This window comes from Leguminivora glycinivorella, chromosome Z (genome assembly GCF_023078275.1).
Source record: "Leguminivora glycinivorella isolate SPB_JAAS2020 chromosome Z, LegGlyc_1.1, whole genome shotgun sequence".
In the NCBI taxonomy this organism is placed as follows: Eukaryota; Metazoa; Arthropoda; class Insecta; order Lepidoptera; family Tortricidae; genus Leguminivora; species Leguminivora glycinivorella.
In genome coordinates this window covers 44,153,814-44,225,902 of record NC_062998.1, presented here as the reverse complement: position 1 = coordinate 44,225,902, position 72,089 = coordinate 44,153,814, and the positions used below count along the sequence as shown (strand labels likewise).

General features: G+C 36.8%; 1 protein-coding gene across 1 annotated transcript; it reads left to right on the top strand.

Annotated features, from left to right (window-relative positions):
* Positions 1 to 34,260: 34,260 nt before the first annotated feature.
* LOC125241321 (probable cytochrome P450 305a1) lies at positions 34,261 to 70,588 on the top strand. The gene is made up of 8 exons (XM_048149735.1): positions 34,261 to 34,468; positions 60,791 to 61,045; positions 61,335 to 61,553; positions 62,722 to 62,903; positions 63,468 to 63,564; positions 65,290 to 65,467; positions 65,622 to 65,881; positions 69,456 to 70,588. The coding sequence occupies exons 1-8, from the start codon at positions 34,378 to 34,380 to the stop codon at positions 69,632 to 69,634; spliced, it is 1,461 nt and encodes a 486-aa protein (XP_048005692.1). The 5' UTR covers positions 34,261 to 34,377; the 3' UTR covers positions 69,635 to 70,588.
* Positions 70,589 to 72,089: the final 1,501 nt, after the last annotated feature.

Sequence of the window (72,089 nt, the reverse complement as noted above, 5' to 3'; positions counted from 1 at the left end):
TCAGTCTCTGCGCGTGGTGGGAGGAGGTTGTCTCTGACTGCACACAAATAAAATGAAAAAATGCCTTCCTGTGCTATAAGATACTGTTGAAGCCATACGAGAAAATCTAATAAAAGTGACGGTGTCACATTTCATCGGTTAGTAGACAAGCTATTTTGATCTAATTTAATTTAAGTAATTATTATAATGAAGGGACGGGCTCCTTAAACGCGATGCTATGGCCGCCATTTTGACAACTGGAATCATAGATGAATCGCGCAGACATGACATGTAGGTAATAAGGTATAATAATTGTGATCATATTCTGTTTTCAATATATAATATAAAAATATTTATTTCAATTTATAGTTTTGAATATTACACGGTTCTAATACGAATTTTAGTCGATAATATTATACAATAAGCATGATTTTGAATTATAATTCTCATTATTGACGAAAAATAGTAACACAAAAACTGAAATAGTATTTAATGCAACCGGTGTTTAAGGGAGGTAAAACAAGGTGAATGGCGCGATTATTATTCTGAGCGACAGAAACTTACAAAACTAATTTTATTCAAAGGAAATTAAAATTTATGAAAAAAACAATTACTTATTTTTATTTCACTGAGTAGAAATTAAATATAACACACTGTATAATAGTGCTAAAAGTAAACTACTTAGTATTTCACACACAAAGTATAAAACAAAGGTCTACACTAAAAGTGTCGCGTCTAGGTGGTCAAGTCTTACTCTATGACACGGTTCGCTTCACGCGCATGCGCCTCGCGCTGCCGCCGCTGCCGGTCGGCGCTCGGCGCACAGAATATGTTCGAGTTGTCATTTCTAGTACGTAGTACATAGTAGTTCAATGCTTGATATGAAATATCTGATATTCGATGTATTTATTGCCTACACAAAAATAAGGTCAAAAGCATCTAAATGAATACTCACCGGTCTTCAGCCAATAGAAATTTCACCATCAATTCCCTTTTTTGATCATTTTTGGCAATTAGTTCGTTTGCCTTGCCACGCCACATATTTCGTAATTTGTGAAATGTTTTTCCGATTGCTGCATTGTGGCATGGTCGCACTTTGATCACAGTTGACTTTTGAGTTCAGTTCAGACAAAATAAAAATAATTTTAACGAAATATTTCACCAAAACACAGAGGACTCCATCACAAGTAAAACAATCAAACTGACAGGTGACTCGAATTTAAACTTGACAGACTGACGTTTTATTTTTTTAATTATTGGCAATGTTTTCTGCAACAAATTTCATACAAAAACTTATTTTGTTCCTAGTTGCGTCTGCCTGCCCTGCTATTTGGCGTCAAGTCAAGCGTCAAGTCAAGACCTCAAGACTAAAGTCACTCAAGCCAAGCCACCTCAAGTCATTTTCATTCATACGGTACCAAGGAGTCCTGTTTCTGGATGATAATGGTTAAAATAAACAGAAACATAATATTTTTCTTCTTAGCTCTCTTGGTACAACTTTAAACGTATGAGTTTATAAAGTGAATTCAAACATACAGACCCAAATTACTTATCAAGTTAATTTAAAATATCCATTCAGAGAAGTTCCCAACTATCCCAACTCGTCGTTTTTATTCCGAGTAGTCTGTTTTCTTTAGTCTAGAGGAATATTCTGAGGAGAATTCGACAAAAGTTAAGTTAGTGTAAGTAACTATAAATTTTATTTTATATCGTATCATGGGTAGGAAGTAATTTTATTGTCGATGCAACAAAATTGTGTTGAATCTAGAATTGACGTTGCAGGTAGAATACAGTTATTGCGGGTAGTTTAGTTTTTTTCTTTGTCTTTTCATTTTGAAGTTTGATGGTTTAATTTCAAAATTTTCAAAATAGTTTCATACATTACATATAATCAGAAAGTTTCTAGGCAACAAGAAGTTTGGTAAATATCTGGGTCAATAAAGTTGCACAAGATTTTTAGGCAGGCTGCTCCACTATACCTGACTATGGGTTGAATGTGGAATGTTTACAATGTGGTGGTTAGTTTTCCAAGTAATCTCAGGGTCACTGAAACTCTTAAATTTTTGGAAATGATTAATAAAAATTTAGGAAAATGGATATTTTTTACTTTTTGTTTCTGTAAAGTCAATGATTTACTAAAACAATACAATTATGGACTTCAGAGATTCCATTTCTAAAGTTTTAATTAACTTCTATGGAAATAGGGTTGTTTGTTGTCTCATTATGCTAATATTAAATCATATTATATTACATATACAATAAATTTAAAATTATGAGCTTATTTGTTCCACTGCTGGGTAACGCCTCCCCCCTTTTCTTCATTCTTCCTGGTTTTGAGCAACAACTGGCCTGTCTAAAAGAAGTGTAAGAGTTATCCCACTGGTGGTTTGCCAGATCCTCACTGAGTCAAAGGTTCCACTTCATGGATATCTTGGCTCACAAGTCATTTGTCGTTGGTTGCAGGAGACATGCACAGCCCAGTACTACTTTAATTTGGCCACTTTCTGAATTTCATCAATTGTCAGAGTTTTTGAGTGCTGCATAGTGTTCCAGATTCAATAGCTTAGTTTCACACCTAGTATGCTGCACTCCAAAGTGTCTGGTAAACCCTGAGTTTGGATCTTTACAAACTTCTGGTTTAATAAATTGAATCTTAAAATTATGAAGGTTATTTGGACTCACTCTTCGTTGAGCATGGCCCGATAAAGGGAATTTTGAATCTCTTGCTAGATTTTTATTTGAAAGTAATGAAATCTTCCTATGTTAAAAATAATTTAAACTGTATTTTAATTTTTAAACAAACAGGCGGATGTTGTTTGATAGCCGGTCATTATTTGATAGCCGATCATTCTTTGATAGACGATCATTCTTTTTCTAGCCAAGGTTTTACCCAACATTTCCTTTGTTTCGTCTTTTTAGGTTCCGTACCAAAAAATAATAATATCTGTCTAAGAATGCCCTATAATATTTATTTATATGAGCCTAGAGTGTCCCACTGCTGGGCAAAGGCCTCCCTCTTCCCTTTCCACGTATCCCGGTCCTGACCCGTTTCCCACCAGTTCTCATCAAAAGCGTCAAGGTCATCTCGCCAACGCCGTCGAGGTTTGCCGCGACCCCGGGTTCGATTTGGTGGGACCCAATTGGTTGTTGTTTTAGCCCACAAGTCATCCGACATACGACAAACGTGCCCTGCCCAGTCCCACTTAAGCTTGGCGGCTGTTTCAGCTACGTCAGTTATCCGTGTTTTGGAGCGTAGTACAGTGTTTCTGATACGATCGGTCAACTTCACGCTGAGTATACTACGCTCCATGGCACGCTGACAGACCTTGAGGGTGGATTTCTGAACTTTTGTCAAAGACCAAGTCTGTGTTCCATAGGTCAGGATGGGGAGAATGCATATGTCCATGAGCTTTCTCTCTAAAGATATTGGGAAGTCCCCCTTCAGTTGCTCTTTCATGGACCAATAGCTCTTCCAGGCACTTCAGGTTCGTCTTGCGACCTCCTTGTCCTATCGTGCCTGAAAAGAGACTATTTGGCCCAGGTAGATGTATTCTTGGACATATAACATTTCTTCCCAGTCCACAAACACTTTTACATCTTGGCTATTTGTCATGAGCTTGATCTTTGACATGTTCATCAATTCATCATTAATCCCACCTCAAGGCTTGCACTGCTTAGATCTTGTAGCATGGTGCCGAGTTCCGTAGCTGAAGACGAAAACAAAACTATGTCGTCGGCGAAACGGAGATTTGTTAATCGCCGTCCACCGACGTCGATAATTTTTATTTATTTAATGGTTCAGCAAGTGTACCACAACTATAAACAAAGAAAATAATATTAAAAAACCGGCCAAGAGCGTGTCGGGCCACGCTCAGTGTAGGGTTCCGTAGTTTTCCGTATTTTTCTCAAAAACCACTGAACTTATCGAGTTCAAAATAATTTTCCTAGAAAGTATTTATAAAGTTCTACTTTTGTGATTTTTTTCATATTTTTTAACCATATGGTTCAAAAGTTAGAGGGGGGGGACGCACTTTTTTTTCCTTTAGGAGCGATTATTTCCGAAAATATTAATATTATCAAAAAATGATCTTAGCAAACCCTTATTCATTTTTTAATACCTATCCAACAATATATCACACGTTGGGGTTGGAATGAAAAAAAATATCAGCCCCCACTTTACATGTAGAGGGGGTACCCTAATAAAACATTTTTTTCCATTTTTTATTTTTGCACTTTGTTGGCGTGATTGATATACATATTGGTACCAAATTTCAGCTTTCTAGTGCTAACGGTTACTGAGATTATCCGCGGACGGACGGACGGACGGACAGACAGACATGGCGAAACTATAAGGGTTCCTAGTTGACTACGGAACCCTAAAAAAGAATGCCGTATTCATAATTGTGCTTAGTTCGACTGCAAGATAAAGTCATTCTTCCGATTCTGAATCTGGGGGCCGATTTTTGAGTCTCACGGCGTTCGAAATCAGAAAATTGTCACTGAAAATAATAGGCAATTCACCGTTTTCAACCGGTATTTTAGTGACAGTGAGACTCAAAAATCGGCCCCCTGGGTTGGATAGGACATCAACATTTTGAATCATATCAATCCGCTACACGGCTACATCATCAAGAGTAGGATCTAAGTTCCTTTTCTTTGCTGAAGACTTATCGAGGCGTTTAATTAAGCAACTACACCTATTTATTAGCTTCTTCAAACGGGATACCTAACGGTTTTTCAGTATCGACTGCAGACCAAAACTTGATAATAGTTATTTGTTATACAAGGGTGCAAAGTTGTATTTTAACGCCGAGTGTGGAATTTAAAAACGAGTAAGTGAAAGGATTATATAGTTAAACCACGAGCGAAGCGAGTGGTTCAAGAATAGAATCCTAAACTTGCGAGTTTTTCAACACACGAGAAGTAAAATACATTTGCACCCGTGTGTAACACAGAACTTTTCCCCTCTCTACATCGAGAGGAAAGTACAACGCAAAAAACGTTTATCACTGCTTTCAGCAGTTTCACAGGTGGTAAATCATCTTCATCACTAGGTTCACCCACTTTTATTAATTTTAAAGCAGAAAATTAGACTATATTCAAGGTCAAATTACTTTATCCACTAGTGGATAAAATGCGTTTTTACCCGTTGGCATTAAATGACAAAACACGTGTTTCCGAGCTAGTGAGGGGAAAAATTCTTGCTAGACCCGCTTTTGAAGCAGAAGAGTCAAAAGCTGTTCCCACATGTTTAGGAAACCTTTTTATGTCCCGATTGCTCCTATTGAACAGCCGTGGTGTTCAATTTTAAATGTTTCCACCAATCGAGCGGTGGGGTGGTCTGAAACTGAGGCCCAAAAAGATATTGCCGAAAAATTGATGACTGGGTTACCATGGACATACAGCTTATTTCCAATTCAACAAATGCGCACCGTGCGGTTTCAGAGGAATTTCCTCCCACGAACGCTCCGGCTGTGGAATGAGCATGTCGAGGTATTCCCGATGAACTACAGTATGGGGTTCTTCAAAAAAGGAGTGTACAAGTTTCTAATGGGTCGGCAACGCGCACGTGACACCCCTTGCCATAGGTTACGGTGACCCCTTTCCATCAGGCGGGCCGTATACCTGTTTGCCACCGACGTGGTATAAAAAAAAGGCACGTATTTAACCGGGCGACTGAATAACCATAGAAATGGGTATCAAAAATAATAGTTTGGCGACTAAAATGGGGCCTCAAAATATTTAAATATGAGGTAGCATTTTAATGTCATTACGGCTACGGTTTATTCAGACGCGAGTACCAACTATTTATTTGGCAACTGAATTATTATATTGGAAACAATTTAAGAGATACAGTTTAATAGGAAAACGGCTGTCTATTAATATAAAATATACAGTTCTTTTAAAATATTTATATAGCAAATTAATATAAAAACTACATTTACATACATCGCTGAGGCGTTTACAAAATTTTCTTCCACTTCAAACAAAAATAACACTTTCTTCGTCATTGTTGCTTCCTTTGTTAGATTACGGTGATATCGCTTTTCTGGACCTTAGTGAGGAGCTGCTTGACAAACTCGAGCGGTTGCAAAACTTGTGTATCCGTTACATCTATGGTTTGCGTAAGTTTGATCGCGTATCCCAGTTCCGATCTCAGCTTGGCTGGCTGCCGATTCGCCGTCGTCGAGACGTGCATGTCCTGTCACTGCTTTTTAATGTCTTATTTAATCCGTCTTCGCCACGTTACCTTTCCGAAAGATTTAGTTACTTGGCTGCTGGCAGTAATCACCGTTTGCGATCTAGCGCCAATCTTGCTCTTGCAATTCCACCCAATAAGACGCGGACATACAGAAAATCCTTTTCTGTCTATGCCGTTAAATTGTGGAATGAGATACCGGTGTCCGTGAGGCAATCCCAATCTGTAGCAAGCAGCACTCAAGAATAACCTTAAAAAACTATGGCTTTCCGACACTTAATTTTTTTTTTATCGGATTGTTTTTTTTTTTCTTTTCTCTCTTTTTCTTTTTCTTTAATTTTTATCTTTTTTTTTAAATTGTCGTCTTGCTTTGTGGTTCGAATTAATATCCATATACTTTTTGGTCTAAGTACCTATATAAATATATATTTTATGAGTATTTGTTTATTTATTATTATATTATTATATATGTATATATTGGTGTATTAATGTAATTGTATATGTATATATTTGTTACCATGTGTATACAAAATTTGCATTTAATTCTTTTAGTGGTTGTACATTTTTGAATTCGTCACTCATCGTTAATTCGCTTCTACTCATTTCCTCAAAGGTTGACTGGAAGAGATCCCATTAAGGGATAAGTCCGCCTACATTGTATATTACTGACTCTGTAACTGTGTCTCTTTTGTTTCCTTTATGTACAATAAAGCTTATACATACATACATACATTTAAAATTTATACATCGGCACTCATCACCTGAGCTGTCAATTTAATAAAAAAAAAAGGAAGTTCGGGCTAAAATATAACGGTTCCGTAGCACAAATATAATAAACTTATTATGTCAATTTATACACCTGCCAAGAAATTAGGTGTTTGGGGGTGCAATCAACCTATCTCAAAATATAAGAATACTTTGATCGTTTACTCAATCGTTGAAAGAGTTAATTAGCATGCATCACCTCTATTTTTCATATTTGGTTCGCGATATAGTCCCAGTAGTTATAAAAATGCGAGGAGGGGGGGGACATACTTTTTACGACTTTGAGAGCTGATATCTCAAAAACCGTTCACTTTAAGAAAAATGTTTTTTAGAAAACTTTATATCATTTTAAAAGACCTTTCCATTGATACCCCACACGGGTATGTACATCGAAAAAAAATTTTCATCCCTCAGTTACATGTATGGGGGCCCCATGACTTTTTTTTTACTATTTAGTGTCATAATTTTGTAGTCGGTTCATACAAACATTTGAGCATCAAATTTTATCACTGTAGTACCAGTTTCAGTAAATCGGCAGGTGACGGACAGACGGACAGATACCCTTTTCAGATTTTTTGACGCGAAACTATAAGCCGCTTTTTGCCATTTTGGCTACTTGGTCGATTCTTATAAAATATAACGGTCGACAAAATATTATACTTATGGGTAAGAAAATTAGGTGTTTGGGGGGCAGGGCTTCGCGAGTCGTACAATTAATTTAACTTTTCATGACGTTTACTCTATCGAATCTAAGGCAGGCCTTACGCAGTCTTAACATCATTCTGAAAGATTATTTTTTTTGGCAGGGTTCCGCAGATTTTATAATATCGAATCTTATGCTGGCATAATGTTAAAGAGCAAAATAATCTTCTAGATTAAGAGTACTTCCGTAGATTTTTGATTGCATAATATTTAGGCGGTAAAAAGTTGTCCATTTTCTTCCTATTTCTGTTTTGATAGCGAGTCATGTGTGTTGGGGATGTAAGATACCTAACACTCCTCCTCGCTTCGCTCGTCGTCGTACCTAACGGTGCCTCTGGGACTGTATTTCATTTCCTTTTTGCTATCGTTGTTTTGTTCATACAAAGTACCTGAGAATATGACATAGCAAATTTGGTAGGACTTATATTCTCAAAAAAAAAATAACCTAATCCTAACCCACTTTTCTGCTAGCAGAAAATAATTCTGCTCTTCTAATATTATACTATACGATTGTCATGGTAATTTTTTTGAATACCACGTCGTTGGCAAACAAGCATACGATCCGCCTGATGGAAAACGGTCAACGTAACCTATGGACGACTGCAACTCAAGGGGTGTCACATGCGCGTTACCGACCCATTAGAAGCTTATACACTTCTTTTTGCTGTGTACTTATTATAAAATGATTTGGTACGCGTTCCCTCGCTTGCAACTCGCTCGAAAATAGGATGTGAAATATTTAAATAATACGGGATATTATTAAACGCACAGCAAAAAAATAATCGCCTATCAATTTATCGTCATCAATAATATACCTACTTCTGTACATCAAATTAATTACTTCACTGCAAATAAACTAAATGATTAACAAAACTAGTAATGCAGATTATTCCAAAATACACATCAGCACGACATTACTTTTTTCCTCTAATGCAAGACAATTAAATTCCTTTAGGAACAAAAATACAACAATCTTATCAAAAATACTAATTGCGCAGCAATTTACCCGTCTTCATAGTAAATTATTTAATTCGAAGAGCATACATCCTTTTTTCTTATTTTTTAAGTATTCACGTTCAGCTAATTTTAATAATTATTATAGCTACAATACGAGGGCTGATTGGAAAGTTCGCGGCCTGACCATTAAAAAAAAAACTTAGTTTCTTTTTCCTGCCGTCATTTTGAACTGTCATTATTTAGTTGTCATCCCGCGAAATTTTAATTAAATGCAATATTTTAAAATAAGTTTTTCCTCTCATTTAAAAATACGTGTAAGCAGTTTTTTCACAATGGTCAATTTGGAGCAACGTGATGTAATTAAATATCTTCATAGAAAAGGATTGACTGCGAAACAAATTTATGAAGATATGCAGTGTACATTAGGGCAATCCGGTCCATCATATACGATGGTAAAAAAGTGGGCAGCTGAATTCAAGCGGGGACGAGTCAGTATCGCAGATGACCCTCGCTCCGGGAGGCCAACTACTGCGACCAATCCAAATAATGTGGCAACTGTATGCAAAATGATAATCCAAGACCGACGGTTAAAAGTGAGAGAAATAGCCGACATCGTAGGCATCTCCTGTGAAAAAACTCAAAATATTATAGTTAACGAATTAGGGTTTTCCAAGGTGTCGGCGAGATGGGTTCCAAAGCTCCTTTCAGTGGAACAAAAAATCACTCGTCTAACAATTTCACGCGACTGTCTAGACCTGTATGAAGCTGACCCTCAAGACTATTTGGACAGATATGTTACTATGGATGAGACATGGGTCTACCACTATACGCCCGAGACTAAACAGCAATCAAAACAGTGGGTTCGTGCTGGATCTCCGCCACCCAAAAAGGCAAAGGCCATTTTGTCGGCAAATAAAGTTATGGCATCAGTGTTCTGGGACGCAAAGGGTGTAATAATGGTTGACTATCTCCAAAAAGGTACGACTATAAACTCGGACTATTATTGCGAACTTTTACGTCGATTACGTCGACTTTTACGTCGACTTTGAAAGTAAAAAGACCTGGAGTGCTGACAAAGAAAGTTCTTTTCCACCAGGACAATGCACGCGTGCATACGTCACTAAAGTCAATGGCAGAAATTCATAATTGCGGGTTTGAATTATTGCCGCATCTGCCTTATTCACCCGATTTGGCACCATCGGACTTCCATTTATTTCCAAACTTAAAAAAACACATGGGTGGTAAGAAATTTTTGACCAACGACGAGGTCCAAGCTGAAGTGGATACCTATTTTGAAGGCCTGGAGGATTTTTTTTTAAAAGTGGTATAATGGCTTTGGAATCCAGATGGAATAAGTGCAAAGACCTTAACGGGGACTACGTAGAGAAATAAAAATATTATAAAAAAACTTTGGTTTTGATTTCATACTTAAGCCGCGAACTTTTCAATCAGCCCTCGTATCTTAATTCATTGCATTATTTCTAAGGAGCAGAATTGTCACCGTCACGAAAACAAACTTTTGCTAGAAAATTGGGTTAGGTTAGGTTAGAACTGTAACCCTCACGGAAACAAACTTTTCTAATAAAGTGGGTTAGTTTAGGTTAGAACTGCGACCCTCACGGAAACAAACTTTTGTGAGAAAAGTGGGTTAGGTTAGGTTAGAACTGCGACCCTCACGGAAACAAACTTTTGTGAGAAAAGTGGGTTAGGTTAGGTTAGAACTGCGACTCCCTGGGGTCTCTGACGACGAGATGATGAGGGTAGACATCCGCCTGAGGGGAGGTAAAAAAGCTCCTGGGCCTGACGGGGTACCTGGAAAAGTCCTACCTATCATGCTAAAGCATCTCGGAAACCGAATTAGGGAACTTTTTGATGACTGCCTGAAGGAGGGCCTGTTTCCGAGAGGCTGGAAAGAGAGTAGGTTGTGCCTCCTCAGGAAAGACAGCCGCCCGCCGGACAGTCCCTCCGGATATCGGCCAATAGTGCTCCTTGACGAGGTAGGGAAGATGTTAGAGCGTATCCTTGCTGGCCGCATTCTCCAACATCTTAAGAACACCGGCCCGGACGTCAGTGACAGGCAATTCGGGTTCCGGGCGGGGTGTCCACAATGGACGCACTTTCCTCTCTTAGGAAATTTAGTGAGGATGCAGCGGGGAGAGGGCAGGGTGTCGTAGCGTTATCACTCGACATCGCCAACGCCTTCGGCACCCTCTCATATACCGTAATCAAGGAGGCACTTCGGTACCACCACCTGAGGACAATCGTGGAGCACTACCTATCTGAGAGAGTAGTGCTCTACGAAACAAGAGAAGGTCGAGCAGAACGAGAAATGGCCTGCGGTGTTCCACAGGGGTCAGTCTTAGGGCCACTCTTGTGGAACATCGGATATGATTGGGTGATAAGGGGGGCGCCGCTTCCCCGCATGTCCACCATATGTTACGCGGACGACACAATGGTGGCTGTGCGGGGAAGAGAATTGGAGGAGACACTGAGGAGGGCGGCGGTTGGCACAGAACTGACGGTCGGCCGCATTCGCCTGCTTGGGTTAAAGGTGGCCCTCTCGAAGACGGAAGCGATAGTTTTCGGGGGGACAGGATGGCGCCTACCCGCCGGCTTGACGATTCAGGTGGAGGGGGAATCTGTCCAGGTCAGGGCCAATATCAAATATCTTGGCCTGGTCCTGGACAGAAAATGGGAATTCAGGGAACATTTCACCCGACTTACTCCACGAATTGTGGGCGCGGCTTCCTTCAGCCTGCCTAGGAGGCTGCTACCCAACGTGGGAGGGCCAGGAGCCCCACGCCGCCGCCTTTTTGCGAGGGTGGTAAGAAGTATGGCCCTATACGGGGCCCCGATTTGGGCGGACCGGCTGTCGAGCGGAAACAAATCCCTGCTCCGGCGGCCGCAAAAAGTGGTGGCCTTAAAAATAATTAGGGCCTACTCGACGGTATCCCATGCGGCGGCGTGTCTCCTCGCCTGCACTCCTCCATGGGAGCTCGACGCCCAGGTCTATCTATCACTCGTTGAACCGTAAAAGCTGTTTAATGCAGTCAAAAAAGCCGTTCTTCTTCTCTGTGCGCTTGCGCTTTAAATTTTATGTTTTTTTGCTGGTCACTTTATGTTGTAATTAATAAAAAAATTGATTGCAATTAGAAAAAAATGCTGTGTCATTTAGATAAACTGCTGTATATTATGTAAAAATAGAAGCTACATTAAAAAAAAAGCGTTGCTAGGTATGATGTGCGTTGGTAATTATTAGCGATGCATTAATGAAAAAGCTTTACTAAAAGTTAAAATAGATGTACGCCACGAATATATATTGTAGTGTATTTAGTATTATTTTGAGTTGCAAATTTTGCTGTGCAATTAGTATTTTTGATATGAATTTGGACTATTTTTGCGTAAAAAAAGTTATTTTTTTGATTTGCGTTTAAATACCACCCTTTAAATACTACCCGTGGTTTACGGGTCTCAAATACGATGTTTGAATAGAATAAACATTTATTCGTGAACACAGGCAAGACAAATTACACATATTAACAACACGACAGAAAGGAATGAAGTGCCACGAAATGGCCTCACCTCAGCGTGTTGCTGGTGACTTCCAGCGCTGATCTTCCGATGAGACCAACGTTTCCATAAAGAAACGATTTTATATGTATTTTTAAATTAAAGGAAAAATGGAAAAATTCACACCTCCGGCAGGACTCGAACCTGCGACCTTTGGCCTTGCCGGGGCCATCGCGCTTACCAACTGCGCAATATGTATGTAATATCGCTCGCAGACGTTTCTGCATGATAAAAAAACAGATTTTATATGTGTTTAAAAAAACCTACTTCCCAATAATTTTTTTTTAGTTGCCTCCGCCATTTAAATACTACTTTAAACGATGAGCTAAGTATAATTATTTAGGTGCTAACATCTATATGCCTACAAATATTAAAAATCTTACGCTTTACAATACTAGGTGCCAATTATTATTTTAGTCGCCAAAGTATTGTTTAATGTTCCTCGGCAATATTTTTGTCGCTTGAAATTTGCTGCCTTTTTTCAATAATAATGGTGCTTAGTATTTGAGGCTCATATATTTTTTTTGTCGCCACAATATTAAAACACAGCCATATTATATTATTGTATGCCCGACATAACTTCCCGTTTAATATTTTAGTTGTCCGGTTAATTATATGCCAAATGGCCTGTTCCGTTGTTCAGGGGTCAAGTTTTGCCATCCTCCACCATTGATATAATATATATCCTCGAACCCTGAAGCTGTTTTTTTAATAACTAGGGTGGCAATTTATAAACTATAATATATATTGTGTGAGAGTTTGTTATGATAAAAACATATTGAGTAAGAGTAAAACATATAATTAAACAATAATTACACCCAGCAAATGTTATTACATTAGGCACACCGCACATGCAAACTGTCATCCAGTTTTAAATGCAATTTTCTTTGGATATTATGTATTATAAAAAAAAAATCGTATCGTAGGTTCCACAAAAGTTAGCTCAGTTGAGTAAATGTCAAAAAATTTCAGAATGTCATTGTCTTTGACTTGAGTTGAGTTGTCTGATGCCATGCCTCTGATGGTGATGCCAAATATTTCCCGCATTCCTAGTCTGTGGAACAAAAATTTGAAAGAGTGCTTCACGTGCCGCTGCGGTGCGTGTTTTCTGGACAAGTTTGTTTGCTATGATATGATAATTATGACTTTGTATTTGCAGCAGCTGCTACCGTGGTTCACGTGGTTGTAGTTGCCTCCAAACAACCAACCTGTTTTTCTTTTTAAATATCATGTGCCAGAAATGCAGCTCGATTAGTATGTCACTCCTCTATGCATGAATCAATTTGTATCAAATTGAAAATCGGGTGGCATCTTGGTTAACTAAGTAAGCTTGTGTCAATTATGGCTGCAATCTGAAGATTTGGTTCATTCAATAACTCTTCTTCTAATACCCTATACGCAGTGTACATCCTTTTAGCCCTTTTGGGGTAAGTTACTTAGGCGGTTTTTTTAGGTTGTCTCATTTCTCCATGATTGTCAGTGATGGCGGTGGAGTGTGCCCAGCTAAAGGTGGTTTTCCACTGGCAGGGCGTGGATGGGCAGAGCGGGGAGGGAATTGAAATCACCCTGACCCTTTCCCTTTTCCACTAAAAATTGGCATTAATAGCCATCGCGAGCCTGCGCGTGCCTGCCGTAGATTGTCGGTTTCATGAGATGCTCTATGTCGAAAGCAATACGGTAAATTTTTACACTAACAAATATCTCAATTCAAGTCTCGCACATCCTCGTCAATCCGCGCCTCGCCATGTATCGCCACGCCCTGCTGGTAGAATACCACCTTCGAGTTAATTTATACTCTAAATAGGAAGCAATACAGTAAAGTTAATTTTTACACTAACATACGGTAACAAATATCTCAATTCACGTCCCGCACATCCACGTCAATCCACTCCTCTCCACGCTAAGCCAGTTTTCGTCTCGCCCTGCCGCCGGAGAACTACCATTTCACGACCATTCTTTATGGCAGTAAACATATCCCGAATCAAGTTTTAAGAACAATGACAATAGTTTATTAATAAGAAATAATTTCAATTAAGTACATTAATAGTCCTGTGGTATTGTAACATTTTTTTTTTGTTTTATTATGCAAGTTTGCTACGATGGAGTAATTTCTCCATTATTGTCAAACAGTGATGGCGGTAAGTGCGCCCAGGGGCCCGTTTCTCGAAAGGTACAAGCCTTGTATTACAATTACAAGATTTACAAGTGCGCGAACTGTCAAATCGTATGGGTTTCCATGGAAACACACTTGTATTACAATTATTTTTTTTGAAGGTTTTATGGCCTGGTTACGAGACCTTTAAGCCAAGTTTTTAATTTTATAATAAGTCACTGATTACACTGCACTATTGTTATGATTAAGTTGTTAAAGATTTATCACTGTATTTTTAATGAACTTATAAATTGGTTTGTATGTTTGACTAGGGCTCTGGATACACGTGATTCACGCCGAACCGTAGCTACGTGATCTTAACACCGGCGGTACTAAGATCACGAATTTCACGAACACGGCAAGGTACGTACCTCGTACGCACGTACGTACGTACTTGCCTTAGCGCCCGGATTCACGTGACACGCCGCGGGCCGTGACACGCCGCCGCCCGAACTAAGTTCGTGTGCAGAGTACTTATCGTACGTTTTGTAGATTTAACTCGCCCGGGAGAAAACCAAATCATGACTATTATTGAATTATCACTTAATACCTATACTTAATACTGGACGAAATTTTTTTTACATATGAATTAAACTTATATTTATGTTTTGCTTCGATTTTTATACAATACATATAACTAGCGGCCCTCCCCGGCTACGCACGGGGATTATGATAAAAATTGTTATAATAAGTTATCCGTAAAAGATAGACATATGCCATCGCGGACTTTTTTGTAGACCTATTAGAGAGACACAATTTTCCAATACATTATTTTGATATAGCTCAAACGGTTTCGGCAGCGTTTTCGATTAAAGCTCTCAGCCAGCGGGATTTTGTCCAACTCGATTAGAAAATATCGTCATATTTCAACCAATTCAAACAAAACTTTAACAAATTATATACCTGAACTTTCCTCAAGAATTACTCTATCCATAAGTGAAAACCATATGAAAACCCGTTCAGTTTTTGAGTTTATCACGAACACACAGACAGACGCGGCTCCCCGGGAGTTTATTTTATAAGAGAAGATTAAGTGATTTACGGCGTTATTCTGTTTCCGATTTTATTGAAATTAAAACTAGCAAACTGTCCGATGCCTTACACTATCTATATACAGTGGAATCTCTATAACTCGAACCTTGTTAAGTCGAAATCCTCAGTAAGTCGAATAAAAATGCCATTCCCTTCCGCTGAACCCCTAAATACGCGGTATCTCGAATTATTCAGACTTTGTAACTCGAACAAAATGTTGATTCCCTAGGATGTATTGATAATACATTCATATACTCTATAACTCGAATTTCGAAAAGGAGACTTTGTAAGTCGTACTAAGTAAAAAAAAAAGATGTCTTACTCGGAATTCCCAGAAATAATATCAATAAAATCTACGATGAATGTTCGGGTTCAGGGCTTTCAAATCTATTGTTTTTGTCTTGTACACGTGCAATTAATACATTCGAACAGCTGTTAACGTTTTTTCTTTGTCGACACAGGAGTCACAGGACACGATATCTCGTGAAGCTTATCCATCAGTAGTCAGTACTTACTTATTTAACCTTAACTAACTACATACAACATACTTTTTTGCCTAAAGGTTGACTAGTAGAGAATGCTTTTTGGAATAAAGTAAACCTTTTGTACCATAAGTTGTTTGTTCAATAAAGATTAAATAAATAAATATGAGTACAAAAAGGAAACTGAAGACTTTATTTCATTTATGTGTCATTTGTTATATAATACTGTACCTACTAAATATAGGTACGTAATATAAAACTTACTTTACGAATCGAAAAACAAACCTAGAAATCGCGCCTTTGTAAGTCGAAATTCCAGCAGTTAAACCACTGTATCTCGAAGTTCTTGTTAAGTCGAAAACTCGTTAACTCGAATTTTTTTGCTTTTCCCTTGAGATTCGAGTTATCGAGATTCCACTGTACCTGTATGGTAAATGTCAAGTGTCAACCTGTGTTACGTTACGTCTTAATATTGTTTATTTTTTGACATGTGCCGTCAGAATCCTCAAATACTTGACACTAACTTAAAACTGTATGTGGTGACAGTTTAGTATAGTATGGAGTAACTATTGTCCCAGAGCTGTAAGAAGTGTAAGAACCTCTTTTTCACACATGACAGCGTCCACAAAACGTAAAATCCTGTAATAATGGTTAAAAAAATCAAGTACTTAAAATAGTATTTTATACAATCGCGATATAATACAAAGCTTTTCAGTCGAGTACCATGTTTAGGCCACGAAGCTTTGCTGAGTGGCCTAACAGTACGGTACGAGAGTGAAAAACTTAATTATATCACTATTGTATACAATACTTTTTCTACGAGTCATCATCTTCATCATCAATGGACGGAAATATCATCATTCATGCAAGTTTAAATTAATGTTAATAGCGTCGTTCACCGTTGTATCAACATCGAATTACCTAGTAACCAATTATTTGTAACAACCGTCTCTGATTGGCCGATAACGCCACAAATAAAAAAAATGTATTTCAGATGCAGAAAAATTTGCCAGGTATCGCAAATTAGTATATAAGTTGTATGATGTTCTATTTTTGAAATTATTACAGTTAACTTAAAGTCAACTATAATGAGATTAAGTACATATATTATTATAGTTGAGTCGGAACTGCCATAGAGTATCCAACACTGAAAAGTTAGCACTTATAGTTTAGTCTGTGGTGTCCTAATTGACAGATTACAATCGACGAGTAGAAAAATAATATTTCCCTTACTTTAAACATAATCTAAAACATGTTACATTTTTGCGGATCTTCGTTAGTAAGTATTTTACGATATTAATTTATAACGCAAGATTTACTTATTAAACCATTTATCATTAATTTTTATTTTTAAACTAGTGCTGTGGCAGAGTGTAATTTCGATTCAAATGACATTTCAGTAAGTTGATAGAAATCGTATATTTGTTTAAGCGCCTCCTTGTCCATAGGGCCTAATCGATTCAACCAATTCGAAATTAATCGTTAGATTTGGCAAACGATACGCCTTAGCCACATCGCAACATATGTACTTCAAAACAAATGTGTCAAAAATGTGAACTTACGGATCCGGGACAATAGTTCTGATGAAATTCAGCAACACGACGCTTAGCCATATATTTCTGGTCAAGCATTATTATGTTATTCTTAAGGTTTTCACATTTATTCTTTCATTTATTATGTATGAAAATGAAAACCTACCAAGTGGCTTTAATTAATTAATATTTAAGCTTGCTCTTATGTAAGCATATAACGTAATCTTAAATGTAAACAAGACAAACAGGAGTGTAGGTGAACAAAAGAGCAAGTTTATGATGACTATTATACTCCAGGCAAAAAATATGCACACATGTGCGCGGGGCCACGGCTAAGACAAAAAAAATGACAGCTGCAGTTCTTATCAGTTTCGGTACATTAAGTAATACTTTTAGATAGTATATTCCTTTATAGCACTGTATTGTTTGACGAACGAGCTCAGCTATCTTACTGTGGTGGTATTTTGCAAATAATAAGCGCAGTTCCACCACGTGGTAATAAAGACAGTAAAATTTACGAGCAGCCTTTTGTACGTGAAGCTGAGTGAAGTGAGCGATGTGTTATTTTTACATTTTAGGATTTTTTATTTAATCTGGATGAGGCAGTTTAGAATTTTAGTTTATTTCAATTAGTCACTTGTAAGATCCCAGTTGATCAACACTTGAAGGCCTTGACATTTTACTTTAGCGGTGAATTTAAAAGTTATTGTCTTGTTGTTTTGTTAATTTTTTGTATTGTTACTGTTAATGTTTGAAACTCTTAACAACGAAGAAAAGTTTGATGTGGAGATATGCCACCAGAGTCGGAGATTCAACTTTATGTAGTCTCTGCAAGGATCGGACAAACAATGAGTTTCCGTGTCGTCATGGTACTACAGGATCTATCGCGAGGCATTTGACGTCAGTTCATTTGAAATCTGCTGTTACTGTTACGACATCAAACGAGTAAGTCAATTTTTTAAATAGGTGTAATCCATAATAAGTAAATGAAAGCAGCAAAGGTCTAAGTTTAAATACCATGAAAAAATAATTTTAAAGTTATTGCATGTAAATAGTATAACGAAGCTCACTTTATTAAGCAGTGCCTATTTATTATTTTTGAAACAATATATCAGTCATAAAACAGTGTTTACATCTTAATAAAATGATAATCCTGCGCCTTGAACCCTCTTAAAGTAGACTTTTTTTTACTACCATCAATCTTATTACTATATAACGTAATTACACTAATTACCTAATTAAATAGTGGCTATAACAGTTAAGTAAGTTCGCGTAAAATGTATAACATAATTATTAACTAGGTATGTGTTAAAATTACGTTTCCGTGGATGTCATCCTATCGTCACATTCTTAATTTTTATACTAAATTGACAAATGTCTTACTCCTTGCATCAATAATTGAATGGTACCGTGAATACTTATCTTCCTATTAAATCTTATTAATCAGAGGGTAACTAGAGAGTTTTTGTCAACGAACATTGCAGACACATAATAAGCAGATTCAAGGGTATCACGGTGCACGGTTAAGCCCATATTACCACGTTAACGCATGGTATTTTTCAACCACAACCACTCAACAGATAAGCTTAACAAAGGATAAGGTATAGTCATGGTATAGTGCCATTTTAATAAACATAAAAGTAATATTTTAGTGAAAGTATAAGCATTTTTTGAATTTGTACTCGAAGCGTCGGTTGTAGCGTAGAGACAATGCTAACAGTGGTTATTTAATAATAAGTCGAATTTAGAATTATAACTGTTGAAAACCTTTGGATAGAGTAAAAAACTCAAATGACTGGAAGGAAACTTTATCTGAAACGGTTACCAAATCTAGCAGTTACCCTTACAAAAGGTTACCTACCCATATCGTTGGTATTTTTATAACCACTTCTAAATTAAGCCTATCGGAAACCCCGGATCGTTTATTTGGTTATATTTATTTATTACTTACATATTAATATTTGAAAAACCGCAGTATTGAATATAAATTTTAATTCAAAAGTAATTAAGATATAACCTCACGATACTTACATTTTTATTCATAACTTATAGAGACTGCATCCGATCTTATCTTCTCTCATGAAACGCCGCTGGCGGACCGAACGGGCGTGTCACGTGAATTCGTACGTACGTACGGACGGATCTACGAACGTACGTACCCTAATTTCACGTGATTTATTTTCACGTGACGAACGAACCAGAAATCCGTTGCCGTGTATCACGGCAACGTGCGTACGGCTACGTGTTCACGATACACGGTCACGACCGGGAGCCCTAGTTTGAACGTCTTTTAGTAGAATATTAAGCGGAGGCGGGCGGGAAGAAAAATCACTATTTTGAAACACTTCACTTATTTCACTGGCAAGCACTAATCTGTCAATAAGGAAATTCTGACATTTGAATAAAAGATGATCAACGGTTCCTTCTTCAGCTTCGCAAAAGTTGCAGATATTGCTTTGTACGATACCTAGTCTGGCAAGGTGTGACGGAGCAGTATTGTGTCCATAGCGCCTTGTATTACAAGGCTTGTACCCAGTGTTGCCAGACGGAATCTAAAATATACAGTAGAATTATTAAAAAAAACAGTAGATCTGAAGAAAAAGCAGTAGCATATAATAATAATACCACATGAAGTTGAATGATAAAAAATATACATATGTTGAATGCCAAATCAAATTGTCAGTAACAGTGACATGAATAGTGTAATAGTTACTGTCAGGCTAGTATTATTATTTTAAATGCAGCTATGTGTATACATAGTTTTTTCTACTGTTACTGTCATGTTCATTTGCCAGACTATAGTAGCTATAACATAGGTACCTTGTATTAGAATCAGTTGTGTAACTATACATCATACAGTTTTAAGCTCATGTGAAAGTTAATGTTAATTACTTGTTGGTTATGGTTAGTTCATTATTAGTTGGTTAGATTTTTTGTTGCATAAGTGATGAAAGTCTGTAAAGTAAAAATGATAAAACATTAAATCTGTTATTAGTTTTAAATTCAACAGTTTTTTCTTACAAAATATGGGGCCTGAATTTAGTTGTAACATATTGTATAATAAAGAGTACTTATATTTAGTTTGCCAGATCTTTAGATTAGTTATCAAAGCAAACCCCAGGCCAGGCATTATCATCATATCGCTTGCCTACTTCAATTCAATTCAATATTAGCATTGACACATGCCAAAACTCTTCCTTGTTTAGGTACTCAGAATCTGAGTTATACATGCAGCTCGAAAATTTAGGTAAATATTTCTTGCAGTCATGAGAGTAACAATGAGCCCTTTTAAATATTCTTTGGGTGTGTAAAATGCCTGACAAAGTTTTCGGAAGCAGCCTGTTCCGCAGCTTTGTTTTGTTAATATTCACTTGAGAAAAAACCCTTTCTACCGCAGCACTTGAGTGTGGCAATGACATTAAATCCTGCACAAATTTATTTAATGTGGGGAAAGCTGCTGTTTCATCACCAAACTTCTGTTTAAATACTATTTTCCAAAACTCTTCAGGGTAATTTCCGTCATAATCTATATTAGTATTTTGGAGGAGTCGCCAGTCATTATCCAATGCCTGTAAGTTTTTTTCATCTAATAGATTTGGAAATTTGGAAGCTAATGGAGCCAATGACGCATATTTATTGCTCATAGCGATTTCCGGGTCTAATATTTCAATCATCTCCAATATTTGGTCATCAAACCTAAATCATTTAAAGATTTGAGTGATTCCCTCAATGTAAAAATCCAGTATTCTTATTTGGAACTGGCGCACATCTTCTGCACGCAAATTTAGCACATGTAGGGATGCCAACACATTTGCACCCAAATAAATATTTTCCAGAGGAAGATACCTAATACCTTGGATTTTTGTATTCTATTTCTTTTATATTGGTTACTCTTAAGTAATCCTTTTGCATGTAGTTTGTAAGAATTGTTCTTACAACGGCTTCAACATTTTTTCTTCTTTCAGTTTTATAGTCCCATTGTCGGTAGATTCGTCAATAATAATAGAAAAAGGTTGAGCTTTCATAAGGGAACAAAGTTCTTCCTTCTCAGTTGCTCCCAGTACATTTTTTCCAATTTTTGTGGCTTTAGTGCGACCAAGAGTAATGCCTTTTGCTATTTGGGAATCAGGACATATAGCCCTAATCAAATAAGGGAGGTGTTCGGCAAAAGAAAGCTCTAGAAAGCTCTGACTCTTTTGATGCGGTTGATGGTAATGTTTGTCTAATATCCCTTTGATTTTTTAACGCTTTCCTTTTTTATCATGTTTATCTGACCCTAGATGTTTTATCACGTCAGCTTTTCCACTGTTTGCCACTTTAACATCACAGCCACAAGTTTTACAAAACACGTAATATTCACCCTTGTTACTCTTTGTTATATTATTTTTAAACTCTTCTTCTTCTAACCATTCTTCTTTAACCATTCCTCTGGTCGTATTTTACTTTTTTAGCAGCATTCATTTTTATGTATTTTTTATAATAAACGCCATGCATCAAAACATTACACCACAAAACCATATAAAAAGTTATTAATTGTAAGTAGTTACTGTTAGTATTGTTAGTAATGTTATTTTTAAACAGCCTGTAACAAACAAAACCCAAGTTGTACATGCAAGCATTTGTTTATAGTTAAAAGTGAGGCACTCGTTTGAGAAAACTGTAAAAGTTTTACAGTTTTCACAAACGAAGTGATATACGTACATTACCTACTCATGAGTAAAGATGTTTAAATAAATTTTCTCTATTTTGGCTTTTAATAATAATGTACTCTATATTTTAAGCATCGCAAGTAACTTTGCAATGCTTTGAATGTGTTTTTCATTGTTTTTAATGAGCGCAAAACCATTTCCAAGCAGAAAAGAAAACTTGTGCTTAGTCTGGCCTCATGCGTGCAAACTAACTTAAGATTCAATAAAATTACCTTGATAAATATGATATTGTAATCATAGCCCAGTCGCAGAACAGAGAACACAAACTTTCAACTATTTTGAGCAATTGATAAGGAAACCAAAGTGCTTTTAAGTAATTTTAGTTGATAAACACACTGTTTAACGCATGAAAGTCTTGAAACAGAAAGGAAACAGAACAGAAAAATGTTAAACTGCAACCGACAGACCGACAGACCGACAGAACCGTCAAACTTTTTGCACCAGGCACCCGCCTAAAATCGCCATTACTACCAATAGTACCAATCTAAGTAATCTAACTGTGCTAACGCACTACCGTACAATCCTGGTGCAGTGCGGTCGCCTATCTAACCACAGATAAAGAATAAAAATTAATTGTCATAAAGGAAGAACGACACGATGCGACAACACAAAGTACCTAACTGTGCGGAAAAAAAAATCAGGTAGATTTCTTAAAGAATGATAAAAAAAAGCAGTAGATCAGTAGATTTTTTCAAAATCAGGTAGATCTACTGCTAAATCAGTAGATATGGCAACACTGCTTGTACCTTTTGAGAAATGTCCCCCAGCTCATTCTGTAGTTTTTTTTTAATTTCTATATCGCGTTTCACGACCATTCTTTACGGCAGAAATCATTTCTCGAATCAAGTTTTGAGTCTTAATTGTAACATATTTATTTGTTTTACTATGCAAGTTTGCTACGATGGACTCTTTTGTTGATTTTGTATTAGCAACTTGTTTTTTTAACTGCATCTCGTTATGAATTGGCGGTCGCGAGGCGGTCGCAGGCGTAGAAAGTCTTCCTGACTCCCAAAGTCGAAATGAGTTACAATAACATTTTTTTTGGTAAGATGACATTCTAATGCGTTTAAAACAGCTTTTAAAAATATAACTACAATAAAATTGTGAAAAGTGGGATAGGAAGCCTGTGAAGATTGTCAAAAACGCTGGACAAAAAATGAAATGTACTATGGACTATATTCGGTGAAAACTCACACTTACTCGTGTATTACAACAAATAGCTACTATTATTATATAGTTTAAGATATACTGGTTAATAAAAATACAAAATTACTTTAAAATGTGGATTCGGGAATAGTACATTACGATACAAGTGCGTAAAAAAGGAAGTTCGAAACGAGTGGCGATAAATTAAAACACGACCGAAGGGTGTTTTAAATCGACACGAGTTACGAATTTCCTTTTCGCACATGTATCGTACGACGTTTTTCAGTACAGATGGCCATCGGAAGTTTCGACCTGGCATATAATGAACCACTTCTCGCACTAGTGCGTAAAAAAACACCATCTGTACTGAAAAAAATATTCCATGTCATGCATGGCCGGATTTTATCGTGTACAGTCTTTAACAAGCCAAATTATTTTTTTTGTTGTATATTTTTATCTACCTACGCTCAAGAAGGCAAAACATTCTGATGACTACGTGCCCACGCCACCAAACACCACAAAACTCAACCTCTATAATAAGTTACAAAGTAAGATACAGCGGGGCAAATCTCGACTGGGGTTCAAATGTAACTGGTCCATTTTTTCCATGTTTTACAATGTTTGCATTATTAAATAGGTTATATATGGTAGACGTGTTCAGCGGATACATTTAGAAATCATAGTGCAATAATAAAAAAATGGACTAGTTACAATTGTCCCCTAGTCGAGATTTGTCCCGCTGTACCTTACTATTTTAATCAAATTCTATAAGTTGACAGGAAAATTAACGAATCTAATACGATTCACAACATTGACAGCTAAAAAATGAAGAGATAGTTCCAAAAACCTTCTTTGGGTGTTTTAATGTGCAGTGCAACCTTTCTAGTAGTGCAGCTGAGGAAATTTTATATAAAACAGACTAAAACAAATACTTTCTAATTAAATGTACAATTGTAAATATTATGTATAACTATAACAACAAATAGTAATGTATGCAGTAAACATAACATTCATAATAAAAAACCGGCCAAGTGCGAGTCGGATTCGCCCACCGAGGGTTCCGTACAAACTTTCAATAGTTGAATCAACAATATAACTCTACAAAGTCGACTAGATCACTCAAGACTCAATTTCATTCATAACAAGTAATATTTAATATGCAATTTTATTTAGACAACATCCAAAGAAAATCAAGACAATTCGACTTCAATAGTTTATGACATCGTAATGACGCTCCTGGTCCTGACCCGACCTTAAAACGCTATGTAGGAAATGGGCGTTCATCGTACAGCGGCATCTACTAGCCCCGATGCATAATATGTTTTTCTACTCCCGTGTTGTTATTCGTCATTTACCGTGTCGTGCATAGATCGTTAAAACCCTACATAAAAGATGCCCGCCCCCGCCCGGCGCCCCGCGCACCCACGCATACGATATAGCTCTTACAGCATAGTTAGGAAGCCTTTAAGGGATATAGCGGGCCTTAATATTTACTATAATAGCCATGTTTGATAAAAAATTGAGCGGCTCTATCCTTTTGTACCTTTTTGGTACGGAACCCTAAAAATGATAATAAAGTGAGCGGTTATGATGAGTTAGTTGCAGAAAGCAGAGTTTTTGACAACAATGCTGCACCTACTGATATAATTAGTACACTTGCGAAATTTGCAAAGAGGTGCAGTAAATTAAGACACAACCGAAGGGAGTCTTTTAAGTCGAACGTGTATTATAAAACTTTTTACAGTAGGTGAATAAATAATTTTATATTATGTATGATAAATAACTAATTTTGGGCATTTTCTATAATTAATATTAATAAATTAAAAGAAATCATATTGGGTTGGCACAAAAGTAATGAGACCTTGGTTTACGTTTTATATTTTTTATTATTATTACAATACAAAAAGCTTAGTCGATGATGTAATCACCATTAGCATCTATGACTTCTTGCCAACGATCCGGCAAAGTTTGGATGCCTTTCGCCCAGAACTCTGATGGCTGTGCCTCGAAAAAGTTGTTCAACTCCGCCTGTACATCATGGAAATCATTGAATTGTTTACACCGCAAATGTCGTTTCAGGGCTCTGAACAAATGAAAGTCTGATCGTGCGAGGTATGGAGAATAAGGTGGGTGGGGTATCGTCTCCCAGCCCAAATTCTGCTGCTGGCGAACGGTAGATGCGACATGAGGTCGAGCGTTATCATGTAGTAAAATTACAGTGGCTCGTCTTCGTCGTTTTTTCTTGATAGCAGAAGATAGTTCGGTGAGCTGTGTTGAATATTTGTTAGCGTTTACAGTTTCATTGTGTAATAGTTCATGAAACAGCATGCCTTGCGAGTCCCAGAAACAACAAAGCAAAACTTTTAAGCGGTTCTTTTGTCTCAGCTTCGGTTGAGTTGGTGGCGTTTCTTCTCGAGGCAGCCAAACAGCACGACGTGTATCGTTCTCATAATAAATCCATGATTCATCTCCCGTAACCAGATCAGTCAAAATTGTCAAAAACTCTTTACGTCGGGGTCGCAGCAAAAATTATTGACAGATGGCGACACGGACTGCACGACTGGCGTCGGTAAGGATGTGCGGTACCCATCGAGCCAAAACTTTTCGATACCCAAACTCATGCAGATGGTATTCCATAGCGTGGTGACTGCAGTTAAGTGCTTCCGCTAATTCACGAGTAGTAGCATCAGGATTCGACTGTAGTTCGCGGCGTAAATCGTCATCATTGAATGCAGGTGGTCGCCCTGAGCGTGACTGACTTTCAAGGCTCCTGTCTCCTGATTTAAAACGGTCGAACCATCTGGACACCGTGGCATGGCTTGTACTTCCAGCGCCCAATTCAGTGTTGATATTGTCAGCCGCAGCCCGCGCACTGTGGCCTAACAAGTACTCGTATAAGTAGTGTTCGAACTTGTCGCTCGTCCATTTTATTTCAATCTAACTAAACCAATCACGAGGGCGGCTTTATATACCCTCACATTAGAAGTACCTAGAATGTTCTACAACATACTAGAATATTATCGAAAACAATTAACTTAAGAAAGGAAATGTATAGAATTTTGTAGAGTGTGTCATTACTTTTGTGCCAACCCAATACTTTCAATTTGTAGAGGTTAACAATGTTCATAACTATTCCAAATTTCATATTGGTAGCATAAGTAGTTCCCGAGATTAGTATTAAGTAATGTGACAGACGAACAGACAGACGGACAGAGCGGCACCATAAGGGTTCCTTAGGTAGGTGTAGGTACCTTTTTGGTACGGAACCCTAAAAATGCCGTATGATACAAAAGCGACTAGAAATGCAGGATCCTACTTATCTCCCAGACCCTAGACGCTGTATTTCGGAATTTAACTCAAACGTCCTGTCCCGTAGCCGCCATAGACAATTAAAAGCAAAGCAGTCTTAGCAAATTTTTGGCAACTGCTGCTCAGGGGTTAAGGTCTTGGTGTAAAGCTCTATTAGCTGAGTAGCCATGTCCATGATCGATAATAACTTTTGTTTAATTGTAGGTACTGTTTAATAAATGTGGAGTTATGATGTGATAAATTTAGTCTAGTGATGAGAGAAATTAAGTCACTCTACATACAGTATGTAAACTAACGAAAACCATTTACTGTAACCCGTAAATGTCCAGGTGATACTGAGAAACTTTTACTATGGGACCAACACCCAAAACGCGAAATAAAAATTTACTCTCCCATAGGAAATACTTACTATAAAATAAAACTACCTATGAAACTGTCAGAAGATATTTTCGTGATTTCGGGGTTGATCCCATAGTAAAAGTTTCTCAGTATCACCTGGACATTTACGGGTTACAGTAAATGGTTTTCGTTAGTTTACATACTGTATATTATATTCAATTTCAAATACAATATTGGGCGAGCATGGGACAGCCCAATTAGCCCAAGCCTTACGCATGAGAGGAGGCATGTGGGCCATGTGGCCAGCATAGCATCAGCAGTGAGATGTATAATTAATATAATTATAGGCTCAGGGCTCAGTTATGTATTTTTATGTTATAATTTTTAAGAAAAAAAAACCGCCGCTTTTGTGGTTCTGGTGAAAGGTACTTCCGAAGTTTGGATTATGTAGAAATGTGTAGGTATTTTTTAAAACTGCTTTTAATGTAAATCTTTGATTATTTGATGGAAACACAAATTATTATACATATACCGTTAAGGTTTGAAGAGTTTCCTCAATTCCTCATGAATCCGGTATCCGATTATAATAAATCGAGCTTGACAAAATTTTAAAACTCAATATGTACCTAACACAGACCAACCCCTATAGACATCCATTACAAGACGACTCGCGGTCGCCAGCCTTCCTAGTATTTGCACTGATATAAGCGCGGGCGCTCGCCGTGCCCGATCAATTCAGTATCGACCAAGTAACAGACCCGAAAGCAGCGCGTGTTTTTCGCACTAAAAAATTGGAAAAGGGTATTTTGATGCCTTAAAGATGTCCACCTGTAGTGTGAAATGGTGTGGAAAGGTAACAAGAAGCTCAAATTTAAAAACAGACGGCATTACATTCCACAAATAAGTCATATTTATAATTTATTCAGAGCCGGCATAGGTCAACTTACATTGGCCACTTACGCGTCAGTAGAGGGACAGTCATACTTCTGTCCCTTTTCATCTGGCGCGACTGCCCGCCGTCCTTGAAACGGCCAATCACAGCGCGCTTAACACATTCCCCGCCCGCTCCTCGCACCCCAAACACTGGTGACTCGTATCGCGAACAAAATATACAAGATTGCTACTCTATAGGAGGTTCTCTGTGGTACCTAAGCATAACAAAGAGAACAAATCTCCTAACAAATAAATGTGACTGTTCTGAACTTAAATGCATGTTGTTTTAAGGATGCAGATTTAAGGAGTTCCGTTCTGATCATCGTCAGAAGTTCTACTGCACCAAATGTCACTGTTCTGAACGTAAACGCAAGCTGTTCTTATAAAAATACCAAAGTCATTATAAGCGTGCCGCGTGCCGTTCAGATTTAAGGAGTTCCGTTCTGATCTTCATCAGCAGTTCCACTGCACCAAATGTCACTGTTTCGTACGTAAATGCATGATGTTCTTATAAAAACATAAAAATAATTTCAGATTTGAGGAGTTCCCTCGATTTCTCCAGGATCCCATCATCAGAACTGGGTTCTGATAAAAATGGGACCAATCTGTTTGCATATATATTCAATCAAAAAAAATAATTTCAAAATCGGTCCAGTAACGACGGAGATATCGTGGAACAAAAACAACCATTAAAAAAAAAACAACCATTGTGACGAATTGAGAACTACCTTGCTTGAGATTTGGAGCGGCGGTTAAAAAGACGAACTCATTGCAATTGTAAAAAAGTACTCTGACTTTATTTTAATGCCCACGTCGGCTAGAATTGATCATTGTTAGAAAAAAAAAACATTATATTAAGTGATCAATAAAGATCGTTGTCAAGGCGCACTTTTCGTGGCAAATGGTACGGTTGACAAAACAAAAACAAATACTTACATTTAAATATTCACTTTGTTCTTAACTACAAAATAATTACTTACCTTCTTAGGATTACACCTCTACGGTACAAAGCCTTTTCCGACCAACTATATATTTTTAAAACAATATACGTCAAATGACATTAATTATGTCATAAAATTACATTACGCCAAGTGTATATTATTTTAATACAAATAATCAAATGCACTCTAGATACGACTATCTAGAATTGTTATTCAAGTCGTTCAAGTAAAAAGTACTCGTAGTGCACGAAGCCAAATCTGTTGAACAAATTTTATTTATTCAATGTAATTTAGATAAGTCATTATAAATATGTATATATTTCATAATTTGTTAAGTGTATAATGTTTTAAATACTTGTGTATTTGTTTTTTTGCCAACCATACTCTGCCACCAATACAGCACGCTTATAACGATCTTTAGTGATCAAGTGAACAATGGCTCGGTCTGAGGTGTAGGTAATCGGTTTCCATTGACATGAACACATACTATTAACCAAAGACAATATAACTCCGTAAAAGGCAAATAGATTGTAAGAAATAATTTTTGAGAAAAAAAAACCGCCACGTTTGGGGTTCTGGTGAAAGCAACTTGCGAATGTTGGATTATGTAGAAATGTGTAGGTATTTTTTAAAACTGCTTTTAATACTTTAATTATTTGATGGCAACACAAACGAATATACGTATACCGTTAAAGTTTGAGGAGTTTCCTCAACAATTCCTCATGAATCCGATTATGGGAAATCGAAGCTTGACAAAATTTGACTTGAAAACTCAATATTCTTAACAAACATAACTAAATAAATGTCACTGTTCTGGACGTAAGTGCATGTTGTTCTTATAAAAATACCAAAGTCACTATAAGTGTGCCGTTCAGATTTGAGGAGTTCGGTTCTGACCATCATCAGCAGTTCCACTGCACCAAATGTCACTGTTCTGGACGTAAGTGCATGCTGTTCTTATAAAAATACCAAAGTCACTATAAGTGTGCCGTTCAGATTTGAGGAGTTCGGTTCTGACCATCATCAGCAGTTCCACTGCACCAAATGTCACTGTTCTGGACGTAAGTGCATGCTGTTCTTATAAAAATACCAAAGTTACTATAAGCGTGCCGTTCAGATTTGAGGAGTTCCGTTCTGACCATCATCAGCAGTTCCACTGCACCAAATGTCACTGTTCTGTACGTAAATGCATGCTGTTTTTTAAAAAACACAAAAATCACCACATGTGTGCCTTTCAGATTTGAGGAGTTCCCTCGATTTCTCCAGGATCCCATCATCAGAACTAGGTTCTGAGAAAAATAGGACCAATCTGTATGTGCGTCAGTGACATTTGGTGCAGTGGATCTTCTGTTGATGATCGTGAAGGAACTTCTCCAATCTGAACGGCACGCTTACACTTCGGTATTTTTTATTCTACATAATCCAACATTCGCAGGTTTCTTTCACCAGAACCCCAAAAGCGGCGGTTTTTTTTCTTAGGTATTAGGTAATGGATATGAGTAAATTTGTTAAAACTGTGGTACTAAATATCTTAATCCTTTGTTGAGATGGCTTTCTACTTAATTTTGACTTGTAAGTTCTAAAATCAAAACAATGTGCCGCCGTGGTGAATGAAAGACTAAGAGGGCTTTCGTGTTAAAAATAGTGAAATCGCAACCGAGCGCTAGATCATACCGTGTGTGGTATCAAATTAAAGGGCTTTGCGAGTAGTTTATAAATATATATCACATTATAGGACTTTTTCTACTTGGTCTAACAAAATATGAGAAAATGTCCAAAAGTGGTAATAATTGTACCGGTGAAGGCTCGTTTTCAAAAAATTGGCAAAAATCAATAATAGCAATTTATAATCACTAAGGCATAACAGCAATTTAAGTAAACGTTGCAGATTAATTTAGTACAAAACTTACTACGATGTGATGTAGATTTTCAAAGAAATTGTCACTTAATTTTAGGTAATTTCTGAAAAAAATTGAATTCGCCTTAGGCTAGTTTACTCTTTTCCAAATACTTAAAATAAAAATCTAGTCTGAAATGATTGTGGTACAGGATATACGAATTATAAATTTACCCGTTTTAATATTCAAAATTGTCCAAATTTTACAAATAAGATCGACTGATTCAGCTCTATACGTGCGTTTTTCTAAACGTGCATTAGAGAAAAATTCATAATTAATTTAGTGAGTTAGTTTTCAAAAATCCAGTCTTATAAAAATCAAGATAATAAGATGCTCTAACTGGAACTTGATTTAAATAAATCTATTGGATAACGGAAAGTGTAGTATTTCACCGACTAAAACTATCAATTTTACATTCTTTTGACGTTTTTTTTGAAAGCAGCCTTAAGCCCGCAGCTTCGCTTGAGTTAAATTCGAAAATTGCGGAATTCTCCATACAAACTTCCGCCACCCATTTCAGGGAAGTGGGGGGTTAGAAAGAGACAAAAAGTAACCTATGTCCACAGAACACTGGTCTGTGCCTATGTCACTCTCCATCCCTTCAACTATCTCCACTTAAAAAATCGCGTTAATTCGTCGCTCCGTTTTGCCGTGAAAGACGGACAAACAAACAGACACAGACACATTTCCCATTTATAATATTAGTATGGATGTGAATCTTTTGTTTTTAAATGCTTATGGACGTTATGACTTTCTTTTGAGAAGGAGTAAAATACTTTCGGCTAAGGACTGCAAAGGTGTACCAAGTGAGAGCTTAGTTTCCCAGCATAGGCTACTGATTCTGGAGTTGAAGCATAAAGTAGCACGTAAGTATAATAACCTAAAGCCCCCACCTAAAACGAAGTGGTACAAATTGAGTGACAGGGAGTTGGCTGATGAATTTAAGAAAAGAATGGTCGATAAGATGATAAAAATGAATGATATGGCAGAGATGAATGAATGCTGGAATGAAATGGCTGTAAGTTTAAGAAGTGTGGCGAAGAATGTACTTGGTGATGGTGAAACAAGGGGGAAAGGAAAGATTGATAAAGATACATGGTGGTGGAATGATGATGTGCAAATGATTTTGAAAGAAAAGAAGAATGCTTTTAAAGAATGGAAAAGTGTGGAAGAGGGTAATGATAGAGAAAAGGAAAACAAGAGGTCAGCTTATCTAATAAGTAAAAAGAAGGCCAAGAAAGCAGTTGCAATCGCGAGGGCCAAGGTCCAAGATAAGCTCTACAACCATTTGGAAAGCCCACAAGGCCAAAAAGACCTTTATAGAATAGCAAGAGAGCGGGAGAGGAATGCAAGAGATATCAATCACATGAAATGTATGAAAGATGAAGCAGGAAAGATTTTGACGGATGACAAGAGCATAAGAGAACGCTGGAAGAACTATTTTAATAAACTTATGAATGAAGAGAATGACTGGACAGGTGTGCTAGATGATGCTAAAAGTAACATAGGTATGGTGAAAGAGATTACTGTAGAAGAAGTAAAAATGGCAGTGCAAGGTATGAAGAATGGGAAAGCGGTAGGGCCAGATGATATACCAGTGGAAGTATGGAAGGTTCTGAAAGCGGATGGTTGGAAGTGGCTGACTTTATTCTTTAATAAGTTGTTGCAAGAAGAGGCGATCCCTGATGAATGGTGCAGCAGTACATTGGTGCCCATTTTTAAGAATAAGGGTGATGTACAGGATTGCAACAACTACCGGGGAATAAAGCTCATGTCACATAGTATGAAGATATGGGAAATAGTGGTAGCGAGACGAATAAGAGAAGAGAGTGAGGTAACACAGAACCAATTTGGGTTTATGCCGGGCCGGGGAACCACGGACGCCATATTTGCACTTCGCCAACTATGCGAGAAATACAGAAAAGCCAAAAAGAACTTGCACATGGTGTTCGTGGATCTGGAAAAGGCATACGATAGAGTTCCGCGTAAGGTTCTGTGGTGGTGTATGAGAGAGAAGGGAGTGCCAGAGAAGTATGTGCGGCTTGTTCAGGCGATGTATGATAGAGCTAGTACTCACGTCAGGTCTGAAGCTGGAGTCACCGACAAGTTCAATGTGGCGGTAGGTCTACACCAGGGGTCGGCTTTAAGTCCGTATTTGTTCCTCCTGGTTATGGATGCTCTGACATCGGACATACAGGAGGAAGCACCCTGGTGTATGCTGTTTGCCGATGACATTGTTCTTGTTGGGGAAAATGCACTTGAGGTCCAGAGCAGACTGGGAAAATGGCAAGAAAGACTGGAAAGTGTGGGACTGAAAATCAGCAGAACCAAAACTGAACAGATGTTCTGCGATTTCGGTGGTCTATCCAGTTTTTCCCCTATTGCCTTAGATGGTGTATACCTACCAGTCTGCTCCGACTTCCGGTACCTTGGGTCATTATTCCAAAATGACGGAAGCATCGACCGTGACGTGAAAAATAGAATAAATGCGGGATGGATGAAATGGCGACAGGTCTCAGGGACAACATGCGATCGACGGATGCCCCTTAAACTTAAGGGGAAAATCTATAAGACGATTGTGAGGCCTGTTGTATTGTATGGATCTGAATGCTGGGCGACAAAGGTGGAGGATGAAAGGAGATTGCACGTAGCGGAAATGAGAATGTTGAGATGGATGTGTGGAGTGACCAGAATGGATCGGATCAGGAATGAGTATATTAGGGGAAGTTTGAAAGTTGCGCCTATAACGGAAAAGATGAGGAGTGGCAGGTTGGCGTGGTACGGTCATGTAATGAGGAGGGATGAGTGTCATATAGGCAAAAGAATGTTGGAGATGAATGTTGATGGATGGAGAGGGAGGGGTAAACCCAAACAACGATGGATGGATTGTGTGAAAGAGGACATGAGAAAGAAAGATGTGAGTGTTGAGATGACGAAAGATAGGGGAGAATGGAAGAGAAAGACATGTTGTACCGACCCCACATAACGTGGGATAAGGGTAGGAGGAAGAAGAAGTAACAAGTTTTTCTTTTTTTTGTCATTGAATAAAATGTCGTTTTTGTCGAAAATCAATTGGAGGGCAGTTATTTTGTTATCGTTTCGAGACATCACCGTTTTCAACCGGTATTTTAGTGACAAAATCCCGTATGCGAGAGTCAAAAATCCCCCTCGGGCCGATTTTTGAGCCTCACGCGTTCAAATTCAGAAAATTGTTACTGAAAATAATAAACAAGTCACCGTTTTCAACCGGTATTTTAGTGACAAAATCCCGTATGCGAGATTCAAAATTTCTAACCTTAAGGTGCCTTAAGCTCGTCTCGCGCGTATCCGGCTTCCTATTCCATAAATTCCAAATTTCAATGGAATCGATTTACAACTTACAACAGAGCCGTCTACCGATACTAATTCGCAAATTACTGATGCATGTTTTTTTGCTATGTTTCTGATTATTTCTTTTGCAATATTAAAAATCGTATTGTTAAGAATCTAAAGTTTTAATTTCTAATACAATAACATTGGAATAGCTTGGCAGAACGTTGTAGAGCATAAAAGAGCTTAACAATTAGTGTCATAACCAATTGTCATCGTGGGTTGTGGCAAGGGAATGTGGGATAGAAGAGTGCAGTCGATCTCCGGTCTCGGCGCGGACGCGTTCTCTCTCCACACCGCACTGCATACATCAATCAATCACTGGAAGCCGCACGCGCTCCGCCTGACGCGCGCTCTTACAAAATGATTACAGCACTTCTTTTTGCTATTTTAGTGACATTTCTGACAGGATACATACTTCAAACAATTACTAAACCTAAGAAATATCCACCAGGTACGTTTATTAAGTTAAAAATTAATAATTCCATTCACAATTTTCATTATTTCACAACAATATTGATTCTTAATTATTTTCTATTTAGGCTGGTTACGTAACGATTAGTAATACTGTGCATATGTTTTTTTAACTGTTTGTCGCATAATTCTAGTCATTGTTTATAACATAATTTGGTAGCAAACGAAATACTATTTAGAATCATAACCTAAAAGCGCTCTACGCGATGGTAACATTGGCTATTTTAGCGAGTTGTTCATATGTTTAAATTGATCAATTAACATGTATCGGCATTCGGATGTAGGTGCTCCGCGCTGTGCCAAATAATATGATTTAATACTGATGATAGGCGAAAAATACCTTACGTAGGTATTGAATTTCTATACTACAATTTACCAGATGTTTAAATTAGGTAAGTACCTACATGGAAATTAAATTCTAAAAACAATTTCATTATTTTTTTATAATTTGACTTTAAAACCAAACTTAGGTTAAGGGATCTTATATAGCTCAGTTATGTTATGTGACGTAGTCTTCAAGGACAGGTAGGTACCACTTGTTAGTATTTATGGGATAATTTAGTATTCTAAGGTTTCCGGAATATTTGTGTAATTATTATATATCTAGTCAATCACACGTTAGCGCACCAGTTTTAACAACGACGGTTAGAAGTTTGGCGATTAAAATAACACTTGATCACCCTGTGCTATATAATAATCGCTGCTATGTGGTTCGGAATGACTAATGGAGACCTTGGTTACGTATGAGGCGGAATTTAAATAACGAGATCATTTTTTAATCAATTTGGGCAAATAACCATGATGTGACAAAGGAAACTCAATTACATATTTATTTTACTCAAGAAGGTCTCTAAACTAAGCGACTTTTCACCTTTTGTTTACCATCCATACTTAGTTTACTTTGCTTTAGTTAGCACTTAGCTGACTTAACACTAAAATAAACTGTAAACGTACACCTCTAACTAGGTACACCTAATTGTAGCTGTACATAAATAAAGCCAGTTATTTTGATCAAGGTGTAGTTGGTGAAGTTAGGGCTGGTGGAATCGGAATCTTAGCACTAATACTTGAAATTTGATAAGTTTTTGACAGGAGAGTCTTATGGTCTCGTCTTGGAATTTTTTTACAAGCTTTGTGTTTGGGATCGTTATCGTGATGGAACATCTAGCTAGGTGACATATTTTATTTCATATGAAAGTATCATGTGTGTATTGATTATATTATCAATATTATCATACACTAGACGTGCCGCGCGGCTTCGCTCGCGCAAGTGATCGATATCCTAACACTTTCACTGTCCTTGCCCCCAATGTGGAACGTATCACGTATCACGATTAGCCTCAATTTCAATTAGGGAACGCAATCGGTATATAGTTTGTATGAAAATAACTTGTTATTTACCGGTTTCTCGGTAATTCCCATACAATTATTTACCTGTTTACATGCCCTAATTTCAATGCCATATCACCCATAACAGTAGGGTACACTTTTCAGTTAAGAACCGTGAACGTGTTTAAATATCGTTTAATTATATACTCTCAAGTATCATTGCCTTCAGCATTCAATCCTGTCAGGGCTCAAAACTGTAATACCTCTTTAACCTTTGTAACTTAGTTTGGACTCAATAAATGATATGATTTGAAAAAGAAAAGGTACTTTTTTATCCACATTATTTATTTAAAACCTTTATGCAAAACAATCAGCCTTAAGTATATGCATCATTACTTAATAGGAATATTCTTTATCCTCATAAAGTAATCTGTTTAGCTATACCGTAACCTCGGCGTGCTTCAGCCCTCGAAGGTTACATTGTCTACCCCAAAAAATTAACCATGTATAAATATTTTACTTTGGGAGTAAATATTCGTTCTTTTAATTAAAAAAATATTTGAGTATTAAATAAGGTGCATTATGGTAATTCCGAATTGCAGAAATGCTCTGGTAATTCCGAAAGGGGAATCTTGATATGCTGGAAATAATGGTGATTTTACGCGACTTTCGTAATTACCCTAATGCACCTTACCTCGAACACTTCTTTTGAAGTAAATTCGCTCTTTAATAAAACAATTATATACATACTAAATATCTCAGTGTAAATCTCATTTTGCAATGGTTTCGTTTTCTTCTAAACACTTATCATGTGCTCTGCCTACCCCTTTAATACAGGCGTTTTGGCTTAAACACTAATCACTTACTTATTCTTAAATTGAGATGGTTGACTCAGTCTTAATAATAGGTAAATTTACGACAACTGGGCTGTTCTACGTTGCTGAGCGAGAACTCTTCATTAAATGAGGTTTCAGATAGATCGCTTAAGCCCATTTGCTGTCTCAAGCCCGCATGTTTCACAATTCATGAAACCATCTGTAAAACAGTTTTAATATTATTTATCGCAATTATTATAGAAAAATCTAAGTATACTGTTATAGAGTTAAAGCACATGATCGGTTGTAATTCAACTGCTTGATGCGGTTCCCCGACCGCGGGTATTCAGTAGGTACTTTAGAAACAGGTGTTTTGAGCCTTATACACCCTTAAGCCGCCTAACATACTTAGACCCAATTCCAAGAATAACGCTTACTTTGGATAGTATGTAATGTCAAATTACTATGGACTTTTGACATTATTATCCGAGTAAACGTTATTCTTAGAATAAAAGTTTGGTAAAACGTAGCCTTAGCGCAGGAACTTACCTAATGTTATACTATCACATTCGACTCATCGTGATGCGACACAATATATTTTTCGTTATCTAGCAATAATGAGGTATTTGCATGATGAGTATGTGCCGCAAAGAAGTAAAATAGTACATTTCGTTATAAGTGCGCTCGTGGCAAAATGTCTCGGGAGTCTCGGGACTCGTGAAGTAATGACATTCTCATTCTCGCACGTGTGACGAACGACGTTTCTTAATACAGTTGCGAAAAAACACTACTACAACGAAATAAAACGATAAACAATTCGAACTCCCAATTTTCGCATTGACATTAACGTATTTTTGACAATTCATATTCAAGCTTTGAAGCTATTAAACTTGCGTTCGTATTTTTGATTTTGCTATCCATCCAACACAATTTATTTATTTCATTGTGTGCCATAAAAACAAACATTTACGATTTGGGACGATTGTTTAATATATACCTACATTTTAATTCAATCGACCATTTATACCTCGAAGTATTGCAAATAACATAAAATAATTATGACAAATTGCTTAACATATTAAGGTTTTTGAACGTGCTTGCATTAAGGAGCCTGTGTGGTGACGGGTTAAGAATTTCACCTCCCCCTTTCTTCCCGTTGTCGTGACATTTTGGTGACATTCACTGCAATGTACTGGTTTTCTTTCAACCCCTTATTTGCCACACGAAAGACTTTAGTAGTTTCATGTGTTCTGCCGATTGGGATCAGGCGTGATTGTATGTTGCCTTGCATTAAGTTGGTGACTTGAAATAAGACACGAAAGACCGAGTTTTGGATCCCGAAATTTTCTTGAAATGGTGAAGTTTATGAAATTTTCGTTAGCTAATTGTAAAATAAATACGCAGCGTAAGCGGCAGTTTTCATATACATTTTCTATTCCTATATTCAGACAATAGATTTAAATAGTTTTCTATTACGATTCTTGCGTTGTATCCGAGAAACGTGATCCAAAAGTTCTTAAAATTTGTAAGGCGCCATCTCGTTTCTTCCCTCGTTTTTTATCCCTTTCTGGTTTTTCGATTTTATATAAGTAGATATATCGATCTGTCATCCCTTCAATTTGTACGAGTCTCCATTCCGTGGTGGGAAAGACGTGCACAAACGATACGTTACGTTCACGTCTTGCTACCACTAACGTATGCGGAGTGAAATTTGGACAAAGTTCATAGTCGTAGAAAATGAAAGAAATTGCGTTTTTTAATTAATGTATTTGCTCTTTGATTAATATTTATTTCACAATGTTTAATGCGAAAAAAAGTTTACACCCATGCGAGATGATGCTTTACGGCAGTTCTGTGGGACTTTATCCATCGCTGTCGAAAAAACCTTTGTCGGCATCTTACTCAACTCCAATTTTATCTTCCGGATTAAACTGGGTATATCTTTTGGGCGAAAATTTTTGCAATAAACTCGCCTTTTCAGATTCGCCCAAAAATCTTTAATAGGGTGAAGTTGTGGCAAATTAGGAGGATTTGATGTATTCGGTACATACTAGGGAATGCAGAACCGGTACCAGTCCCAGAACCGGGACTGAGATTTCCGGTACTGGGAAAGAACCGGGAAATCCCGGTTCATCGGTACTTTAGGGTTTACTAGTACATTTGTTGTAAAATTATGAATAAAACATAAAATGGAAGTCGTCCATAAGTTTTGCTACCTTAGGTCGACCGTATCCAACAATCTCTCGCTTGATGCAGAGATTGTTGGATACGTATTGACCTAAAATCTCATTATTTTTTATGGTGTCACAAACATCTCATTATTTTTTACTATTATTAAGAGCCTGCGATGTCCCACTGCTGGGCAAGGGCCTCCCCCCGCTTTTTCCATTCCTCCCGGTTTTGTGCAGTCCTCGGCCATTCTTTCAAAAAGGAGTCTAACTCGTTCCGCCATCGCATACGTGGTCTGCCGGGTCCCCGTTTTGGCCTGGGCTGCCACTCTGTGGTAATCTTGGCCCATAGCTCGTTCGGCATTCGGCAGACATGGCCGGCCCAGTCCCACTTCAGCTTTCCCGCTTTCTGAACTACGTCGACTATTTTTGTTTTGGAGCGCAGCGTGGTGTCCCATGTCCATGAGTTTTCGATTAAGTGACAGTGGCAAATCGCCTTCCATGAGATGTTTCATGGACCAATAGCTTCTCCAGGCGTTTTCAGTCCGTCTTTCGACTTCTTTCTCTTGTCGCGCCTGGAAAGAAAGTAGTTGGCAAAAGTAGATGTACGCCTGGACATATGCAGCCGATTCTCCGTTTATTTCAATCATACATGCGGTGCTATTACTTATTGGTCATGAACTTGGTCTTCGACATGTTCATCTGAAGTCCGACCTCGAGGCTTGCATCGCTGAGGTCTTGAAGCATTGATCGTAGTTCGGAGGCAGCTGAGGAGAACAGAACAATGTCGTCGGCAATCGAAGATTAGTCTTCTATTCCCGACGATAAGGCCCCGATCTCCCCAACTCGGCATAAGCTGGAAGACTTGTTCAAGTGTGCTGGTAAACAGTTTTCGCGATAACGGATCTCCTTGCTCGACTCCTTTTTGAATAGAAAATGAAGGACCTGAGGACTGTAGTTTTATGGCGGCTGTACTATTTTGATAAACGGTGGTTATGTTATGAGTTGAATGTAACTGGGATCTATATCTTGATTGCGTAAAAATGGCTGTGAAAATGGAATTGTGATAAAACTGTCGAAAGCTTTAGAGTAATCGACAAATGCGATGTAAACTGGGTGGCTAGCCGAATGGTACAATCGCTCACGAAACGCTCACGAAACGAAGCGCTAGTAGATATCTATCTCTATCGCGCTTGCGTATTGGCGCGACAGAGCCAGCGGCGTATCGCTTTCGTTTGGCGTCGGAGAAATGCCATTCGGCTACGGGGCCTGGGATTTTATATTCTTGGCATTTTTCGATAATTTGATTAAGGGCTTGCTAAGAAATATCTTGTACAGATGGGAGACAAGACCGATAGGACGGTAGTTTCCTATATCAGACTTGTCTCCCTTCTTATGAAGCAGAATGATGTTGGAGTGGCACATTTTTTGTGGAAAAGTTTGAGTGGTTAAGTATTATAGTATTAAACAGTTTTGTGATATACGGGATCAAAGTATGTCCTCCTACTTTCAGTGCTTCGGTGGTGATTCCATCCTCACCAGAGCTTTTCCCGTACTTCATTTTTTGAAGAGCCATATGTACTTTGTGTTCCGTAACTGGCGGGATAGCTTTGAAGCTTTCTTCTAAATCAGGCACAGGCTGTGGGTGTGTGGGAGATTCGGAGTAAAGGGTTTTGTAGAATTTGGTGGCTATTGTTAGAATTTTATTCCGGTCGCCTATTAGGACCAAAATTATAGTATACCAGACTGCGTTCTAAGCATACTTTCAAAAACCTGGACGACATGTGCAAGAAATCATTACAGACCTCAACTAATTCTTACATTAGCAAAGTTAGTTTGGTTTACCCTCTAAGTATAACCGACGCCGAGGTCCCGATCATAGCCGATGAATACCGAGCGGGACGAGTCTAACGCGTTTGAAATTACATATTTACATTACATTTGTATAGCATTAAATGGATATTCCGTCGTTTACGTTCAAATTTTTGAAGTGATTAAATGCGTTTTAGTTTGTAATCTTTGTCCATTTTTCAGTACCGAAAAGTACCGAAGAACCGGGATTTTATAACATCAGTCCCGGTACCCAAAGAGTTCAAAAATCCCGGGAGCATTCCCAGGTACATACTTACGGTATTTTTAGCTCCGCCATTTTGCTAAGTATTTTTTTCGAATAATGACGAGGCTAAATCTGGCCAAAACACTACAGTTTTTCCTCTATGTCGTGTGTTTATAAAATCCCGTACCAAAGGCAGGCAACGTAGCGATCAGCGTTAACAGCTAAACCCGACTCGAAAAACACTGGCTTAGACATACCGCGGCTACTGATGGCAAGCCACAGTAAAACTTTTTTAGGAAACTTGGTATGTTCGACATATTTCACGTTCTCATCTGTTGGACCATTGGTATTCTCAAAATAATAGTTACCTTGCCACTCGTTTCCATCAAAAGTAAAATATGACTCGTCATCCATAATGCAAGTGATGTTGTTTTTGGCGTGAAATATATCTTTGACCAGATTACGTAGCCGCATCTTTGAGTGACTTTTTGGTTTTCGGAGACGGTTGGCTTAACTTTTCTTGAACGTCTCTCGATACCCATGTCCTTTAGATATTTCTTAACAGTTTTGCCGTCGCATTTAAATTTCCTACCAAGCTCTATGTACGATTTTGCGACTCGGCCAGCCGTTCATTTCTTTAGTCGGAACTCTCTAAGTATACTGGCTTAAGCTGGAATGATTCCCTGAGCCAGGTTTTCTTGCAGTCGTTTTTCTCGAGGAATAGGATGCTAGAATATTATAAACAGTGCTCCGACTCTCACCCATTTTTAACCGACTTCAAAAAAAGGAGGAGCTTCTCAATTCGACTGAATGTTTTTTTTAACCGACTTCAAAAAAAGGAGGAGGTTCTCAATTCGACTAAATGTTTTTTTTTTTTGTTTTTTTTTTTGTATGTATGTTACTCGATATCTCCGAGAATCGTGGACCGATTTTCAATTTTTTTTTTCAATCGAACGGGTATAACCCCGTGATGGTCCCATTGGCACCAAGTCGGGGTCTGATGATGGGATCTTGGAGAAATCGAGGGAACTCTTCAAATGTTATAGGCACATGTAATGTTTTTAGTGTATTTTTCAAAGTTACACCAGTATTTACGCCTGATGGTAATAATTTTATGTGGCTGAGCTGATGATGAACGGTCAACTCCTCAATGGTTAGGAGTTAAAGGATAATTCTTTCACTACTGTACGTATATTCGGACTGATACATATAATATCAATAGGAACCATTAAAAATCAAGAAATAAATAAACTTAAAAAAAAACCGCCTTCAAAAATAAGCGCGTTACAAAACACGGAGACACTAAAAAGCAAAAAATAATAAATCTTTGGATTCAGATTTCTTATCGGATTGCAATAATCTAAACATCCAAATTATAAACAAATCAATTATTTTTGGAGATTTGGATGTTATGTTTAGATTATTGCAATCCGATAAGGAATCTGCATCCAAAGGTTTATAATTTTTTGCTTTTTAGTTTCTCCGTGTTTTGTAACGCACTTATTTTTGTAGGCGGTTTTATTTTTTAAATTTTAAAATGTTCCACGATTTTCGATTTCGGCCATAGCGGATGCGTACTGTAGAAATTACGAGTATATATAGTTTCGCGACGTTGTTGTTCTTGCTTTCTCATAATTTTAAGAAAAATATTTTTTAAGAAAAAAAACCGCCGCCTTTGGGGTCCTAGTGAAAGCTACTTGCGAATGTTGGATTATGTAGAAAATGTGTAGGTATTTTTTAAAGCAGCTATTAATACTTTAATTATTTGATGGCAACACATTTGTCATTTGATATTTGCCAGTCGCTTTTCGATGAAGGAAAACATCGTGAGGAAACCAGACTAATCCTAATCAGGTCTAGTTACCCTCCGGGTTGGAAGGTCAGATGGCAGTCGCTTTCGTAAAACTAGTGCCTATGCCAAATCTTGGGATTAGTTGTCAAAGCGGACCCCAGGCTCCCATGAGCCGTGGCAAATGCCGGGATAACGCAAGGAGGATGATGATGATGATTTGATGGCAACACAGATTAATATACGTATACCGTTAAGGTTTGAGGAGTTTCCTCAGTTCCTCATGAATCCGATTATAAGAAATCGAAGCTTGACAAAATTTGACTTGAAAACTCAATATTCTTAACAAACATAACTAAATAAATGTCACTGTTCTGAACTTAAATGCATGCTATTCTTATAAAAATACCAAAGTCACTATAAGTGTGCCGTCAGATTTAAGGAGTCCGTTCTGATCTTCATCAGCAGTTCCACTGCACCAAATGTCACTGTTCTGGACGTAAGTGCATGCTGTTCTTATAAAAACACCAAAGTCACTATAAGCGTGCCGTTCAGATTTGTCATCTGTCAGCCACGGCGCAGGAAAATGTTTTACCCGTACAGGCTTTAAAGGGGCATATCTATCGAAAGCGGCTAGCAGAATATCGTTAAAGGCACCCAGTTTCAACTCCACGTCGGTAGAACTCTCCACAGATGCCCAACTCACACTGTGTAAATCGTCACGAAGTGCTTCCAGGTCAATGTCATGGAGATTGCGACGCATCACTACCCTATGGCGCCTTTTGGGAGGCCGTATTTTAAAGGAAGCGTGAATGAGGTCATGATTAGAAAAAGCCGGTGCATTAAATTGGCCATGTCTGGTGACACGATCAGGGGATGAAGTTAAAATCAAATCCAAAAGAGAAGGAGGACCATTGTCGAAGTAGTTAATGTTAGATGATGGACTGTAAAATACTCATAGCAGGACACTACTATGGTGTAAGGTGACATTGAGAAAGAGAAATTCTGGAAAGTTTGAAACTGCTGCCGGAGACTGTGCGGTCACTTGGCAAGGAAAATCACCTTTTATATATATGGCAACTCCTCCACCACGAACTATGCTACCGCTGTCTTTGACACAACATCTATCATTCCGGATTAATCTATACCCAGCCAGAGGATAATAAGAAGGATATATAAGAAATATAAGAATAGCGTGAATGTTATCAACGTCAAAGGTGGCTAGCATGTCAGAGAAGTGAGCCGGTATACTCTGTGCATTCATATGAACCACATTGAAGCACTTTTTGCCGAACCAAAAGTTGAGTGAAGATTTTCACGTAAGTCAGGTATGTCAGAAGTGTCGCTGAGTGAATCATAGAGGCTGGAAGAAGAAAGTGAAAAGAACTCGTTGCCTGAGGAAAGTGAGGAATTATCGAAATTATCGTTTGACATAGCAGGAAGAATATGCGGTTAATATTATATTAATAAATATATATGTATATCTATAAATATAATAAATAAATAAACAAAATAAAAACTTTAAATACCTACAATATATAAGGTCCTTATTTATTAGATGCAGATATTTTTACAGCTGATAGTACTCGGTCTCTGGAGTATATTAAACCGTGAAACATTATAGCTTTTACGATGTTTTTTTGGAGAAAACGGGAAAACAAATTTGCTACGTAAAAACACCCTGTTTATGTGATTATTAAATGAAAACTTATTGAACAGATTCTAGTACCTCTTTTACGTACCACTTAACTGTAACTGCAGGCCTAGCACATGATGGCCGCGAGAGTATGTCGCCGCGAGATAGACTACCTGTCCTTATGTCATTAATACAATTAGACAAAGACGTGTCATCTATCTCGCGGCGACATACTCCCGCGGCCATCATGTGCTAGCCCTACTGGCCACTTCACGTCGATAAATTAAATACTTGATTGTCAATGTCATGTTATTTTCCGTTGGATTGTGTCGTTTGAAAATTGTGTATTGATAGAGAGGGTCGCCATTTCCAACAATTTTTGTAATTTTATATGATAATAAATGTTTTCTTTTGTTCATGCTTCTTTTTAAAAATATGGGTAGATTTTATTTGACAAGTTTTAACTCGACAGGCCCAATGACATGTGCAGTTTTCCCGCCGAACCTTTACGACATTTACAACAAACAATTGTTGACATGACAGACAGTGTTATTGTGACATGTGATAATGCACATGATGATTTTTTTTAGACGAAATTATAATTAATTTTATTGTTAGGAAAATGAAATCAAAAAAGTTACATGAAAAGATATCTTAATTTATATTTAAAGTTAATTATTTTAATGTAAAGTATCATGTGTTAAAATATCTGCAACTAATAAATTAGGACCTTATATTATTATATGCCTATGCGTCACTCTTAAACTTAGCTCAGTTATTCGTCAGCAGCTGGTACAAAACATTAATAATTAAAGAAACATCGAAAAAGCACAAACAGTAACAGTAAAAACAGTTATTAGTAATTACAAACGCATTGAGTACAAAACACTAAGCTCGAATCAAATGCTAGTCCCCTAAGAAAAATACACGTAAGTATCGCAAAAGTGAAATGAAACGGAGCTGTCAAAAATTATGTGAAAGATATACAGTCAAAGCAAAATATATTCATAAAGTATTACGTATTTCATACACTTAACATTATTAATTGTTATTCGCGAAGTAGTAACTGAAATCCAGGACAGAGGGACTTATAGAGAAAGCGCAACGTTTAGCGGCGATTTGTGCCGGATCCAGTAGTCTTTTTTTGCGGCACGGGGGGGACGCGTTTTTAGCGCCGGCCTCGAAGCAGACGGAACGCCAGTTTATGTAGCATTATAAGTACACACGAAACGACAATAATCATTAATGAGTTCTGTACTTAACGTAGGTTTATTACATTTACGTGTACCATATTTATCTTATCATAGTAATATGTTAATTTCCATTCCTTTTCCACGTAGTTATTTAATAATGTTTAACCCTTAAATGCATGGCACTAAAAACCTGAAAACCGTTTGTTCAGAATCAAGAGTAGAATCGATTGAGCTATATCTTGATGGGGGTAATATTTTTATTTAAATTTGTATTATTAGTTATTTTTTATGTGCCTATTCTATTGTATTCATAATACAACATTGTGTATATCGCATTGCTAGAGGTTGTTTACCTTTTTCAGTATTTAGGGGTATTAATACTGGCTGGTTACTTGGACGATTATTTTTTCCGCTACGAGTTTGACGTTGTTGGTCAGTTCAATCTTAATGTTTATCATAAGTCATAACAAATGGAACTCGTACCTAATTGCAACCTTGTCATTTTGAATATTGGGTTTAAATTTGCTTACTGCGATTACCTGTCCAATTTGAAGTTTACTGTGACCAAAGGTATTGGTAAACCTTATGTCGTTGCAGTAACGTACACAAATAAATAGTTTAATGGTTTATGATGGTAGTTAGTAATTATTTTATTGAGTGTAGAGCTAAAAGTCAAGTAGAGCTGTACAGAAAATTAAAAATTCAATTTAAAAAAAAAGTAACCATCAGATTAAAAGATAAATACTCTAGATGAGTTTAAAAAAATAAAAATCAGTTGGGGTGTCTGAGGTTTTGAGTGATACAGGAAACACGTTGTATATGCATCACATATTTGATGGTCTGTGGCTCAATATGCAGATAAGTCATGTCACAACCCCTTGGCCAAATTTCAGGTTTTGAGTGATAAATGTTTAATGTATTTCAGGAACACACAATGCTGTTGTATATGCATCACAGTATTTTATTATTTAATAAATAATTAAATAATATTATGATTTACTATTTATTATTTTTCAGGTTTTTGGAAGCATAAAGATGTCAAATGACCCCCCCCTTACACTGTGACGGAAATAGTGCGCATAAAAAAATGGCGGAGGCGATGATGGCGATTTTTAGTATGTGATTTAGGCAGATTTTTTCGGAGTTAGTGATTAGTTTATGTTTAAACATTTTATCATGGGGGTTTCACAAATACACGGTGACACATTAGACGTAATACAAAATAACTAATTACGGCTCGGTTAATCACAAAGAGCATTATGCACTCAATCATTTATTAAAATGCATCTAAATAACTTTTTCTATTTTTCTAACAAAATAATTAATTAAATTCCTGTATGTTTGGTCACCCTATTGACTTTTGGTGACGTCATGTTAGTTATACCCAGGCATCGGACAAAAAGTGCGGATGACGTAAAAATGACGTAGGTAATCTTCTACACAGGATGTTGGTATTTAAACTTCCGTGTGACATGTAGTAACAAAGTAGTATTAATGAAGTAACAAAATAATCGTAAATAAATCTATGGAATTCATAATACAGGTAGGATGATGTTAGTGAATAAAATATGTATTCACGAGATTTGTTAACATAAAGTACGATTATTTGAAATTAATTGAAGGGATATTTACAAAAACAACATAACTGCTTAGAGCGGTTGACACTTTTAGAACAACATTTTTGATCGTGACAGGTGTCAACCAGTGTAGTCAGTTATGTTGTTTTTGTAAACATCCCTTCAATTCGGACTGAATAAATCTGTGGGAACCTCAGATAAATAGGTTTAAAACTCAAAGGTGGGAACAGTAGGTAAGATTAGTAAAAATAAAAAAAGATAATTTGATGTTAATATACTTATTATTTAATAAAATAATGCATAGTTTCATAACTAGTTTTCCAACAAGTCTATTATTGTTGTCACAGACTTAAAATATGCTTGAATTAATTTTTTTTCCTCAATTGATTGACTGGGGAAAAAAAAATTAGCCAACAATTTCGCGGTATCCATAACAATCGCAGTACTTGATTGTTCAGTTTGTGTAGAGATATCTTTGCCTTGTCCTATAGTCTGCGTTCCTACGGCTATTAAAATATCAGGTGTACTATCGCTACTCCTGAGTTCACTTTGACCCTCCGGTAGCTTTACAAAATACTCTTGAGTGCAGGGCATATCGATTTCATCGTCGGATGTGTATTCATTTTCACACGCACGTAAAATCGATTGGCTTTCCATATCCACACATTTTCCTGCAATATAAAAAACATTGGTTAGAATTTAAATACGCAAATTGTATCTTACAAACGCAACTATCAGTTATACGTACTTTTAGATGTCATTGTAATGGAAATAAGATCTGGAATAGGATATTTCTTCTTTCTCTGTTAAAATTATATTTTCGTGATTTACCAAACACGTAGCGACATAGGCCCAAAAACTACACAGACATTTGTTTTCTTCTTATGTCAAGCGTCACTTCTATTGTCTTTATATTTCGTTTATTTTAGGCCAGTCCATTTAAAAGTGAAATAGAGTAAATAAAGGTTGCGAAATTCATACGCTATAAAAAATAAAATTTGACGCATTTGACGATCTTATTCATTTATCTTATATTTAAAATCATTCGTTTGTTCATTATACTCAAGCCCGCTTCAGCTTCACACAGTTTTTTTTTCATAAGGTGTTTTTCCAGGATATTTTAATATCCTCGCTATTCGGTTCGAACATATTTCGTACTGTACAAGTGTGAGTACTTGCTTTCATAATTAATTATTAATATCTGTTCTAAATTTTGTGGCGTCAGTCTAGAACGTGTACTTGTAAAAATCCATTTCAAAATCGAAAAGGACCTTTCGACCTCTACTGATGTGATCGGGGCGTATTTGAAAAATGGCCACAAGTAAATTTTTTCTATGTTTCCTTCATTTCTATCCACACAAATTTCTTTTTTGTCTTTTAAGTCAGCAAGTTTTTGCATTGTTCGTAGATCCTTATTTTTCTGTAAAACTGTTTTCTGCTTTTGATATATATATTTCCCTTTTGCATGCAAACTAATTTTAGACAATTTTGCTGTGACTGTTTTGACGACTTGTATCGAGTCACTTAACGTCAGTGTAGAGCTTTGTAAACGTTTAGTGGACTCCACCAAAATGCTGCAATGTTCATTTATAAAACACAAGTTGCGTTTTAGCTGAGGTCTGCTTACTGCTTTTTTTGCACATCTAACTTTAGCGGCATTTTGATCATTTAAAGCATTCAACACAACTGTGATCTCAAGCCAAGTGTTCCATCTGGTTATAATCGGCCGAGGGGGCTGCGGTATATTAGGGTATAGCTGTTTCAAAACTCTAATTCTTGATGGTGATTTTAAAAACACTGACTTAACGCTTGCGATTACATCATTGACATCGTCGTATAACCCTCGAACTGTCTCTGCGACTCGGTTTAGCCCATGAGCCAAACATGTCACGTGGATCATGTTTCCAAATAAGTTTTTTAGCGTTTGGCCGGCTTTTAACATGTAGGGAGCCCCATCAGTCAAAAATAATACCACTCTGTCATGATAGTTCTCGTTTTCAAACAAATTGTTCAATGAGTTGATAACTAAATCTTTTATGGTGACGTTTTTTGTACAGCAGAGAACTTTAGAAGCAATTATATGTGGTCTGCTTGCATTTTGCTCTCTAAGAGCACCAACGAGGACATTGGCAACATTTTGTTGCAAACGGTCTTTTGTCTCATCTACTGTAACATAAATATACGATTGCCCGATATCTTTTCGTATAGAAGAAAAGGCATTTTTGAACATTTTTGGCAAATAGCGTAGTCTTAGGTTTGATTCGGTTGGTATGGCAACTGTTTTTGCATATTCACCATCAATGCATTCTTTTATGAAATTTCGAAAGTTTTTATTTTGTAGTTGTACCCAGGGTATGTTTGCTGCTATCATAAAATTTGTAAGGTTCATATTAAATTCACTTTGCCCTTTTTTTCCTACGTTTCCGACATGTTTGGTTGTCTCCAAATGTCTTTTAACATTGCTTACCTTCGTTGGTATATCTTGATTACAGCAAGAGCAGTATACGTGTTTGTCATGTACCTCCAAAAACGGAAAATTGCTACAATATTCGAGTAAAGATGACATTTTACAGCAGTTTTTTATACATTAGTAAATATAAATTTTATCTGAATATAATCGTGAAACATAAGAATAATGTCAAATTATTCTTCAACTGATTGACAATGTGTCAGTCAAAAACGTACTTACTCATTTCAAGTGGCGATATCGTTTAATAACGAGGTTGATAAACAGATAAGTGATAATTGTTTATGAAAATCATAGATACTATTTAAAATCAGCCTATAAGTGGTTTGACGTCATAGGCACTTTTTGTCCGATGCCTGGTTATACCTAATTGTCACATTATCCTAACTTAGGGTCTATTTCACCATCTCTAGTTAAAGTTATCTGTCAGATAAAAATAACACGCGCTCTTTCTTCTTGCAGGTGAATGATAGAGAAAGCCTTATTTTTTATCTGCTAGATAGCTTTAATTGGAGATTGTAAAACAGGCCGTTAATATCTGTGTGTTAAGTAAGAACTCAGTCACAAGAAGTAATTTATGATTATTATTATTATTTGTTTCTCCGTTTTTAAACTCTCGGGTCTTTCGAGCCCGGTCATTTATAAGGCGTGCGTGGGGATATATATCCAACACGTAGAGGCCGTTTGGAGATATTTGATGTCATGTAGAACGCCTGCTGGAACCCATTCACGGGTACATGAATAGATACCCGTGAACCGGTTTCAGCAGGCATTGGAAACTATTGTCAATAAAATGGAAAGAATAGATCAGGTCTATGGGTTGAAGTTTGGATGAGTTATGAAAATGGGCTATTGCAAAGGTCCGGACACCTACCATAACATTGCGTTAACAAGTTATCGAGGCAGGCGGTGACTCGCCACTCGGTAGATGGGCACCTGATTTGCCATCATAAAGACGGCCAGGCGCAACACCGGCGTGAGTGGCTCAGGGGTGTCGAGAGGTGGTGCTGCGCTTTCTCCGTAGTTACTCGCGGCGTTATGCCCTTTAACACTTCCACCCCTGGAGCGATAGCTCAGACGTTCCTCTCTGGACGGCCAATGAAGGCAAGCCAGAGCTGAGAGTCCTGCGGGTCCCCTTGGGGTTCCACTCCGGCCGGCGAAGACACGCCGGAGACGGAGACCCTGACCGACTCTCGGGAACACTCGGGTCCGTGGGGTCGTCACTCCCCAACAGCTCGCCACAAGCTGCCCTGCGGGCTTATTATTATTATTATTTAAAGCCTATACTGTGTCCCACTGCTGGGCAAAGGCCTCCCCCTTCGATTTCCACTCGTCCCGGTTATGAGCGATCTCCGCCCAGTCGCTGAGATACACGTCCAGGTCGTCCCGCCATCTCCGCCTGGGCCTGCCAGATCCCCGCCCGTCTTGCGGCACCCATACGGTGGCTATTTTAGCCCACCTCTGTGGGTGCATACGGCAGACATGGCCTGCCCAGTCCCATTTCAGTTTGGCGGTCTTAACCCCAACATCTGTAATGCGTGTTTTTGAGCGCAGCGTGGAGTTGCGGATTCGGTCAATCCGTTTTACTCCTAGGATGCTGCGCTCCATAGCTCTTTGGCAAACCTTCAATTTGGTCTTTTGCGCCTCGGTGAGTGACCACGTTTGAGCACCGTAGGTTAGGACGGGCAGGATGCACATGTCAACGAGTTTCCGTTTCAAGGTCAGAGGAAGGTCGCCCTTCATCAGTTCCTTCATGGACCAATAGCTCCTCCATGCATTTATGATTCGTCTTTCGACTTCTTTGTCCTGTCTATGGCTGAAGGAGACTAATTGGCCCAGATACAGATACTCGTCGACATAGTTTATTACCTGCCCGTCTACCTCGACCCTACGTTTTGTGCTGTTGGTCATTAACTGCGTTTTGGTCCTGTTCATTGTAAGACCAACTTGAAGGCTTGCTGAGCTTAGATCTTGGAGCATTGTTTGGAGTTCTCGGGCTGATGAGGAAAACAGGACAATGTCATCGGCGAAGCGGAGATTTGTTAGCCTTCGGTCGTCGATGACATGCCCTTATTTTCCCATGAAACCGCCAAACTTCTGAATACCTGTTCAAGGGTGCAAGTGAAAAGTTTCGGGGATAACGGGTCGCCAATTTATGATATCACTACATAATAATAAAAAGACGAACCATGTAATAACATAAGTAATTATGATGTATTTTATTAAAATTTAAACATATTTCAACCAATGCTCAAAATGATCACCGCCTTCCACGATGCAAAGCTCTGCGCGACGTCGGATGTTCCTTTGAACTCTACCAAGCACAAATTCGTTGGCTTTCACGACTTCTAAATGGTTGTATAATTTTTTGGCGAAGTTCCGCGACCGTATTTGATTGGCGTTTATAAAATATCCTTTTAACCTCGCCCCACAAAAAAATCTGGACTACGGGGTGGCCATTCTACAGGACCGTTACGCTCTATCCAACGCCTGGGGAACTATTGATCAAGGTACCTTTGAACCCGCAAAGCAAAATCGTGTTCTTTTGGAATAATCGGCTAAAACGATATCCTGCACCCGTTGAAAATGAAAAGGGTGCATTTTTCCGTTTTTCATTTTAATAGTCTCCAAATAAAAACTTGGGTCGTTCCGAATCGTGCCGCTGCTTCTCGAGTGCTTGCTTCAGGATTGCGGATAAAATATTGTACCTATGTACTCGTGTTCGAAACTGTTCTGAGTATCTTGGCCGCCGTCCTCTGCCTTGGGCATGATCTGGAACTGCGAACTGTCCATGGGCCCTCAAATTATGCACCATGTCGTATCAATTGCCGTGTGGGGAACGGACACTCCGGGTAGCGTTCATGAAAGAGAGCTTGCGTCTGCACCGTACTCCGCGACGTAAAATAAAATTCTACCATATGTAATCGTTGAATGTTTGTAAATGGATAACGAAGAGGCATACTTTAAACTTTTCCAATCGCCAGTTAATGCTAACTACTTAATCAATATTTTATTGTTTTGACACTTATGACAAGTCACTTCAAAGATGCTTCATTTATTCATAAATTGTCAGTATTGATGATAAACAAAGTATTTCAACCTTTTTGTTCTAGACAAAGTAGTTAGGGTAACCATGTCGGGGTCAAAAATAATGGAAATAATTAAAACAATGGTACAACGATTGCGATTATTTAAACAACGCGAGACCTAGTGGACATTATTATAGCATTAAATCTCTGTACTCTGTAAATGAGTACATGGAATTGAATTTGTGATAGCATGCATTTGATTACACTGACTTCGGATTTTATTTCATTTCTTAATTTTATTGTGTTTTGTGTATTTCTATTTGTAAATGACGATCCTTATTGGGAGAAAATATTCATTTTATTATTTTCAATTTATAATGTAATTTTCGACGATCATGATGAGAAGATAAACATAACTTTGGCATGTAACAAATTTATAGTGTAATTTTTATCATGAAATAAAGAAATCTAAATCTAAATCTAATAGTTAAGTTTGAAAAATATATTTTGTATTACGTCTTATGTATCACCTGTAGTGTACCTTTCTAATAGTAGTCAAACTTTACAAATAAAACTTACCAATAATTATATATTTATATAAATAAGTTTTGGCCTATTTAACTTCTAACACTGATTTAGTATTAAAATCGGTATTAATTTTTATTTTTTATTATTTTTCCCAGAGTCTGAAAACCATTGTCTAACACATATATTAATATCTCGTTAAAAGAAAAATTCATGCATTTAAGGGTTAAAATATCCTTATCTGTTTTAATTTCTTTATTTTTGTTTGTTCAAAAAGATCGGCATTATATCGGGCTCGAAGGACCAATGTAAGCGACTGTACTGTTAATTCGTTGCTGGACTAGTCAATAAAAACTCCGTCTTGTGGTCACGTATTTATTTGTAGGTATAATGGAAAAATTAAAGCCTGACAAGATTTTATTTGACCCTGAAAGAGTGTCGCTACAAACCGCTTTCTTATGGCAATAATGTGCGGACGTCATATATAATGGGGACAGCGTGTACTGGTTTCGCTTTAATATTTGTAGAAAATGAAAACAGGGTTTTAGAGAATCAAAGTTTAATAAGCAAGGTTTAAATACTCACTACTTGTTTCTGCACAGCCTAAAATCCATGAATCTTGTGCCTTTATCGAAGTCGTCGATGTTTATTTTCTTTTTGCGTGGGACCTTTGTTTTATACTGGTGTCAATGATGTAACGGCCTTCTTATTTCTATAAATATTTTTCACGGCAAAGCTACACACACCTTAAATAAGAACAAAAAATAAATTAAGCTAAATCGAAACCAAATAATCAGTACAGGACAACCGCACTATAAATTGTCAATACCGGACATGTCAACAAACGATTTCGGAACATTGTTATCGAAATACTGTGAAATCCTTCATCCTTTTTTGTTGTTAGTAAATTATCACCTTAAGTATAATTATTTTCACTTTTTTAAATATTATTTTGGGCAAATTTGCGATGAAACCGTTAGAAAATTGAAAATATTTACTTCTCGTTTACATCACTGACATACAATGACTTTTGACGACGGGTGTCAAATATTAATCCTTACCAGTAAAATAAATTAGTTCAGCTGAAAATCCGCAACGTGGCGAGGGTCAAATAAAAACTTGTCAGGCTATACATGTTTTATGAGAGAATACTCTATTTCATTGTTAATCAATAATCTAATTGCCATAGCAACCGCTATAGCCAAAAATAAAAAGTTTATATTCCTGTTGGACCTTCCAACTGTTGATCTTAGCCGGCTTAACCCTTAAATGCATGGGTTGGCACAAAAGTAATGACACACTCTACAAAACTCTATACATTTCCTTTCTTAAGTTAATTGTTTTCGATAATATTCTAGTATGTTGTAGAACATTCTAGGTACTTCTAATGTGAGGGTATATAAAGCCGCCCTCGTGATTGGTTTAGTTAGATTGAAATAAAATGGACGAGCGACAAGTTCGAACACTTTACTTATACGAGTACTTGTTAGGCCACAGTGCGCGGGCTGCGGCTGACAATATCAACACTGCATTGGGCGCTGGAAGTACAAGCCATGCCACGGTGTCCAGATGGTTTGACCGTTTTAAATCAGGAGACAGGAGCCTTGAAAGTCAGTCACGCTCAGGGCGACCACCTGCATTCAATGATGACGATTTACGCCGCGAACTACAGTCGAATCCTGATGCTACTACTCGTGAATTAGCGGAAGCACTTAACTGCAGTCACCACGCTATGGAATACCATCTGCATGAGTTTGGGTATCGAAAAGTTTTGGCTCGATGGGTACCGCACATCCTTACCGACGCCAGTCGTGCAGTCCGTGTCGCCATCTGTGAATAATTTTTGCTGCGACCCCGACGTAAAGAGTTTTTGACAATTTTGACTGATCTGGTTACGGGAGATGAATCATGGATTTATTATGAGAACGATACACGTCGTGCTGTTTGGCTGCCTCGAGAAGAAACGCCACCAACTCAACCGAAGCTGAGACAAAAGAACCGCTTAAAAGTTTTGCTTTGTTGTTTCTGGGACTCGCAAGGCATGCTGTTTCATGAACTATTACACAATGAAACTGTAAACGCTAACAAATATTCAACACAGCTCACCGAACTATCTTCTGCTATCAAGAAAAAACGACGAAGACGAGCCACTGTAATTTTACTACATGATAACGCTCGACCTCATGTCGCATCTACCGTTCGCCAACAGTTGCAGAACTTGGGCTGGGAGACGATACCCCACCCACCTTATTCTCCATACCTCGCACGATCAGACTTTCATTTGTTCAGAGCCCTGAAACGACATTTGCGGAGTAAACAATTCAATGATTTCCATGATGTACAGGTGGAGTTGAATAACTTTTTCGAGGCACAGCCATCAGAGTTCTGGGCGAAAGGCATCCAAACTTTGCCGGATCGTTGGCAAGAAGTCATAGATGCTAATGGTGATTACATCATCGACTAAGCTTTTTGTATTGTAATAATAATAAAAAATATAAAACGTAAACAAAGTGTCTCATTACTTTTGTGCCAACCCAATATATATGCATCATATATTTGATGGCCCGTGGCTCGATATGTAGCTATCCAAAATCTTATTTATTGCTTAATTATTATTCATTATTATTTAATATACAATTAAATAAATTAAATATTATAATGATTTTTTTTTTATTTTTTAAGGATTAAGATAAAATGGCGGAAAAGTGTGAAAAAATAGGACGATGGCGATTTTTAGTATGTGATTTAGGCTGATTTTTTCGGAGTTAGTAATTAGTTTATGTTTAAACATTTTATCATAGAGGTTTCACAAATAGTGTACCTTTTCAATAGTAGTATTTTTTTAAAAATAAAGCTTACCAATTACGATATATTTATATAAATAAGAATTGGCCTATTTAACTTCTAACACTGATTTAGTATAAAAATCGATCTTAAATATTTTTTTTTATTATTTTTCCCAGAGTCAGAAAACCATTGTCTATCACATATATTAATATATCGTTAAAAGAAAAATTCATGCATGGTTAACAAAGATAACGCAAAATAAGTGGAATATTTTGGGAAACATGGATCTTATTTTAAAACATACTTTCTTTAAGAGCGATGGTGCAATTTTAAGTTGTTAATACGTAGCTATGTATTCTTGACCAGGAATTTCTGGACAGTTAGCTTTGTTGTAAATTCATTTTTCACCACACCAACTGGTAAACGCCATGTTGATCCTTCAAAAATGGATGAGAAAGTTGGGTTGCATCCACAAGAGTGCAAAGTAATATCATACCACATTTTAACTTGTTTTCCTAGACTGGCTAGAAGAAATGACCTTAAAATAATGATTTGGAAACATAAATGTTTAAAACAATGATAAGTAGATTTAATTAAATTAGCTGTGATAGATTAGGCATTTTTCTCTTGTTGGCGTGGTGAAAATTCTTGTGTTTCATCGGCTGCAAAATTTTATTTAAGTAACCTTCTTGCCTTAAACTCGCAACGCTCAATATGCCACTTTTCGAACCACTCACTATGCTCTTGGTTGAGTATTGAAATTGTTTTTGATCGAAATCCATACTAATATTATAAAGGGGAAAGTGTGTGTGTCTGTTTGTTTGTCCGTTTTTCACGGCAAAACGGAGCGACGTATTGACGCGATTTTTTAAGGGGCTGACAACACCCAATTGCGTAAAATTGATGTTACTTGCGCAGTTTTTTAAGATAAACTATTAGTCTTAGTAAGGCAAGTAAATTATATGTTATTATTCATTATATTTCAAAGAACATAGCCGTACTCGATACACGATTTAATGAAATCGGCTCGATAGAAAGAAATTGCAAAGATTGGTCTCGAGTTCGTCATTAAACGGTTGTGTGTCGTTCAATTATTCACTTATTAGTTGTCTTTAGTTAATATTATAATAACAAATATATACATATCTAAAACACTATCGAAACATTTTGTACAAATAATGCATCTTTCTATTTTATTTTAATACTAGCTTTTACCCGCGGCTTCGCCCGCGTAATAAAAGTATTCATTAAGATTTTCATTTGGATCCTTAGGTTTCTCTGTAGGTATATTTATCTGCGATTATTTCGATTGCACATAATACTTTTGCTTGCAATGATTGTAGAAATATTACACATCGACCACAGCGTAGGTAATTCTATATACGCTGGGGAAACCTTTATAAACATCCCACATAGCCCGTATTTCGACACTATGATCGGTGGGTAAAAAGTACTTTTTTCTATTATCCCTTAAAATTTTTTACATTTTGCTTATAGTTATCGCAAACGTAATCTTCAAGCAAGCAAACAACGATCGTCTTAGAGCACATTGATTGTAAGAGACCGCCGACCGATTATCCGTATCCCTCTAACGATACCCATATTATCCGTATCCGTATCGCTATCGCTATCGCTATCGCTATCGCTATCGCTATCCCTATCCCTATCCCAATCTCTATCCCTATCCCTATCCCTATCCCAATCCCTATCCCTATCCCTATCCCTATCCGTTATCAAGATGTTCAATGATTTCTTATCAAGTGCTAAAATATAAAGTTTCATGGTTTTATCTTTTAAAATTAAGAAATCCCATACAAACTTTCAACCTCTTTTTCAACCCCTTCGTCCCTTTTTTTCGAAATAAAAAGTAGCCTATGTTCTGTCTCAGGGTCTAAAGATTGTCTGTTCCAAATTTCATCAACATCGGTTGCGTGGTTTAAGCGGGAAAGCGTAACAGACAGACAGACAGACAGGCAGAGTTACTTTCGCATTTGGACAGTGTTATTAAAATAAAATTCCATATATTTGAGTAAATAGTGCTATTGTAAATAAATCAACAACAATGTTTTCCTCCACAATGATTAGGACTAATCCGTCTAACAATTTAGTTTTGTTGTGCAATCAACTTTTTTTAATAAATGTCAAAAAAATCAGCATATATGGCAAAATTGGCATTGTAACTAATAATAATTCATTAGTACTAGCCAGGATTACACACATAAGATATTATTATGATATAACAAAACCGCTTGATACTTAGTTCTCATTAAGCGAAATATCCTGCAATTTCAAATATGTAACAACGAATTAAACGACACCATTAGGGCGGTTAAATCGATATTGCGTTTATAAATCATCAAAACTTTAAACCAAAACGAATTAATAACATCTTTATGGCGTTTAACTCGATTTTGCGATTTAGAATATACGCTTATTTTAATTTGTAAAAGTAAATTTGGCGTTCAATTCGTTTTTACGTAACGACTTAGTACACAGGGCCATACAAATTTTAACGTGTCGCTTGATTCTACCCCTTAAAATAAGGCTGTAAGCATAATTTTTCAACAAAGAAATAGTCAATACTATAGATTATCACATTTATATCCGAACTGCATTCATAACTTTTTTTTCGGATTTTGGCGCTTAGTTCGCTATTCCATAACACCGTCCATTTATAATATTAAGTATGGATTTTTCCGCACTTTTCGTACCTATCCGCCCTTTTTTAGTGACATCGCGCTCTCACTTACTCCCATACGATTAGACAGTGTACACTAGCGTCAAGGCCATTGGGTGCTGTCAGCGTCTTAAGTGGAGATATTTGAAGGGATGAAAAGTGACATAGGCTACTTTTTGTCTCTTTCTAAACCTCCACTTCTCTAAAATAGAGGGAATCGAGCGAAGCTGCGGGCTAAAGCTAGTATTCTATAAATAAATATACCTACTTATTTACTTATGATATAATTTTTAAAAAACGAAAACCGCCGCTTTGGGGTTCCGGTGAAAGATACTTGTGAATGTTGGGTTATGTACAAATGTGTAATTATTTACTGTTTTTAATGTAAAACTTTGATTATTTGATAAATACAACTGAATAGCAGTGTACTCTTAAGGTTTGAGGAGTTCCCTCAATTATTCATGAATCCGATTATAAGAAATCGAGCTTGACAAAATTTGACTTATACTCAATGTGCTTAACAAACAACACAGAGAAAAAATCTCCTTATGCGTCGCTGAGGAGTTCCGTTCTGATACTTCTGATGTAACGAATAAACAAGCTCACTGTTTCCTTATTTTTGAGCCAAAACTTTATTAACAGAACTTTGTAACCAATTAGGTATGAATACCTATACACTATGGTAATTGCTATTTACGAATTCAATTTCTTGAGTACTAAGAAGTACGAGTACATAGTTTTACAATCAAGACATGTAATGGTACAGTATTATCGAGGATCGGAAATAGCTACTTGCTGAGGATTCGTTTTAAACGGACCTTGTGCGTGGGAGTTAAGTAACTTAAATAATAATTAAGATGGTAAAAACACTGATCTAAAGATTAGCAAGCCACATTTTTATTTGTACCTTAAATAGTTTTTGATCCGTCTTAAAATTTATCAGACAACTTAAGTTGGGATGCAAACAAAACAATATAAGCATTTTTTGCAGTGAGTGATAACTTTACATAAGACCTCGGTCTGCGTCTATACTATACATATATTTCGGTCTAACGACACGGGGACAATGATATTTTTTTCTGTGAACAGATTGGTGAACAAAAACATAAACTCATATAACTATGCAGACACAAAGAAATATAAGACTATTATTATTACACAACTTAAAATGGTATTGATATATAGTAGAATTTTTTTTAAATCAATCAACATGAGAACTTATCTGCGATGAATAGCATTGTTCTCTTTTGTTAACCCTAAACCGCTACTTACCTGTGTGAAATAAATACCATAAACAACAAAAGATGTTTTATAAAAGACAACAGTATTCAAATAGGTAAGGTTCAAATTGTCATAGCATACACTCAACATACAACCTTTTGAAATTAAGAACCGTGGTCACCCAGGTGTCCGTGTATTTTAGTTAAAAGGATGCTTTGATTATTGTACATAACTTGTGTTAATTTTTGACCCTTATTACTGAAGTTACATACTGCTGTTATTCATAAAACATCTTTTGTTGTTTACGGTATTTATTTCGCACAGGTAATTAGCGGTTTAGGGTTAACAAAAGAGAACAATGTTATTCATCGCAGATAATTTCTCAAGTGGAAATCTTGATTTAGAAAAAAATCTACTATACATATTAAGTAATTAAACGCTATTAATACTCGATACTTAAATATAAACTTTAGCTAAATAATACGAATCTATTTACAATGTAGGTAGGTACGCAAAGGTACTTCATTTCAAAATAACATCTATACTCAACCATCGATGAACATAGTAGAAATAAGCTCTTCTATTGAAAACAACATTTCCCTTTCCCGCAGCACTTTCATCCATCGATCTAACGAAATACGATCCCTTCTAGTCCCAATACTGGACTAGCGCGCCCAAACTCAAGTATGATATGACAATGATCCACTCTGGTCTGCATATTTGAAATCAGTCAATATTGTTAACAAACTTTGTCTTCCAAATGCTTGTTTTATCTACTTTAACTTGAGTACCTACCTAGTTAAGTTGGAATTTTAGAATTTAGCATCATGTTTCTGTTGCTAATTCCTCGCAGGTTTCATGTTGAGTACACTATTTGGATCCTTAAGGTCATGTCCGAAACTGAAATAATATCTTAAATAAATTATATAGTACACTTATCAGAGTTAAACAGGTTTTCAAACTATTTAATTTTTGTGAATAGTAATAAAACAATCTATTCACAAAAAATATTGAAGTAAATTTATATTTTCAGGTCCTAAATGGCTACCATTTGTTGGATGCGGTAATTTAGTACAAAAAATGAGCAAACTTCACGGTTCGCAATGGAAAGCGCTCTCACAAATAGCCAAAGAATATTCTACTCAGGTGCTTGGTCTTAAGTTAGGAAGTGAGTTAGTTATTGTCGTCTATGGCGATCGAAATATACGTCAAGTCCTTATGGAACCGGAATTTGAAGGCAGACCAAACAGTTTTTTTATCAAATTACGATGTTTCGGAAAGAGGATGGGTACGTAATTAGCACAGATCTGTGTATACATTGTATGTAGGTACATAATTACCCCCTTATTCATAATCGTACTCTAAAGTTATCAAGCCTATCTATCACACCAATACGTTGGAAAGGGACAAACGAACTTTATCGGCTTGTTAACTTTAGAGTACGTTTATGAATAAGGGGGTTAACATTTAGCTAGAATCAATGACTCTAAAAGCAACGCTCTATTGTGTTGCACCGTCGACGTTAACAAATATTTAGGTATGTTATTGCATGTTAAAATGTTCATATATTTTTACAGGAATAACATCAGCAGATGGCCCATTATGGCGGGAACACAGAAAATTTGCAGTTAAACATCTTAAAAATGTTGGCTTTGGCAAGGCATCTATGGAACAAGAAATACAGCATGAAATGGCCAGATTAGTTGAATATATACGAAGTAATAGTTATAAACCTATAAGTCCAAAAAGTATTCTTGCCACAGCCGTTATGAATGTTCTGTGGAAATATGTGGCAGGTAAAATACGGTCTGGTCTTCTGTTAAATGCTCATATTATTAACCTTCCTTGACTTCTTTTTTCGACATATCTGCTACCTTTTCATTTAAATAATTGTTCTCACTATATGATAAAGTTTTCGTGGGTGTTCCACTGTTCCTATTTCCTATCCCTGTGAACTGGTTAGTTCATGATATGACTATACATTCGTGGATATTTCGGTATTGTCGGCGTGTTCACTTCATACTTTCATAGTCAATGCAGGATCGGCCGGACCGGCAATCCAAGGGTGTGACTTCCAATCCCATGGTAGCCAGAGCTGATAACTGCATTTACAATTTATGACTTGTAGTGCGGTACATTCAAATAACTACGCATGTAGGAAGGAATTTTGTCAATTCCTAATATGTTGTAATAACGAATAATAGCTAATGTATGGGCAGTATAAATGAGGGTTGATAAAAACAAGTAATAAGTATACATACTTGCTTATTTAAAAAGACAACAAATAAAGATAGCAAATATCTTTCGGTGACAAAACTTGACTAACTTGTAAAAATAGAACAAAAGACACATATAAATAAAATATGACATTGTATAAAGACACCACCAGTTAGTCACTCACCAACAACAAGCGTAACATAACATGATATCCCACCAAAAACATTCTGTAAAAAACTAGCCAAGTCTCGATGGAGCTGCTTGTTTATCTCTAAAAAGTAATGAAATCTAGACAAAGTCGTGCCAAGTCTAAGGTTTCTTACTCCGATTTCTTTATTATTACTGTTAATGTTGTGTGACTTGGCCGATGAAGGGTAGCGGTTATGCCGACAGATTGGTGCAATGGTGTCATGGAGCACCTGGTTTTGTACCCTTCAACGGCCAAGTCACGATGAGTACTGGTTGACGAAAATTTCTGCGTTCTGGTCTTATCCAGAGGTTCTCAAATAGGGGCCCAAAAATGTGGCGAAATGGTTCCAGTAAAGGATGTTACGGCAGTGTTTGCTTCGCGCTCGACTTGGATATAGATCGTAGCGTTTTATTTGTTGGTCCAAATTTACCTATATTAAAAAAGTTCCTATTTCATAGTTAGCTACGGAGGGAAGGACGAACCTAATGACGATTGAATTGTAAAAACCTCCTGTTTTTTAAACGTCGGCTAATACAAACATCCTTATCTATTTTCAGGAGAGTCAATAGAAGAAGATCGTCTGAAATTGCTACTTGATTTGCTGAGTGCCCGATCTAAGGCATTCTCCATGGCAGGAGGATGGTTAAATCAATTCCCTTGGTGCAGATTCTTTTTCCCTGAAGCCAGTGGGTATTCGCTCATAAACCGAATCAATTTACAAATTTCCGCTATAATTGAGGTAAGTGTGGAGAAATCCTGTTTACAAAAAATAGGTATATCCTCTTTATAGGGATTGTTATACATGTCAGTTAAATAAAGATACAATGCCGGCCAATAATACTTATGTATATCTAATTTTTGGTTCTTCTGTACAACTTTTGTCGTCCTTACTACCTAGTCTTGTAGTGAGCCTTTGTGCTAGCGATGAAAAAAATGGCCTTATGTAATCATTCTTTGTACCCCTATATACGTAGCTCATGTTCTAATTTACTTTATTTAATTGTATTATTCAAATGCATTTGTTCAAAAGGACTAGTAAAATTTACAATCTTCATTATCTATCAGCGAAAAATTGTCGCTTACTCTATTCTTCCAAAAAATCTCACATTGTGATTTTTTTGTCCTGGTACTGCACAATAAATGCACGTGCTATATGTAGAGTCTTGCCTTGGGTAAACTGGCCGGAGTATCGAATTGAAAATCCTAGGATTCTCAAAGCGTGCCACTATTAATATCAATCAATATGGGGTTAAGTAAACCATAATTAATTAATTATTTTATAAATTAATATGTCTTGTTCCAGGAAGCAATACAAAAACATAAAAATAATGCAGCTAGTGGTGATGATTTTATTTATTCCTTTCTAAATCAAATGAAGCTGAAAAAGGGCACATTTACGGGTAAAAGGAATTTTGACTGTCTTTATTTTTGTTTCCTTAAAAAAATGCCTGTTTAATTAGTGACATTTAAGGTTAGGCATAACTCTCCCGTCAATATCAATGCGTTGCAAACAACATAGTAGGTATATTAAACTGAAATCGAGTGGCGATAAAATTAAAACGCGTAGAAATAGTGGTTTCAAACGTAGTGGGTTCAAATCGTAGTAGTGAGTTCAAACAATCGCACGTGTATTGTACAATGTTTTACAACAAATGCCCATTTTAAAGTTTAACATGTACTTGTAAGGTCCGACCGAGAACGAGACCGAGACCGAGATTCAATTTATTCTCGGCCGAGACTGAGACTGAGACCGAGAATTTGTAAAACAGTGGACAACATGCCATTTATTACACATACAGTAGGTATTTTGTAAAACAACAGATTTTATGCGCCATACTTTTTTTTTAAATTACTCAGTTTCTGCAAGTGATCTAAAGTTGGTGTCATACAACAGAATAATGCTATTGAAAGGGTCAAACGAGCGATGTCCCATCAGTATACAGTCATGGGACAAAATGCCCAATCTCCTTCTCAGCTCTCTTCATGATTATAATTTCAATAACATGATATGATTATGATGCCTACACACGACAAGGCAGTTATTTTTCTTAAAAAATCTCAAATATTTCGAAATAGTTCGAAATTTTAAAAAAAGGTGTCTCTTTATATCAATTAAAAATATCTAAAAAGCACTATTTCGTAAAAGCCAACTTCTCGCACGCTAAACAGCCTAAAAACGGGCACTTTTTGAGCAACTGTATTAAAATAGTACATTTCGTTATAAGTGCGAGAAGAATGACATTCTCGCACGTGTGACGAACGACGTTTTTTAATACAGTTGCGAAAAAACACTACTACTTACTTACAACGAAATAAAACAATCCGAACTATCAATTTTCCCATGGACATTGACGGATTATTTGACAATTCAAAGGCGTATTTTTGAAGCTTTTAAACTTGCGTGCATATTTGTGAGTTTGCTATTCATCTAACATAATTGATTTCATTGGGTGCCATAAAAACATAAACATTTACGATTTGGGACGATTGTTTAATGTACAACTACATTTTAATTTAATCGATCCATTTATGCCCCGACGTATTGCAAATAACTTAAAATAATTATGACAAATCGCGTAACATATTGAGGTTTTTTGAACGTGCATTAAGTTAAAACATGGTAGACGCCTCTACTTTGACAGTAGAAGACGCGTTTCGTTCCAATCATGTTCTGTTTACACGACTCATTATGACCGATTTTTCAAAGTATAAACCATTTTATAAATTATGTTTAGTATGACTAAAAGTAAACAATTACATATGAAATATTAACGTTTTAAATATTAATCACTTAATAGTATGTTTATAGTTTTATTCTGTCTTAGTAAACTAGACTAATATGAAAACAGCTCGGTTAAGTAGTCGTAAAATGGAACGTATATACTTTTTACGCACTAGTTCGTAAAATACAACTTCTCGCACGCTAAACAGCCAAAAAACGGGCACTTTTTGAGCAACTGTATTAAAAAATATCTTTTGAAATCGGTCTTGTATTTGCCATGCATTATTTCTAACCCTCATTTTGTTCATTTTAAAGTATTAAAATAGTACCTTTACAACTTTTTTCTGTCAGTGTCACTATGTTTTATTAGATTTTGTAATTGAAATTGTATTTCGTTTTTCAGAACTTCAATTAAAAATTGTATGCTTAGATATGTTCATCGCCGGTTCTCAAACTACAAGTAACTTGCTGGAATTCATGTTTCTTACGGTTTTAAGGAAACAGCATATACAGGACAAAATTTATGATGAAATACAACGCTTCATCGGAAATAACGTGCCTAGTTGGAGTGATAGTCATAGGTAAAAAAAAACCTTTATTTTGTATATCCTTCTATCTATGGATAACAGCCCTCTACACTTAGTAATGTCTTACTTGTAAAGCCTCCCATATTAAGCTCAATACAGCTCAAGTAAGAAATGTCCAAAGCTCTTTTCATGCTTTACATATTTTCAGACTTGTTTACACATCGGCTTTTCTACTGGAAGTTCAAAGGTGTTATGCAATAGTGCCTCTGATGGGCCCTAGAAGAGTTCTAAGTGACAGCATTGTAGATGGTTATATGATACCGAAGGACACCACAGTACTGATATCAGTGGGCGACCTATATTTGGATCCAGACATTTTCGAAAACCCTCATGAATTTAAGCCTGAGAGATTTATCGATGAGCACGGCGCGCTAAAAAACGCCGAGCACGTCTACACCTTCGGCTTAGGTAGGTCACGTAAAGATCCAATTTCTGGTTCCTTTAGAGTTGGAACTGAAATGTTATCACTTACAAGGTCCCCTCAATTTGTTTTATAGATAATAAAAATCGTAATCCATTACTTGCTTCTGATGATTTTTAGGGTTCCATACCAAAAAGGTACAACAGGAACCCTTATTAGGGTTCCGTACCAAAAAGGTACAACAGGAACCCTTATGGTGCGACTCTGTCCGTCTGTCTGTCCGTCTGTCACATTCCTAAATATCTCGAGAACTACTAATGCTATCAACTTGAAATTTGGAATAGTTGTGAACATTGTGAACCTCTACAAATAGAAGGTATAATTTTTTTAAATTTATTAATTTTAATTGTAGAAAATGGCCAAAATGAAAGGGGGGCAAACTGTAAATTTCAAGTTACTAGGTTAAGTGGGGTATCGTTAGAAAGAGCTCAAATTGAACGTAAATAAACTATTTTTTATAATTTTTTTGTTGTAAAAAAAAAAAGAATTTTGAAGGAAAATGTAAAAAAAAATACCGTTCCCCCCCCTTATCTCCGAAGTTTACCAACGAAAAATTATGAAAATTTTAGGAAACATTGGTTTTATGTTAAACATTACAGGAAAAATATAATCGTGTTTGTATCTTGAAAACATTTTTTTTAATTTACAAAAAACTTTTCAGATTTTTACTTTTAATTTACCCACCTTTGCGGATGTATATAGTACTTCAAATTAATACGAGATGTTACGTAAATCATCTACTTTCCAATAAAGTAAAAATTGTTTAAATCGGTTAACATTATAAAGAATAATCCCTGAAAAACCAACATAAGGGTCGCGCAAATTAATTAGCGCATTCACCGAGAGATGGCGCTATACACAATAATGCTCATTAGTACCTATACTTTTGTCTTCTAGTCAAGTCGTTAGAGTTATGTGAAAACATGAGATTATTTTAACTGGGGAGTTTGAAAGTTTGTACGGAACCCTCGGTGGGCGAGTCCGACTCGCACTTGACCGGTTTTTTTGCTTCGATATTCTTTCACCTGGGACCTTGTTTTTTTTTTTTATACTACGTCGGTGGCAAACAAGTATACGGTCCGCCTGATGTAAAGCGGTCACCGTAACCTATGGACGCCTGCAACTCAAACAGTGTCACATGCGCGTTGCCACCCCATTAGAAACTTGTACACTCCCTTTTGCTGTGTTAAGTACACAGCAAAAAGGAGTGTACAAGTTCCAAGGAGGGTTCTTGTTTACGTAACTATCGCATAATTTTCGAATCAACAGTTTTAATTACAGTAAACGGCCATAAATAATGAAAGAAAGAGACAACGCTGTACGAAGACGAAAAACCGATGTGCATTCTTTGTGGCCGTTTACTGATACACGTTTCTGGTGTAGGTAGAAAATCAACTTTGTGTTTATACTACTATTCGATTGATTACTCTAATACTCTAGTTTTATTAAACCAGTTGTAAACAATGCCACGAGATGGGGCTTCAAACGAAGTCTATTTCTATTATAACTCTTTTGTTGACTTAAATGACAACATCGAACTTCATAAAAAATTATCGTACGAAAATTTTCTCTCGTGAAATACATACTGAAGTGACGCATACAATTTTGATTTTGCCGCCAAATCGTAAAATAAATGATAAATGAATGAAATGTTCACACAATTATATTGGCAAAGAGTTCTATTTTCAAAATGTAAACTTAATTTTTTATTATGTTCTTTACAAGTAGTCATACTTGTTATGGAGAATTTTTGGCCAAAAGCTGCACTTTTGGATGGAAGCAAGCCGCTTTGCATGGTGATAGTAGACATCATAGTAAACGATTTTTTCCGAGGATATCGAAATTTCATCCCTTAGGAAGCCGAGCGTAGCGAGGTGTTTTATGAAAATGAAAAAAATTCTATCTTTTTATTGTATCGTCCGATTTTGACAAAACGTTTCTCAAATGAAAGGTATTGATTTGTGTAATTTAAAAAAAAATACAAAGAAAAAAAAATTGAAAGAAAAGTAAGAAAAAAATAAAAAAAGTAAATTTACGTCTCGCACTGAATAACTTCAAAGAATGACAGACAAAATGTACAATGTCGATATACGAGTTTTTTTTAATCGAAGGCAGATAAATTTTTAGTTGAAAACTGAAGACCGCATCGAAATCAGATTAGCATTTTTTAAGATACAAGTTGCCAAAGTTGGGAAAGATCGCTTTATATGGCCACTTTGAAATTCCTTTGCTAGAAAGTCAGAAATAATATGTTTTTCTGACACAGAAAAATACATAGTAATAGTACACATCAAAATAAAATTAAAAATTCCGAGGATATTATAATTTCATCCCTTAGAACGACGAGCGTAGCGAGGTCGGTTACGAAAACCGAAAAAAAAATCTCATTTTTTTGTACGTCGTCCGATTTTGACAAAACATGTTTCATTTGAAAGGTATTGCTTTATGTAACTTAAAAAAAAAAATTGAAAAAAATTGGAAAAAAAATGTAAGATTTAAAAAAAAAACCTTAATTTTCGTATCACACTGAATAACCGCAAAAAACGGTAGACACGGTGTATAATTTAGATATATGATTTTTTAAAATTAAAGACAAATAAATGCATGATTATAAACTAAAACCGGCCAAGTGCGAGTCGGGCTCGCGCACAAAGGGTTCCGTAGCAGCAAATATTTAACCAAAATTACAGTTAAATCAACCTATCTCAAAAACTATAAGAGATACTTTGATCAAACCAAAAATCGTTGAAAGAGTTAATTAGCATGCATCACCTCTATTTTTTTTAGAATTTTATACCCCGTAGTTATAAAAATAGAGGGGGGGGGACATACTTTTTACGACTTTGAGAGCTGATATCTCAAAAACCGTTCACTTTAAGAAAAATGTTTTTTAGAAAACTTTATATCATTTTAAAAGACCTTTCCATTGATACCCCACACGGGTATGTACATCGAAAAAAAAATTTTCATCCCTCAGTTACATGTATGGGGGCCCCACCCCCAATTCTTTTTTTTACTATTTAGTGTCATAATTTTGTAGCGGTTCATACAACACATATTCCCATCAAATTTCATCACTGTAGTACTTATAGTTTCCGAGTAAATCGGCTGTGACAGACGGACAGACGGACAGACGGACAGACGGACAGACGGACATGACGAAACTATAAGGGTTCCGTTTTTGCCATTTTGGCTACGGAACCCTAAAAACCGAATCGAAATCGAATCAGTAGTTTTTAAGATGCAAGTTGTCAAAGTTGGCTTAGTTTGTTTATATGGTCGCTTATAAATTCCTTAGCCAGAAAGTCAGAAACATTATATTTTTCTTACAGTCAAAAGAATGCATAGGTAATAGACATCATTATAAACATTTTTTTACAAGGATATAAAAATTTCATTCCTTAGCATCACTGCCATGAACTGGCTTCCTGGTTACTACCTCCTTATCATTTTGGCGTAGGTACGTTCAGTTATTAAAAGAGGATTCAGGTTGAAAATACAATTAATATGTATGTATACCTAGTTATAAGTTACCGAGTAAAATAACGCTTTCATTTTCAGGTCGAAGGAGGTGCCCCGGAGACGCGTTAGCTCGATCGTTCATATTCTTAACATTCGTGGGGATTTTGCAGAAATTTAAGATCCAGTGCGTCAATGGTGTCTGTCCCAGCGACGAGCCAGTTATTGGTTTAATAGCTGCCCCGAGGCCGTACACCGCGATGTTTGTTCCTCGACAATGATAATATAATAAAGTTAAGCAATTAACGACAAAAGTGATAATAATGACCTCTAAAACTATCTAGACAACAGTATATACCGTGTCCAATAAGTTAGAATACTCATATTTTACCTCAGTTCTCAAGATCTAGGGATCACACTTCATCAAATTCTTATTTAAATTAAAGAGTATATCCATCTTAATAGAATATAATCACCAAGTACATGGCATTTCCGAAGGGTCTAAGAAAAAAAGAGTGTAAAGTGCAAACAAAATACTTGCTCGGCACGCAGGTGACGAGTTAGTTTTTATAACGTGACTATGTGTGATAGAACAGCCCATAATAACCAAAATGTTCAGTTGTGGGCACCACGGATAGAAAACATTCCGGGCAACCAGAAATGTGTTCCTAGGTTCCAGAGCTCACCATTGGTCATGGTGTGGGATGCATTATGTAAGCGAGATATACTATCTTCAGTACTAATAGACAAAATCGTTAAAATGAACGTATTTTACTATGTATGCTTGGGAATGAATATCATGTGTTCCAACAAGACGCAGCTGCAGCACATACGGCAAATGGCGTTCCAGCGAGATTTCAGACTAATCTGGCAGTTTTTTTAGCCGAAACATGAATGGCCACCCAATTCGCCAGGTTTAGAATAAAATAGAATAGAATAGAATATTTTTTATTTAACATCAGTTTGGACAAATATAACAAAGATCAATACAACACAATCTAGATGTTAAATTGGGAGCCCACTCAGCATATTGCCACGGCATGCCGAAGCGCTGATTTTCAATGGGTCCCGGACTAAATAAACTAAGCTAAGAGCTAAACTAAAATAAGTGACAGCACAAATATCATACAGATGCGGAATACCGCCACTGTACAAGTAAATTGACAGCAGACATAAGACGTAATATTAACTTAATAACATAAAATGTATGATAGAAAGGACAGTAACATAATAAACAAGCGACAAATTTAAAATACAAAGAGGAACAGTAAGTATTAGTTGAGGGCAAGGACTAAAAAACTACTACTGTTAGTTGTTAAAACCTGATTAGATTAGGTATTTTTCTGTTTGAAGAGTAATAATAGTTTCAGTTTATTTTTAAAAGTGACATATTATTTCTAAGTGGTGGAGGCAGGTCGTTCCAGATTTTGGCTGCTGAGATTTTAAAACTCCCTCTATAACCAACAGTTTTGTGGTGCGGTAAATATATTTTATTTTGTACTTTACTGCGGGTATTGAGATGGTGCTCGTCTTTTAACCATGTAATTTTTTCGTAAAGATAGCCAGGATTTTTGCTTATTATTGTTTTTTGTACAAGGCAAGCCAAGTGCAATGCTCTTCGCCCCGCCATTTTAAGTATACATTTTTCATTAAGATATGGAGAAACGTGAGCTCTTTTTCGCACAGAGTAGCAGAAACGTGTGCAAGCATTTTGTACTCTTTGTATAGCTTGGGCAATTTTGGCTAATATTCTTGGCCCGTATATTGCATCACAGTAATTAAACTGCGACAAGACAAGTGATTCCACCAGCATTAACCTGACCGACTCTGTTAAATGATCCCTTATGCCATATAGAATTTTAAGTCTATAGAATGCATTTCTAATTTTTGCATTAACGTGCTCAATGTAGTGCAGTTCTCTATCAATTAGAAGGCCTAAATTTTTCGTCGATTGAACTTTTTCAATCGCCTGCCCATTAATAATTATGTTAGGGTTAGCTTTCTACACGATCACACTGATGTTTGTTTCCTATGACTAAAAATTTGGACTTTGAAGGGTTAAGAACTAAGTTGTTATTAGCTGCCCATTGAAATATAATATCAAAATCTGAGTTAATGAGTTCTACCGCTTGTACAGTATTTAGTGGATCAAACGATAGATAAACTTGGGTGTCATCTGCGTATAAATGGATGCAACAGTGCTTTAGTCGGTTACTGAGGTCAGCTGTAAAAAGTGTAAATAGGATTGGACTCAAAATGGACCCTTGAGGCGTTCCTCTGCTTATAGGTTTCACTGAAGATCTAATTTCTTGGCCCTCTTCATTTTCAGTTAGTACATACTGTTCTCTATTTGAGAGGTACGAAAAGAACCATTTTCGAGCTGGGAATGAGATGCCATAATAAGCCATTTTAGCCAACAAGGGATTTTTATTTATGCAATCAAAAGCCCTCGAAAAATCTAACAATACTAAAATACTACCTTTTCCTTCATCAGATGCTAATAATATGTCATCTGTGACCTTAGCGAGAGCCGTTGTTGTACTATGTCCGCTACGAAACCCCAGATTGTATATTAGGTAAAATTTTGTTATGCTCTAAATATTTTGTGAGCTGTAAACAAACTGCTTTTTCCACTTTTCGAGAAGGCTGACAAGATACTTATAGGTCGAAGAACTTAATACGATTCTACATTTGATCCTTTAGGCAGTGGTTTTATTTTTGCTAATTTCCACTTAG

Coding starts and splice junctions, on each gene's coding strand:
- LOC125241321 (XM_048149735.1), top strand. CDS start 34,378: ATGATTACAGCACTTCTTTTTGCTATTTTAGTGACATTTCTGACAGGA. Junction 61,046..61,334: donor ATGTTTCGGAAAGAGGATGG/GTACGTAATTAG, acceptor ATATTTTTACAG/GAATAACATCAGCAGATGGC. Junction 65,882..69,455: donor CGTCTACACCTTCGGCTTAG/GTAGGTCACGTA, acceptor TTTCATTTTCAG/GTCGAAGGAGGTGCCCCGGA.